Source organism: Hylobates moloch, unplaced genomic scaffold, assembly GCF_009828535.3.
Source record: "Hylobates moloch isolate HMO894 unplaced genomic scaffold, HMol_V3 SCAFFOLD_10, whole genome shotgun sequence".
In the NCBI taxonomy this organism is placed as follows: domain Eukaryota; kingdom Metazoa; phylum Chordata; class Mammalia; order Primates; family Hylobatidae; genus Hylobates; species Hylobates moloch.
Genome location: NW_026652285.1, coordinates 67,026,915 through 67,097,476, shown reverse-complemented (window position 1 = coordinate 67,097,476; position 70,562 = coordinate 67,026,915). Strand labels below are relative to the sequence as shown.

Genomic DNA, 70,562 nt, shown 5'->3' with positions numbered 1-70,562 from the left:
TGTCACCCAGGCTGGAGTGCAGTGGAGCAATCTCGGCTCACTGCAACCTCTGCTTCCTGGGTTCACGCCATTCTCCTGCCTCAGCCTCCGGAGTAGCTGGGATTACAGGCGCGTGCCACCATGCCTAGCTAATTTTTTTTTTTTTTGTATTTTTAGTAGAGATGGGGTTTCACCGTGTTAGCCAGGATGGTCTCAATCTCCTGACCTCATGATCCGCCCGCCTTGGCCTCCCAAAGTGCTGGGATTACAGGCGTGAGCCCCCGTGCCCGGCCGTCATAAGCATTTTTCATGCCACTAAAAATCTAAACAAAGCTGAAAGGCTACATAATACACTGTGTATAGGGGCCGGGCGTGGTGGCTCATGCCTGTAATCCCAGCGCTTTGGGAGGCCACAGCGGGTGGATCACGCTGTCAGGAGGTCGAGACCATCCTGGCTAACACAGTGAAACCCTGTTTCTACTAAAAATACAAAAAATTAGCCAGGCGTGGTGGCGGGCGCCTGTAGTCCCAGCTACTTGGGAGGCTGAGGCAAGAGAATGGCGTGAACCTGGGAGGCAGAGCTTGCAGTGAGCTGAGATTGCACGACTGCACTCCAGCCTGGGCCACAGAGCGAGACTCCATCTCAAAATAAATAATAAATGAATAAATAAATACACTGTGTATAGGATGCAACACTTTACTGACCTAAGTCTAGAGTGCTGGGCCTTTAAGCTATTTCCAAGTTCTCTGTCTCATGTAAGCTTCCCTGAACATCTTTATTCCAAATTTATGACTACTTTTTGGATTATTTGCTTAATTTCTTCTTTTTTTTTTTTTTTTTTTTCTGTGTTTTTCTTATCATAAATTATTAGGGCAAGCAGTTCTATTAATTAACAGGATAGCACTTTAGTATAAAAATTAAGCTTTTAGAATTCTACGTCTCATATCATTCGGTATTCCCCATTACCCTTCAAGACTGAATGGCAGATTTTCCCTGCTATATATGGAGACAAAGGAATCACTGGTGAGTAACATCTTTCTTTACACCTGATGGAAGAAAGATGCCACGGAGATGCAGGATTGAGGCAATAATGGCAATAATTAAGGATAAAGAAACAAGCAGCATTTCAAAGCTTCTAGCAATACACCAAGTACTTTTGAAATGCAGCATCTCATTAATTCCTCTGAACAATGCTATAGGTAGATATTTTCTGTTTTATAGATGAGGAAACTGAAGCCAAACCCAGAGATCTACCTTCAGAAGAAGAGGTGGGTGAGGAAATCACGATAATATGGGAGGGAAGAAACTGTATAAACCAGACACCTCGGAATACGTGTCTCTTTTTTTTTTTTTTTTTTTTTTTTGAGACAGAGTCTCGCTCTGTCTCCCAGGCTGGAGTGCAGTGGCAGCAATCTCGGTTCACTGCAAGCTCCGCCTCCCGGTTTCACACCATTCTGCCTCAGCCTCCCAAGTAGCTGGGACTACAGGTGCCCACCACCACGCCCAGCTAATTATTTTGTATTTTTTTAGTAGAGACAAGGTTTCACCATGTTAGCCAGGATGGTCTCCATCTCCTGACCTCATGATCCACCCACCTCAGCCTCCCAGAGTGCTGGGATTACAGGCGTGAGCCACCACGCCCAGCCCAACGTGTCTCTGAGCATCACATTGTATACTGCTTTGCCAGGATTGGTACTTAGTATTAACTGAAAAAAAAAAGCAGAACCAAAAAGCAAATCTCTGATTCCCTTGTCTTTTTAGTTCAAAACCCTCAAGTTAAGATATTCCAACACAGCTGAACAGTGACTAATGCAAATGTGTCACTGATGTCTTGCAATACACTCTTGTAAATGTGAGGCATAAATTTATAATAAATGATGATTTCGGATCAAGCCCTTAACTGTCTCTCTCTGAATGCTAATGGATATTATTTGAAACAGAGATGTTTTTTCACAGTGTACTCTTATTTTGGAATTTATATTGTGTTATCACCTGAACTTGGAACTGTAGTGTGTTAGAAAATAAACATTGTCATACCTCAAAACTCCAGGCATCAAGAAGAATGCTGAGGTTCCATTCATTTTGAAATGGAGGTGCCTGCTGAGAAAGCACAAAGCTGACTCAACAAAAGTTACTGGAGAAAGGAAAATTCTACTTTTCCTTCTTTTTTTTTTTTTTTTGAGACAGAGTTTTGCTCTCGTCTCCCAGGCTGGAGTGCAATGGTGCAATCTCGGCTCACTGCAACCTCCTTCTCCCGGGTTCAAGCGATTCTCCTGCCTCAACCTCCCAAGTAGCTGGGATTACAGGTGCCCGCCACCATGCCTGGCCAATTTTTGTATTTTTAGTAGAGACAGGGTTTCACCATGTTGGCCAGGCTGGTCTCAAACCCCTGACCTCAAGTGATCCACCCGCCTTGGCCTCCCAAAGTGCTGGGATTACAGGCATGAGCCACCATGCCCGGCTTACTTTTCCTTCTTAACATTTGGATGCAACATTCCTGATGCTGAGCACTTTCTTACTTTGCCACAGTGTAGCTTGTGTTCATTCATATAGCACAGTTGGTCCGGAAGTTGGTTCCTATTAAAACTCCATACAAAGTGTGAAATTAGCCATTCAGCGGCTGGGTATGGTGGCTCACGCCTGTAATCCCAGCACTTTGGGAGGCCGAGGCGGGTGGATGATGAGGTCGGGAGATCGAGACCATCCAGCCCAACATGGCAAAACCCCATCTCTACTAAAAATACAAAAATTAGCTGGGTGTGGTGGTGCATGCCTGTAATCCCACCTACTCGGGAGGCTGAGGCAAGAGAATCGCTTGAACCAGGGAGTCGAGGGTTGCAGTGAGCTGAGATGGCACCACTGCATTCCAGTCTGGTGACAGAGCAAGACTCCACCTCAAAAAACAAAAACAACAACAAAATTAGCCATTCAGCAAAAACAATGTATTTCAAAATTCTTGCTTATTTATTGATAATAATAATAATAACAAATGGCCACTTTTATTGTGATAGTTCTATTATTGTTCTCCAATCGCTGTGCTAATGCATGATGGGATCGAATGTTCCCATTTGGTAAATGTTATTTCTCTTTTATAACTGTTGAAACAGGTTCCGTGAGATTAAGCATCTTGCCCAAGGTCACACAGCTAGTAACTGACAAAGATGGCATTTGAACCCGAACTTTTGACTTCAAAACTCATAACGAGTTCATCTTCCTCTCCCATAAATAATACCCACCTTAAAGAATAGGACATTTAGGGTTTCATGTAGCTCTAAGAAGTTTGGGATGTCTACTGCAAATTCTAGTGTAATGAAAGGATGTTAAGGAGATGGCTTAAAACTGCATTTCTTGTAAAAATTTTGGTCAAGTAAAATTTGTGTGTGTGTGTGTCTTAATTGGTGGAGTTCTTGAAAAAGAGGGTACTCATGAAAAGGTAAATTAGGCCGGGTGAGGTGGCTCACGCTTGTAATCCCAGGACTTTGGGAGGCCGAGGCAGGTGGATCACAAAGTCAGGAGATCGAGACCATCCTGGCTAACACAGTGAAACCCTGTCTCTACTAAAAATACAAAAAATTAGCCAGGCATGGTGGCAGGTGCCTGTAGTCCCAGCTACTTGAGAGGCTGAGGCAGGAGAACGGCGTGAACCCCGGAGGCGGAGCTTGCAGTGAGCCGAGATCGCGCCACTGCACTCCAGCCTGGGCGACAGAGCGAGACTCCGTCTCAAAAAAAAAAAAAAAAAAAAAAAAGTAAATTAGACCAAGGTAGGAGGACAGAACATTTTTCTTTTTGTTTCTCCCACTTGACCATCTGAGGATTCTGTGCGTCCTCGTTTTGGCAAAATTCATCAGGATATGGTATTGGCTCCATGTTACTCCTGCCTCAGGCAGCAGAGATGTCCATGGCACCAACTCAGCAGCCAGCAGGAAAAGCTGTCTGCCCCACCTCACTCCTGCACAATCGCTCCTGGGGCATCACTACAGTACTGCCCGTGTTCAGTGTCCAGCTGAGAAGCACATCAGAGCCCACCCTGTCTGTTCAATGATCCTGTTTATTTGACCCTTATGACAAAAAGGGTGGAGGGGGCAAAATTCTGTCACCCACAGCAAAATGTAGCATTTCCCTGGACACTGGAGTCTAGAACTTGGTAATTTAAGTTTATTTAATTTTGAATGTCACCCAGACACCCACATTGGTACAAACGTCATGGCAGGGTCAAGGGTCCCAGGTTGTTCAATAGCCACATCATCAGCTTTTTGAAAGAGCAGCTGACAACAACAGCGATTTCCCCATATGCAGGCTCAGGTCTGGCCCGACGGGGCTCCAGAGGCCTCACTTGCATCTGAACCTTGTGCTCTAAATGGAGCACCACACGTTTCATAGCCCAGAAATCAGCTGATTCAGCTTTGTTTGAGTCTCTGGACTCGACCTTTCTCCTGTAATCTCTAAGCTTGTTTTTAATAAATGTTTAACTTCTTGATTAATTTCAGTGATTTCTGAGGGTCATTTTTCACAGCTCAGATAATGCGTTCTAAATACTTGCTGGGCTGTCCGCTCACTCAAAACTGTAAACGCTTCAGATTGCTTTTTGTTTCCCTAATACTCTCCCTTATGTGGGAATGAAATTCAGTCTTTATTCTTTCTGCCATCTGCATAATTGCCAGCGTTTAAAGATTCTTGCTTCTCTCTTTCATAGCCATTGGGAAAAAAGTGTTTGTTCAACCTTCACTAAATTCGTATTTTTCTGGTGTCTTATGCTCATTTCTTGAAAAGTGGCATATAATTAATTCTTAAATGTTGATTTTTTCACTATACTGCCTTTTCTTCAGCAATTTACCTGCTTTTCATTTTCTTCCTCCCCATCCACTTATCCTAGGGAGAAAACTTTTCATCCACATCTTTATTCCATTTGCTTTTTTTTTTTTTTTTTTGAGACGGAGTCTCGCTCTGTCGCCCAGGCTGGAGTGCAGTGGCGCGATCTCGGCTCACTGCAAGCTCCGCCTCCCGGGTTCACGCCATTCTCCTGCCTCAGCCTCTCCGAGTAGCTGGGACTACAGGCGCCCGCCACCACGCCCGGCTAATTTTTTGTATTTTTAATAGAGACGGGGTTTCACCGTGGTCTCGATCTCCTGACCTCGTGATCCGCCCGCCTCGGCCTCCCAAAGTGCTGGGATTACAAGCGTGAGCCACCGCGCCCGGCCCCATTTGCTTTTTTAAAAGCTTTCTGGTTCTTTGGAAGAAGCAAATGTGATCTGCCGCCGTAGAACCCAAGTGGTCTCCTTTGTCATTTTGTTTGAGCTCCGTTGGTCACATTCCCCATCCTCTGTTCCTGGGTATTGGACTTCGTGGCGCCACGTAATCCTGTAATGGAACCACACTTAAAAGCCGGTGGATTCCTCAGAGTATGACTGCTCTCATGCAGTCCCATTACCAGCATTTGTCAATATGGGACTGAGATAGCAAAGCTACCAGGAGGATATCTGAAAGTGGCAGGGAAGACCAGGATGAGTGGGTTTTCTCCCAATGTTTCTTTCCCCTCTGGCCATACCACAAACAGGCTTCTTTCCTTTTCTTTTTTCCATCTCCCTGCTTCTTACCATGTTGCCTTGTCTTATAATAGCACGTGCTGTGCTTTAAACTTGCTATTGTATGTCCTGTGATATGATTTTTCAATCATTTATACACAACATTTTAAAAACATAAATTGAAGAATGCTGTACATACTGGTGGACACTTGTTTTTTTCACGGAAATCTTTAATTTCAAGATGATTGCAATCTCTCTCTGTTCTTTTACAGAAATGTTATCAGACAGTATATTACTATTTTCACTTAGCAATATGTAGATATCATGTTTCCATGCTTATAATCTCCCTTAAAATGATTTTTAAGAGGCCTAATTTTCTACTTTGGGACCTGTCGTGTGTGTCAGTAACTCCTGTCTGCATCCCGCCATATGCTATGTGGTTCCCAGGTGCTTCATCTACATTTGTGGCTGCACTAGAATTAAATCAACTCACTTCAATGGAAAAAGTCAAATGGTAGATTTGAAGAGTCAGAGCTGGGATTTAGAGAGATTGTAAGTTCTGCAGTCCAAAGGCACCCAAGATGTTTTAGTTTCTTGTTTTTGTTTGTTATTGCTTAATCTCTTTGGAACAAGCAGAATTATTTTCTAACCTCTCATCAGAGTGGGGGTGGGTGTTCCTGTCACACAGGGAAGAGCAGAACCCATCCTCAGGCTCAGCATTGGCACATCATTTGGGTTTTCATCTCTGAGTTGATTGAGGCATGGACCTAGTTGGAAGGCTGGTGATTGAATGAGACAGTCTCTCAAGGCCTTTGCAACCCTGTGGGTTTTTTTGTTGGTTTTTTGTTTTTGAGAGGGAGTTTCGCTCTTGTCGCCCAGGCTGGCATGTAATGACACTATCTTGGCTCACTGTCACCTCTGCCTTGCAGGTTCAAGCGATTCTCCTGCCTCAGCCAGCTAAGTAGCTGGGATTACAGGTGCCCACCATCATGCCTGGCTAATGTTTTTGTATTTTTAGTAGAAACAGGGTTTCACCATGTTGGCCAGACTGGTCTCAAACTCCTAACTTCAGGTGATCCACCTGCCTTGGCCTCCCAAAGTTCTGGGATTACAGGCATGGTCCACCACACCCAGCCCAACCCTGTGGTTTTATAATTCCATGGTAATGTTAGGATGACTATCTGGCACCTACTTTAAGATAAAACTCAGAAGATGGTGGAGACATAAATTGAAGATTACCCTGGCTGGTCCTGAAAGCTTACAATTTGGCTTTCTTTCACAAGGGATAAAAATACTCCTTTAGTACCATGGTATTTTTACAGCTCTAAGATTATAATTTTTGAAGTGTAAGTCAGATCTAATTATCCCCCGCCCCACCTTGTGTAATGCTCCAGTGCCTTCTCCTTGCCAATAGAATAAATCCAAATACCTCATTGTGGCCCATAAGGCTCCACAATGAAGTCAACTGACTGTGACTGCCATGCTGTATTCTTTTATGTTCTGTCGATGGCTGCTTCCACACCACAATGGCAACACTAGACTATGGTGCAACAGAGACAGTATGGTGCTCAAAGACAGAAACATTTGCTGTCTGGCTTTTTTTTTTATTCCAGGAAAACAAGCCCCCTCCTACTGTATATGATCTAGCCACTACCACCTCCCACCTGTGGCAGGTCAGCACCAACATCTGACCTCCATTGCTTCAAGACTTTGTCATCCCCATGGCTCTCAGCAAGCCAAGCTCTGTGACTTTGTCACTGCTCAATGTACTTGAGTCAGCTAAAGGCTGCCTTTGGCTATTTGCACCCAAAGTCAATGAACTTTGGCTGGTGTGGGGTGGGACAGTGTCACAGGGCCTCCTAGGCATGGTGGCTGTTGACCATGTAATTATCTCTTGGAAGGAAAGTGCATGTAAGGTATTCTTAAAACAACACTTGGAAATAATTTTTGAAAATCTGCTTTCCTAGGGAATGTAGGGAAGTTTAAATTTTCCCCCTGAAATTTTGATGATTTGGGTCTATAAAACACACTGAGAATAGATTGGTGGGAAATTTTATTAACGTGCACGTACATGCACAGGAGTCACACAAAGTATGAAAACTCAAAGAGTGGCAAGATGGTTGATGCTTAAATATCCTCTTCGTTTGAAAGAGGGGAGATGAAGGAGGTGTAGAAATAAATGATTTTCAGGGAAGATGGGAGAGCCCAAAGAACAATGGCCTGGAACCACATTTCTTGGGAGGTGGCGTCACAGGTTGAGGGGAGCGAAGGGAGGAATGCTCCTCAAACCAAAGCTCTCCTGTTACGCACCTGGAAATTGCTCAGGTAATCGCTGAGCTGCTCTCAGAAAGAATGGGTGGGGCCTCAGAGAAAGCCTGGCTGTTTATTTCACCAGTGCAGACTTTTTCCTACAGATGCAAATCTCTTCCACAAAAGGTAGCTTTGCAGGGCTATTCCTGTCTGGAGGCCCTCCAAAGAGCCACCCCAAAGTATGACAAAGAAGTATATTTTGGGATAAAATATTTTTGGTTTCCTTTAAAAGAGAACTGAGAAACCCAGGAGCCTGAGTAGAGGAAGAAGAAATAATATTAATACTGAGGAAGGAAGTTTTACAACTTAATAATGAATTTCCAAGTGCCTGAACCAGAAGGATTCTCTATAATAGAGGCTTCTAGACATCAGTATATATCAGAATCTTCTGAACAGTGGCCTAAAAATACACTACAGATTTCCTGGATTCTGATTCATTGGTTGAAGAGAGGGTGTACTGGGAATCTCTGTTTTTAGAATACCCTTCTCTGATTATTCTGATGCACATTAGAATTTGAGAAAAATTACCACATAGGAATTGTCAGCAAAACTAACACAATAGAAAATCAAGCCTCTTTCCTAGTTAGAAAATTTCTTCTCAGTTGCCTACTGCCCTGGCTCTACAGGGGTAAATCTAGCAGGAGAGAGGTTAGAATGCATTTAAAGGCTGAGGCAGGAGGATCGCTTGAGCCCAGGAGTTTGAGGCAGTGAGCTATGATTGCACCACTGCACTCCAGTCTGGGTGACAGAGCAAGATCCTAGCCAGGGTGACAGACAAGACCAAAAACAACCAAGAATGTAACCACACCTGAAAAGAACTCATTCACAAGTTAATCTCTGTTCCCCGTTCCATTCATTATCCCTAGTAATCATTTATTGCCCCTTAACAGAATCACCTATATTCCCTATCTCCCCTCACCCCTCTGAAATAAGGCTATATAAATACGTGGGCCCCAATGAGATAGGGGGCGATCACTCTGTGATTCTCCCCCATGTGCACGTTAATACATTTTTATGCCTTTTCTCCAATTAGTCTTTAAAAACAAAAACAAACACGAACAAAACATCACTGAGAGAAGTGAAATAATACCTAAATAAATGAAAAGTTATACATATTCAGGTGTCAAATTGCCAGTCAACATTCTTGCAAGATTTTGTGGAAATTGACAAACTGACTCTAAAATTCACAAGAAAACTTAAGAACCTAGAATACTCAAATGACTTTTGGGAAAAAGTTGGGGGATTAACACTACCTGATTTCAAGACTTATTTTAAAGCTACAATAGTGAAAACATATGGTGTTGGTGTACAGAGAGACAAATAGATAAATGGAATGGAATAGGGAGTCCAGAAATCAGAAACAGATCCACACATATATGGATAACTAATTTTTGACAAAGGTGCAAAGGCAATTCAGTGCTGGAGCAATTGGATCTACATTTGCAAAATATTGAACTTGGATCCATACCTTGCACCGTATATAAAAATTAACTCAAAATATATCATAGACCTAGAGGTAAATCCAAAACTGTAAAATTTTGCCAGGCGCGGTGGCTCACGCCTGTAACCCCAGCACTTTGGGAGGCTGAGGCAGGCGGATCACAAGGTCAGGAGATCGGGACCATCCTGGCTAACACGGTGAAACCCCATCTCTACTAAAAATACAAAAAAATTAGCTGGGCGTAGTGGCGGGCACCTGTAGTCCCAGCTACTCAGGAGGCTGAGGCAGGAGAATGGCGTGAACCCAGGAGGTGGAACTTGCAGTGAGCTAAGATCATCCCACTAGACTCCAGTCTGGGTGACAGAGCGAGACTCCGTCATAAAATAAAATAAAATAAAATAAATACAATACAATACAATACCATACCATAACATAAAATAAAATAAAATACTGTAAAATTTCTAGAATGAAGGAGTACAGAGAACTTTACCCTGAAATATGGCTTCCTGGTATAATGAGTATTTTGAATTAAAGGCCCTTAGAGGTCAACTGACCTTTGATCCGGAAGAGACTTTCTCCTACCTTCATGAAGACTAGATGGACCCATCAGGAGAACAATTGTTGTTCCTTCCCCCTCCCTATTATCTTATTATCTGTTGCAGAAAACAAGACCAAGGTGGTAACTCATGCCTGTAATCCCAGCACTTTGGGAGGCTGAGGTGGGCAGATTGCTTGAGCCCAGGAATTCAAGACTAGCCTGGGCAATCCCCATCTCTACAAAATTAAAAAATTAGCAGGACAAGGTGGCATGCTTCTGTAGACCCAGCTACTCAGAAGGCTGAGGTAAGAGGATCAATTGAGCACAGGAGGTCAAGGCCAAGATTGTGCCATAGCACTCCAGCTGGGGTGACAAAGCAAGACCAAAAACAACCAAAAATGTAACCACACCTGAATAGGACCCAATCACACCTGAATAGAACTCATTCACAAGTTAATCTCTGTTCCTCTTTCCATTCATTCTCCCTAGTAGTCGTTTATTGCCCCTTAACAGAATCACCTATATTCCCATCTCCCCTCATCCCTCTGAAATAAGGCTATATAAATACGTGGGCCCCAGTGGCATATGGGGCGATCACTCTCTGATTCTCCCCTGTGTGCACATTAATACATTTTTATGCCCTTTCTCCAATTAGTCTGCCTTTTGTCAGTTGATTTTCTAGTAAATCTTCACAGAGTGAAGGGGAATCTTTCCCTTGGCTCTTACAAAAACACAGGAAAATGTTTTATGACCCTGGGCTAGGCAAAGTGTTTTTGTTTAGATCCAACACCAAAACACAGTACATAAAAGAAAAAAAATTGACAAATTTGACTTCATCAGGATTAAGAACTTCAGGTCAGGTGAGGTGACTCACATCTGTAATCCTAGCACTTTGGGAGGCTGAACTGGGAGAATTATTTGAGGCCAGGAGTTTGAGACCTGCCTGGGCAACATAGTGAGACCATATCTCTACAAAAATTTTTAAAAATTAGCTGGGTGTGGTGTCACACACCTATAGTCCCAGCTACTCAGGAGGCTGAGGTGGGAGGAATGATTGAGCCTGGGAAGTAGAGGCTGCCGTGAGATGAGGTCACATCACTGTACTCCAGCCTGGGCTACAGGGAGAGACCCTGTCTCAAAAAAAAACAAAAACAAAAACATAAAAACTTCATCTCTTCAAAAGACACTGTTAAGAGAATAAAAGGACAAGCCACAGAATGAGAGGAAATATTTATAAACCATATATTTGATAAAAGACTTGTATGCAGAATATGTAAAGAACTTTCAAAACTCAGTAAGAAAACAACCAACCCAATTTTTATTTATTTATTTTTTTATTTTATTTTATTTTATTTTATTTTTTTGAGTTGGAGTCTCGCTCTGTCGCCCAGGCTGGAGTGCAGTGGCGCGATCTCAGCTCACTGCAAGCTCCGCCTCCCGGGTTCACGCCATTCTCCTGCCTCAGCCTCCTGAGTAGCTGGGACTACAGGCATCCGCCACCACACCCGGCTAATTTTTTGTATTTTTAGTAGAGATGGGGTTTCACCGTGTTAGCCAGGATGGTCTCGATCTCCTGACCTCGTGATCCACCCGCCTCGGCCTCCCAAAATGCTGGGATTGCAGGCATGAGCCACTGCGCCCGGCCCAATCAACCCATTTTTTTTAAATGGGCAAAAGATTTGAATGAACACTTCACCAAGGAAGCTACATAGCTGGGAAACAAGCACAGGAAAATAGGCTCCAAATCGTTGTCATTACAGAAATGCAAAGTAAAAATCACCATAAGAGGCTGGGCACAGTGGCTCGTGCCTGTAATCCCAGCACTTTGAGAAGTCGAGGTGGGAGGATCACTTGAGCCCAAGAGGTCCAGCCAATGATTGCACCACTGCACTCCAGCTTGGGTGACAGAGTGAGATGCTATCTCTCTCACACACACACACACACACACACACACAATCATAATGAGAAACCACTGTGAACTGTTAAAAGAAAAACTTAAGACATTAAGTTTAAGAGTTTAACTGAGCAAAGAACAATTCATGAACTCGGTGGCCTCCTGAGCCAGAATAGGTCAGAATAACGCTGGTGGCTGCCACTTGATTGGAGAGGAATTATAGAAAAAGAAGATTGAGTGCAATTTGATAATTGGCACAAGAGTAGGTTATAGTCTGTTTACACATCCAGTTAAGTTATAGTTCACTATGTACAGAGGAAATTAAGGCCCAACTTAAACTATGTATGGAGGCTGAGACAGGAGAATCGCTTGAACCCAGGAGGCAGAGGTTGCAGTGAGCCGAGGTCATGCCACTGCACTTCAGCATGGGCAATAGAGCGAGACTCCATCTCAAAAAAAAGAAAAGAAAAAAAGATGACAAATCAGCTTATGGCAGGGGCAGAAGAGGAGGCCTGGCTCACAAAGATGGTCTCTATAGATGCAAACCTCCCCCAGCAAGACAGCTTTTCAGCTATTCTTGGATTTCTAGCCCTTTTGAATAGCCATCTTAAAATATGCCAAAAAGTATATTTTGGAGTGAAGTGTTTTGATTTCCTTCAATATACTTATTATTCTGATTGTGGTGGTAGTTCCATGGGTATAGACATGTGAAAACATACCAAAGTGTGTATTTTCAGTGTGTGCAGTTTCTTGTCTGTTAATTGCACCTTGATGAAGCTGTTTTGAAAAAGGAAGATCTTCTTAGGATTCCTCACTTCCTGTGACTCTCCCACAGCAGCTGGGAGAATGGGCCAAGAGCAGAATCTGGTGACAAAGTAGCCTTGGGTGGCTTGGTTGGCCACACACACCACTGAAAGCACCTCTCCCAGGAATCCAGTCGCCTCCAGTGCCTGCTGAAGCAAGAAAACGCTCCAAAGGATGACTCCAGCTGTGTCTGCATCATAATTAAGGCTGCAAAAACCCAAAATGAATGAAGTCTCCCCAGCTAATGTGCCACTTCTAATTTAATCTAATTGGCCTCTGAAAGAGAGCCTTGGCCTGCCTCAGAGGCAAAATCTTCCAAATGAAGTGAATTTAAACTAATTTAAGCTAACTAATTACAAACTGGGGGGTATTGTCACAAGAACAATTGTTATTGTTCTTTGATTGCTTGCTCAACTGGATTATTTGCTCATTATCTTTAGAGCTGTTGGGACTTTCATGGGGTGCCCCTTGCCGCACATCAATAAGGCATTCTACAAGGCAGCCTGAAATGGAGGGTCCCCACACCAGACTGGCGTGGGAGCTCTGAGGATTAGCTTGGCTTTCTGAGTGTTTGGAGAATCTTAAAGCAAACGCACAGCATGTGCTGCTCATTCAAATAACCTGCAGCTAACTACACCTCTTTTTGGAGACATAAGTTTTTCTTTAGCTTCGGGATGTAGGTTATGAGTTTTGAGGTCATCTGTTGAACCAACCTCTTTATTGTTCAATCATTCTGACCTTGAGATGCAGCCCGTTATACCCTGGTAGAGATCTGGAGCAAAAGTGGGGAGAAAAAAAAGACCTGTATCCAAGGCTGTTTCTCAGCAGCTGTGTGAGGTAGCTGTGCTGTCACACCTCTCTGAGCCACAGGCAGAGATCTGGTGGAAAAAGCATGAAATTTGCAGACCCATCTACCTGCTGCTTCTGGTTTGAGCTTCAGTTCCCTCCTCCTGGGCATGTTAAATTTAGCCTACAGCTGCCTCCTTACTTATTTTAAGTGTAACAAATGTTATGTCACATTTGGGACCTGTGTGGCTAAAGGTTTCTCTGCACAAAGGGAACTGTCACCTAACTGGATGTGAAAGGGGCTGTAACCTAGTCTTGTGACAAGCAGCCATACTTCAACCACTCACAGGTGGCCGAGTCTTCCAACTGTGTTCGAGTAAGGCCAACGCTGAGCTGTAGCTGATCCGGCTGTTTCTCTGCCTCACTTCTGTTTTCTGTGCTTCACTTTCCGTTCTCTGCCCGTAAAGCCTCTCACCACATGGCAGCACCAGAGATGCTCTGAACCTATTCTGGTCAGCGGGCTGCCCGATTCCCAATTCATTCTTTGCTCAGTTAAACTCTGTTAAATGTAGTTTGCCTCAGTTTTCCTTTTAACAGGCAGAAACTACCACCTTACAGAATTGCTATGAAGAGTGAACATGGTCACTCTGTGAAAACATTTCATAAACTGTGTGTCGCTTGCGAATGCTGTTATTTTTCTCATCTGTAAAATAAAGGAATTCAACCAGGGGATTTGAAAAGTTCCTGTATTCATTTCCTGTGGCTGCCATAACCAAGCACCACAAATCGGGTGGTTCACAGCCACAGAACTGTGTCCTCCTGTGGTTCTGGAAGCCGAGTCTGAAATGAAGGTGGCGGCAGGGCTCTCCTTCCTCTGACGGCTCGGGACGAGTCCTCTCCTGCCTCCTCCAGCTCCAGGCGCTCCTCAGCATGTGGCTGCTTCGCTGGGTCTCTGTCCCACCTCCACATCACCTTCTGCTCTGTGTGTTTCAAATCTCTCTCTGCCTTTCTCTTGTGAGGACACTTGCAATTGGGTTTAGGGCTCACCTGGGTAATTCAGGATGATCACATGGCAACAGCCTTCACTTGATTACATCTTCAAATACCCCATTTCCCAAATAAGGCCACCATCCCAGCTTCTGGGCGGACATTGTGGGCAGTGGCACCATATTCAGCCCACAGCAGCCCTCCTTAGCTCTGTGGTCCTGTCTTCTTCTGGATGTTACCATTTGGTCTAAATTTCAACCAGTCTGAGTTGCATATTGAGTGGTATATAAGCAATGGCCACATTTGATGTTTCTTGTCTGAGAATGTATGTTTCTTCAATATTTCCATGAAAAATATGCATCAAATATTTTACTATGGTGGGAGTAGGGGCCAAGTATAGGGCAAAAACTTATTGATGACAAGTTTATGCAAATTAGACAGCAAAATGAAAATTTCAAGCAGCCTGTGGCACTACAACAAAAAAGTCTGTCCAGCAAGAAGTTGGATTTAATTATTAAGAAAGTTGGGGGCCGGGCGTGGTGGCTCATGACAGTAATCCCAGCACTTTGGGAGGCCGAGGCGGGTGGATCGCCTGAGGTGGGGAGTTTGAGACAAGCCTGACTAACATGGAGAAACCCCATCTCTACCAAAAATACAAAAATTAGCTGGATATGGTGGCACATGCCTGTAATCCCAGGAGGCTGAGGCAGGAGAATCGCTTGAACCCAGGAGGTGGAGGTTGCGGTGAACTGAGATCACACTATTGCACTCCAGCCTGGGCAACAAGAGTGAAACGCTGTCTAAAAAAAAAAAAAAAAAAAAAGAAAAAAGGAAAAGAAAAAGAGAAAGTTGGGGGAGTGACTGTGTCACTGTGCTGTTTGATAGAATCAGTGTCTCTGGGTTAGTGGCTTTTGGCAGATGTCTCCTAGTCTAAAAAGCCACAGTGGAGGGTAGAAAGAAGAAGATGCTAGAAAGAATGCTCATAATGGACAATAATAGCATAGCTCCTTCTACTTTCAGGGAATCTTTCCATTTGGGAACACTGAAGTGCTTTTCAGACAGTCATTACAATTACACAAGCACTGGGATGCCCATGTTCTCTCTTCCTCATTTTAGACATTGAGTCACTAAGGAAGTCTAAGGACATGGGGTGTGTCATTGAAGAAGTGCCCCCAGCTGACTGTTGAGGATAAGCAGAGCCACAGCCTCCAGATTTTATTCAAGGTGAAATGGACATTGGGTGAGCTCTCTTGTTCTCAGATTATCTGCTTTATAGTACAGGACTAGGGCCATAGCAGTTGCCATCAAAGTGGCTGGATTTCAATCACCTCCAGCCTGTGGACTGACAAGATCTGGGTCGACTGTCCCTCCCTCCCTTAGGATGGATGTGCTGAGGCACATGTGATGGGGAGTTGCTGGGCTGGTGACCACGCAACATGTCCTCTCTGTACTTCCTTCCCCGGCATCACTGCCCACCCGTTCCTGCTCCAGCCAATGACTCAGTCTCAGCGCACCCACTCATCAGTACTCGCATGGAGAAGAACTCTGACTTCTCTGATTTCTGTTCCAAGAATGTGGTACGTGGACAGCAGTCCTCTTGGAGGACTATGGAGGTGGCTCTTGATGGGCCTTGGAGAGGGGCTCCGGCTCTGAGGACAGTGCTCTGGGACTTGTGCTGGTTGTTTGCACCTCCAGCTCCATTTTCCCTCCTTCTCCACCTGCTCGAGGCCCTGGGAGGCGCAGGACGGCATCAAGGGTTCCCCTGCCTCAGGGCTGCCAGCTGGGTTCAGCCAGTGCACAGCCTCAGAGGGAAAGCGAGTCTGGACACTTTATTCTGGTGCCCTCAGGGGTACCTCGGACTGGCCATGGCCCTTGACCTGCCATCTTCGCTCCTGACAGGCAGCTCCTCCACCCTGCCCTCTCTGTGTGGGGTTCTGGCAAACTTCAAGCGTAGGGGTAGCAGTGAAGCCCCCAGCAGTCGCTATGAGCCCTGAGGCATCGCAGCCCCTTATGCCTTTCTTCCCGCCACCCCCGTCCACAGCGTTGTCGAGGGTTCCTTTGTGAAATTCTCCTGAAATCATCCCGAGTGTGCCATCTGTTTCCCACAGGGCCCCTGACTGGTTCCTTTGTTTATAAAAATTGAACAGTAATGCCCATCTCATGGCATCTTCAGGATTAAATGGGTGAACACATGAGAAGCATTCAGCATAATGACCCATAGTTACGTGCTCAGTAAGTGCTAGCTCGAGACACATTTTTCAGTGGAGCTGGTGGGTGCATCGACTCAGTTCAATTCAATCCTGCCAATATTTATGAAGCCCCCACTAGGTGCAAGGCCAGAGCCAGCCATTTCCCAAGTGACAAAGGTGCATGACTGAATCGGCACAGACCACTCCCTCCGAGCACTTGGAGCCCTCACAAGCGGCGGCCTCATTGCCCTCTCTCTCTCTCTCTCCCCACTTCAGTCACCATTTGACAAATATTTCCTGAGGGCCTATATTCTTTGGGGTGCCATGTTAAGAACACCTTGGGATAAAAGAGTGAGCAGAATACATACCCCCACTCTCAGAGAGTGAACAGCCTGCTGGAAGGAGAGAGACATCAGTCCATCACTCGGATCCCTACATTAGCGAGTGTGTTTCGCAAACTGGCATCAGGGCTCTAAAAGAAGAAAACTGGCTTCTGTAAGGAATGAGACCTGGCTTGCATGGGGGTCAGGGGACGCTTTGCTGAAAACACAAACGTAGACGCAACCCAAGCCAAGCAAAGGGCGGTGGCCAGGGCAGTGCACTCAGAACACCATGCAAAGGCTCTGCACAGGGAGGGCGCCATGTGCCTGGAGCAGAAACAGGGAAGCAGGGGCTGCTGGTGGGACATGGAAGATGACACTGGAGAGGCTGGGGGGCCAGATGGTGCAGGGTCTGTAGGCCAGGGTTAATATTCTAGCCCTTATTCAAAACACACACAACCAAAGTCATGGAGGTGTTTTAAATGTGTGTGTGTGTGTGTGTTCTCAGCTATTTCAAATGTTGCTTTGGTTGCAGCAAACAGAATGGGCTGGAGAGTGTAGGGTAGATATGAAAGAGCCACAAGGAGGCCTCTGCTATAGTCTGGGAGGAGTATGACCAACAGCTTGGGCTGGAATGGTGCCAGAGGAGAAGGCAAAACTGGACTTGTTCAAAGACATCAGGAAAATACAAATGATGGGTGGTGGGGTGGGCTGAATATGGAGAGGGGGGCAGGGAATGAAGGAGAAACCTGGGGGTGAGCTGGATATGGAGGGTGAGGGGGGCTGTCAAAGAAAAATCCTAGACTTCTGTCTGATTGGTAATGTCATCACCCAAGAAATAAAATATTGGACAAAGATCTGGCTTGGTGTGGAAGGTCAGGGAAGACCATGAATTTAGTCTTGTGTCTGACGTGACCTTTGAGACATTGAGATATAGAAATCAAGAAGCAGCTGGATATAGGGATTTGGAGCTCCAAGGGGGGAGTTGAGCTGGCGATGTCAGTTTCACAGCCATTAGAAAACAAATGGTAATTAAAGCCATGGGCTGGCCAGGGAAGACTGCCCAGCCAGAGAATCCATGAAGAACCCCAGAGAGCTAAAGGCAGAGCAGGAGTGTGTGGGACAAAAAACCAAAGGAGTGTGGTAAGAAAAAGGGAGTAGCCCACAGTGTCTGATGCCCTGAGAAGTCAGGAGGGGAACTGGAAAGTGTCTGTTGCATTTAGCAACATGGAAGTCATCAGTGACCCTGGCAAACATCCTTTCAATGGGCCACAGAGGTCAAAGCTGCCTGGGAGTGGCAGGAGGAAACAGAGGGAGTTTTTGTACTCACTGACTTTTTTTTTTTTTTTTTTTTTTTTGAGACGGAGTCTCGCTCTGTCGCCCAGGCTGGAGTGCAGTGGCACGATCTCAGCTCACTGCAAGCTCCGCCTCCCAGGTTCACGCCATTCTCCTGCCTCAGCCTCTCCGAGTAACTGGGACTACAGGCGCCCGCTACCACACCCGGCTAATTTAGTAGAGACTGTCAGTTCACCCAGTTAAACCCGGTCGTCATGATCTCCTGACCTTGTGATCTGCCCGCCTTGGTCTCCCAAAGTGCTAGGATTACAGGCGTGAGCCACTGTGCCTGGCCAATTTTTGTATTTTTAGTAGAGACGGGGTTTCACCACATTGGCCAGTCTGGTCTCGAACTCCTGACCTCATGATCCGCCCACCTCGACCTCCCAAAGTGCTGGGATTACAGGCATGAGCCACTGTGTCCAGCCCTCACTGACTTTTGTTTTCCATTTTCTCAAGAGATTTGACTGTAAAATGGTAGCTGAAGAAGAGTAAGAGGGCCAAGGGAAGGTTTATACTTTTCTTTTAAGAAGTGAGAGACTTAAGCATATTGGTCTGTGAGACAGATCCGGTGAGAGGATGTAGTTGAATATTCAAGAAGGAGCCAGGTGGACATCGGGCAAGGCTCACTAAGAAGTCAGACGGATGCCATCAAAGCTGAGAGGCAGGGATTGTCTTAGGAGGAAGGAAGCAGATTGGGTGCGAGGCAGATGTCATGAGACTTCTAGCCAGGCAGGAGAAGTCAAAGGGCTCCTACCTAAGGATTGTATTTAATCTGTCAAGTAGGAGGTAGGGGGTTGGTGGTTTGAGAAGAGCAGTGGCACCCAGGCTGGAGTGCATGGCTTGATCATGACTCACTGCAATCTTGACCTCTTGGGCTCAAGTGATCCCCCCACCTCAGCCTCCCAAGTAGCTGGTACTACAGGTGTGCACCACAACATCAAGCTAATTTTTAATTTTTTTTCAAAAAGACAGGGTCTTGATATATTGCCCAGGCTGGTCTTGAACTCCTGGTTTCAAGTGATTTTCTTGTCACGCGCGTCCATGTGAAGAGACCACCAAGCAGGCTTTGTGTGAGCAACAAGGCTGTTATTTCACCTGGGTGCAGGCGGGCTGAGTCCGAAAAAGGAGTCAACAAACGGAGGTTGGATTATCATTAGTTCTTACAGGTTTTGGGATAGGCGGTGGAGTTAGGAGCAATGTTTTGAGGGCAAGGGGTGGATCTCACAAAGTACATTCTCAAGGGTGGGGAGAATTACAAAGAACCTTCTTAAGGGTGGGGGAGATTACAAAGTACATTGATCAGTTAGGGTGGGGCAGAAACAAATCACTATGGTGGAATGTCATCAGTTAAGGCTATTTTCACTTCTTTTGTGGATCTTCAGTAGCTTCACGCCATCTGGATGTATACATGGAGGTCACAGGGGATATGATGGCTTAGCATGGGCTCAGAGGCCTGACATTTCTCACCTTGGCCCTCCCAAAGTGCTGGGATTACAGGAGTGTGCCACCTTGCCTGGCCAGACAAATATTTATTAAACTTATTATGTGTTGCCAAAGAATAAAACAAATACCATCAGAACCATACATAAATACATATTATAGCAGTAATAATAGTGATAATAACAATGCTGAGTTGATTTACTGGCCAGACAAGGGAATATACCGGTGAAGAAATTCACTGACATGTTTTCTGGGAGGCAAAAACTTAGGGCTTTGATTTTGGTGGTGGTGTTGCTTTTTTTTATTTTTTTATTTTAAATAATTAGAAAAAAATGGGTTTTCTCAGTGGTTATGCTAATTAAGGATTGGCAACATGCAACCTAGGTAGGACAGAATGAGGCCTTTAAGTCTCAATAAGCTTGGTTAAGAAAAGCCGCATACGCTGGGCGCGGTGGCTCATGCCCGTAATCCCAGCACTTTGAGAGGCCGAGGCGGGTGGATCACGAGGTCAGGCGATCAAGATCAGCCTGGCTAACACGGTGGAAACCCATCTCTGCTAAAAATACAAAAAATTAGCTGAGCTAATGGTGGTGGCACGTGCCTGTGATCCCAGCTATTCAGGAGGCTGAGGCAGGAGAATCTCTTGAATCCAGGAGGCGGAGGTTGCAGCGAGCTGAGATCGCGCCACTGCACTTTCGCTGGTCACAAAAGTCATTAGTGAGATCCTGGGCTACTTCAGCCGGTTGGAACCAGTAGAGGTGAAACACAGCAGCCCTCCGTTTAATGTTTCCCCAGGAAGGGCTGCTCTCAGAGAAAGCCTTTTCCTTTTGCAACACAATGTGTTGTCTATGCCCTGGAGACACATGGTAGTTCCTGCCCTAAGAGTCTGTGGGCAGTGAGAGCCCACAGGAGGGTAGCTGACCCAGCCCTGGGGAACCCAGCCTTCAGAGGCCTGCCTGGTGGCCAGGAATTACCCTGGACAAGTCAGCTCAGGGTGGGCTGAACTGTTTCCCCCAGATGGAGGAAGCAGCCAGGACTGCACTCTGAGGTTGTGGAAGCCAGGCAGGCTAATAAGAGTGTGGACCCCAGAGCCAGTGTGTCTGAACTAGAATGTCCTTCCCCTGCTTCTCAACTGTGTGACCTCGGAAATGCTGCTGAGCTTTGCCAAACCACAGGTTCCTCATTTGCCAAAGCGGAGTGCTAACTGCACTTAATCATAAGGGTGTGGTGGGACCAAATGAGATAATTCATATAAAAATGCTCTTAGCTTGATGCTAGGTGTGTAATAAGCCTTAACAAATGTGAGCTATTATTATTGCTCAGAGCAAAAGAATGCAAGAGAAAGAAGGAATTTGGCAAAACATTTACCTCCTTATTTTACAGATGAGGAAGCTTGGCCAGCCAGATGAAATGACCTTCCTAAAGTGAGCTGGTTTCTAGCAGAGCCAGTCCCGGAATATGGGTGTTCTCTTTTTCAGTCTCATCTGATGAAAAAGAAGCAATATGTTTAGTACCTACAAGCAGGTTTCGGAATCAGAGAGGCCTAGGTTCAAATCCTGGCTCTGCCAGTTCCTACTGTGTGACCTCGGGCACAAGAGTAAAGCTGCTTAAGCTTTTGTTTCCTCCACTGCAAAGGTGGCTAAACACCTCCTCAGTAGGTTGACACAGGAATTAAATCAGATGAAAGGCACTGAGGACATAGGCAAGAAACCCAGCAGATGGAAGCTTCTTCGTGCCCTTTCCTGACCTTTCCTTTCCTTTGCTAAGACTGAACCCCCAAGTGAAGCATTGCATGGAAACTAGGCTGGAGGCGGGCACCCAGCCCTAGAGTAAGTGAGTGGTGAAGATTTCCCTACCCCGCCTCAGGTTCAGGGCAGTGGTCTTGCAGAATTTGCCCAACTCTACAGGTACAAATTCATAGTCACAGAGTGAGCTGTGCAGGAAAGACAAACAAAAGTGCAAAAGTGACTCTGGAACACTCAGCAGGACAGCTGGGGCAGGGGAGCGGTGGGAGAGGTGGTGTTCAGGGTGAAATGTGGGGTGGGGATGACATGAACTGGGCCTTAAATGCCCTGCTCAAGGGCTGTTTGTTCCCAGACAATGGGCAGTCAAGAGAGGTTTGGGAGTGAGGGAGTGGTGAGATCTCAGTTACTTTGGAATTACCCTCTGGCCTTCGGGAGTCATTCAGCATGAGGGCAGAGACCGGAGGGAGGAGAAGGGGGCTGGCAAGGAGGAGGGAGGTGGAAGAGCTGTTTCGTAGGCAGAAGGAAAGTGCCCTGATGGGACGTAGAGGTTCAGGAAGGCAGGGTTTATGCTGAGGTTGTATCAGGAGTGGCAATGCCATCCAGCCCACATACTGTGCTTGGAATCCAAGATTTATTCCATATGTGTATCTGAGGTTAGGAGAGGCACCTTTGAGTAGGTTAGAGTCTATAAGCCCAATTCATTGTAACTTTCCTTTCACACGGAAGCCCTCATGTCGTTAAGGCGCTGGTGGAAAAGGAAACCCCTGCCCTGGGCCCTCCTTCCAGGGGTCTTCACTCCCACCAGCCTTAGTGCAGGTCAGACCTCAACTGGCTCCCACCCAGATGGTGGCTCTCTGTTTCTGTCCCCTGCAGGCTCCTCTAGGTGCTCCTTTGGGAGAAGCAGATGCCTGGGATGACATCTGTTAGAAAACTTGAATGGGCCTTGGCCTGTACAGGCTGGGATCACGCCTGTAATCCCAGCACTTTGGGAGGCCGAGGCAGGCAGATCATGAGGTCAGGAGATGGAGACCATCCTGGCTAACACGGTGAAACCCCATCTCTACTAAAAATACAAAAAATTAGCCGGGCGTGGTGGTGGGCACCTATAGTCCCAGCTGCTCGGGAGGCTGAGGCAGGAGAATGGCATGAACCCAGGAGGCGGAGCTTGCAGTGAGCTGAGATCGCGCCACTGCACTCCAGCCTGGGCGACAGAGTGAAACTCCGTCTAAAAGAAAAAAAAACAAAAAAGAAACTTGGATGGGCCCCTGGCATCCTGAGGAGTGCGTCTCAAACCGTCCGCAGTGAAGGACCAGTTTCTGAAACATTCCCAACCCATCACAGGTCACTGCTTTTGTAAAATACAACAAAGAATGAATTTCTAGAAAAATAGAATTAAAAAGACATGTAGAATATATCTCCCGGTTTTTTATTATTAGATTCCATAGACATATATTTACCGTGTCAAATCGCTGTAACTTTTTAGCCTCCGTTTCCATAAGCATTGTGGACAGGTAATGGAGGCCCCAGGGAGCCATGGTCAAGAGGGCAGAGCACACCTCCCTCCCGCATTGGCACCCTCCCTCTGTGGCCTCGCCCACCGGCTCTCGGGGCACACTGACTCTTCTGTCACCAACACACTCCACTTCGTCGCTCTGGATTACACACTCACTTCAGCTTTCTCATGCTATTTTTTTTTTTTTTTTTTTGATGGAGTCTTGCTCTGTCACCCAGGCTGGAGTGCAGTGGTGGAATCTCAGCTCATTGCAAGCTCTGCCTCCCGGGTTCACACCATTCTCCTGCCTCAGCCTCCCAAGTAGCTGGGACTACAGGCACCCGCCACCACGCCCAGCTAATTTTTTGTATTTTTGGTAGAGATGGGGTTTCACCATGTTAGCCAGGATGGTCTCGATCTCCTGACCTCGTGATCTGCCTGCCTCGGCCTCCCAAAGTGCTGGGATTACAGGCATGAGCCACTGCTCCCGGCATCTCATGCCATTTTATGCTCCCTCAGCTCCAGAATGCTCCACCCTGGCTACCATCCCTTCATACCTGCTGCAGCCACTGTGTATTGGGTGTATCCCAACTTCCTTGATTTCAGTGAATCCGTGTAACAGAGCACTAATGTGTGTAATTACTTATACCTTTTATAAATTGGAGGAGGTCTGTGCTATCACTATAACAATTCTTGGCCAGGGAATGGTCACCTCTCTGGACCAGGAAGAGTTCCACACTGGATTTTTGCTGGAACTAGAGGGAAAGGAAGCTGGGCTGACTGAGCACAGTTCTGGAGAGAGAGTCTGAGAGTCATGCCACACAGAGGAAAGGAAAGCCGAGAGATGCAGAGACAGACTGCTTCCCCGCAGTTTCTGGCCTTCCTTGCTGATGATGGCGGGTACTGTGGGACGCCATGCAGCTCCTCATTAAGGACAAAGAAGGGACTCCCAGCTCTTGGGACTGCTGCCGGCGGGCAGTGCTCAGCTGTCGTCCTTCTTTGGAACTGCCTCTGCTGATGACAGCTACCTCTCCCATGTCATACCCCTTCCCAGGACAGCCGATAGCCCATGACATGTTGGCCTGGAGGTTTAATTTCCAGGCCTCTTTGCCCCAACTCAGGACAGCTCTGCAGAGTCATCTTAGCTTCAGAGCTCCCTGCAGGGCTGGCTGAGCTCTTTACTTCGACTGCATCATGGTTCGGTTGCCCTCTGCCCCATCCTGCTGCTGCAATCATCAGCCTGTTCCTAATGTTATCAGCAGGGAGGAGAAAATACAGCTAGTTTCCTAGGAGAGAGGACCCCTGGAACATGAGGTGGAGCAGATGGGTGGAATCGTGGAAATAGAGCATGGGGTTATAAGGAGCTTCAAGGGGCCTCCGGGTCTAGAATGGGAAGGGAAGAACTTCAAAATCTTGCCATATGAGGAGCAGCTGGAGGAGCTGAAAATATTTAACTGGAGAAGAAAAGAGGTATGGGGAATATGACAGCAGGTTTCACATATTTGACTGTAAATCAAGTAGAGGTTGGGTCAGACTCCTTCTGCTGGATCTCCTGGCTTCTGCTCTTGACCACCTACGGCCCATTCTCACACCGTTTAGTAAGTCATGTCACTCCCCAGCTTAAAACCCTCCTGTCTTCTTTTTTTTTTTTTTGAGACGAAGTCTCGCTCTGTTACCCAGGCTGGAGTGCAGTGGCGAGAGCTCAGCTCACTGCAAGCTCTGCCTCCCGGATTCATGCCATTCTCCTGCCTCAGCCTCCTGAGTAGCTGGGACTACAGGTGCCTGCCACCATGCCCGGCTAATTTTTTTGTATTTTTAGTAGAGATGGGGTTTCACTGTGTTAGCCAGGATGGTCTTGATCTCCTGACCTCGTGATCTGCCCACCTTGGCCTCTCAAAGCGCTGGGATTACAGGCGTGAGCCACTGCGCCTGGCCTACCCTGTCTTCTTGCTGCATGAATAGAACCTGAGCAACTTGCCGTGAGGCCTTTCATAATTTGCCCTCGCCTCTCTTTCCAACTTTATCTCCTGTGGTTCTTCCCTCACTCGCCCTTCAGGCCACACTGGCCTTCTCCCGGCTGATCCTTGAATGCACCAGGGTCTTTGCACCTGCCGTAGCCTTGCTTGTTCTTCTGTATGTTCTTCTATGAGCTCTTCATTTGCCCCATTCCTTTCTGTTGTTCAGTCTCTGATCAAAAGTCATTTCCTAAGAAATGCCTTGAGTTTTTACCTCATTATCCTGCTTTACGGTCTTCATAGCACTCTGCTCCCTGAAACAGTTTTGTGTCTTTGTTGGCTAAATGATTTTGTTTCTTATCTCTCCCACAAAGAATAGAAACCTCAAGTGGACTGAGCTGTGTCTGTCCTGTTCACCACTGCAACCACAGGGTGTGGTATGGTTTTGGCCTACAGCAGGTGTTCAAAAACTATTTGTTGAGTGAAAGAATGAATGAACATGAGCCCAGAAATAGCTCTAGAGTACAGAGCTCTGTCGCCCAGGCTGGAGTCTCGCCTGTCCCTGGAGGCGTGACGTGGAGGGAAATTGCCACTTACGAGAGAACCAGCAAGTCAGTGGGAATATGGGGTTTGGAGTCAGACAGATGAGGGTTTGAGTCTTGGTTCTGTCACTTCCTGCCTGGCTGCAGGCCTTGGACAAGTTATTTGACCTTGTTGGCCGAGCGCGTTGGCTCACATCTGTAATCCCAGCACTTTGGGAGGCCGAGGCGGGCAGATCACCCGAGGTCGGGAGTTTGAGACCAGCCTGACCAACATGGTGAAACCCCATCTCTACTAAAAATACAAAAATTGGGCCGGGGCGGTGGCTCATGCCTGTAATCCCAGCACTTTGGGAGGCTGAGGCAGGCGGATCATGAGGTCAGGAGATTGAGACCATCCTGGCTAAAACAGTGAACCCCCCGTCTCTACTAAAGATACAAAAAATTAGCCGGGTGAGGTGGCGGGCGCCTTTAGTCCCAGCTACTCAGGAGGCTGAGGCAGGAGAATAGCGTGAACCTGGGAGGCGGAGCTTGCAGTGAGCCAAGATCGTGCCACTGCACTCCAGCCTGGATGACAGAGTGAGACTCTATCTCAAAAAAAAAAAAAAAAAAAAGAAAAAGAAAAAGGAAAAGAAAAAGAAAGAAGAGCCTCAGTCCCTTCATCTGTAAAGACAGGGGTTTGATTAGAAGCCACCCCAGAGTGGTTCTGGATTGATTAAAGGCTGCTTCTGAAGTCCTGGGCAAGTGCCGCACCCTTAGAGTGCTAAATAGATGTTTGCTGTTTAGTTTCCACACCAGGCCCCCGGGGCCACAGGAGCTGGGGGAGGTGCTTAAGTTAGGACCACGCTACTGCAATCCCTCCCACATTCACCACTTGGCTTTTGTTTTTCTTTTTGTCTTTTTGTTAGAGACACACTCTCACTCTATTGCCTAGGCTGGAGTGCAGTGCTGTGATCACGGCTCACCGCAGCCTCGACCTCCTGGGCTCAAGTGATCCTCCTCCTTCAGCCTCTCCAGTAGCTGAGACTACAGGCATGTGCCACCACCCCTGGGTAATTCTTAAATTTTTTTAGAGACAGTGTTTTCCTTATGTTGTCCAGGCTGCTTTTAAAATTCCTGGGCTCAAGTGGTCCATCTGCCTCAGCCACCCAGTGCATTGGGATTACAGGTGTGTGCACTGTGCCTGGCCTGTTTTTCTTTCCTGTGGCACTAACCGCCCCTGCAGAGGGGAAAGTAAGCAGCAGAGCCCTGGGTTGAGGGCGGCTGGTGTAGGGGCAGGGACTGTCCAGACTGTTACTTCTCCACTGCCTGCCTCCAACATAACCCCATCATGGGAGCCGGGTGAGGAAATGCATGAGCATTGATTCTTCGCAGGATTTCGAGTGTTACACACACGTGGTAATATTGCTCACATCACTTGAATCTGCAATCCCGTGTGAAGTTGGAGTGTGTGGCAAGAAGCAACTCTGCGAGGGTGGTGGGTGGAGGAGGGAGGGGCCAATCCCACAGGCCAGGAACCCATGTGAGGTGGCCGCCTTCCTCTGTCTCTGGCTAACACCTGGGTGATGGGCTTTATGCATCTTGACCCAGAAAACAGCGAGTCACAATCGACCAATACGATGGAGGGGATATCACTGTGCACCAGGCAAATACAGGCTCAGCTGCCAATTTCCACATCCCTCCAGCCCCTTTTGATGGCCAGGGAACTTTCTTGCTTCTGTTCACATGAAAACAACAGTTGACGAAGCAAACACTTACATACTGTGTACTTACTACATGCTGGGCGTTGTTCTTAAACACTACCAGCACTGCCTGTATAATTCTCCCAGCAACCCTATGAGGTGGCTACAATCATTAGCCCCAGTTTATAGATGAGCCAATGGTTGCTTGGCGAGGTTTAGCCAATTGCACAGGCTTGCACAGCCAGTAACTGGCCAGGCCAGGATTTGGACCCAGGCCATGCAGCCCCAGAGTCTGTGCACTTCACCACCATGTGACGTGGCCTAGTCCCAAGGGGAATGGCTTGCCTTGTAGGCGATGAGCTGCCCATCATCGTGGGTGACAGGCAGAAGTGACTGAGCTAGACGGGTCTCCTCCATGTATTCAGTGTGTCCCCTGTGTGGAGCTCTGAGCTAAGCACTCTGCCAATGCCATCTCATTTCAGCCTGATGACACCACTGCCAGATGGAACCATTATTCCACTATATGGATGAACAAACTGGGTTTACAGAGATTAGGTAACTGGCCCGAGATCTCTGGCTGCTGGGGGCTGGAGCTGGGATTCAAACAAGTTTGCTTAATGCAGATCCCAAGCTCTTCACCTCTTATCAGGGATGGTGTCCAATGAGGGTTGGCTGGACTAGATGACTTATGGTCCTAGCCAATCCAAGATCCTGAGGGACTCAGAGTCTGGCAGGTAAAGGGGCACACTCCCCTAGTTACTAGCTCTAGCTCTCCCCTAGTAACTAGTTACTATGCCAAAAATACTAATCATCACATTTCAGGTTTTTTTTTTTTTTTTTTTTTTTGAGATTGAATCTCGCTCTGTTGCCCAGGCTGGAGTGCAGTGGCAGAATCTTGACTCACTGCAACTTCTGTCTCCTGGGTTCAAGCAATTCTCCTGCCTCAGCCTCCTGAGTAGCTGGAATTACAGGTGCACACCACCATGCCCGGCTAATTTTTTATTTTAGTAGAGATGGGTTTCACCATGTTGGCCAGGCTGGTCTTGAACTCCTGACCTCAAGATCTGCCCGCCTCAGCCTCCAGTTTTTCTTTTCTTTTTTTTTTTTGAGATGGAGTTTTGCTCTTGATGCCCAGGCTGGAGTGCAATGGCGCGATCTCTGCTCACTGCAACCTCCGCCTCCCAGATTCAAGTGACTCTCCTGCCTCAGCCTCCTGAGTAGCTGGAATTACAGGCATGCACCACCATGCCCAGCTAATTTTTGTACTTTTAGTAGAGACGGGGTTTCTCCATGTTGGTCAGGCAGGTATCGAACTCCCAACCTCAGGTGATCTGCCCCCCTCGGCCTCCCAAAGTGAAGTGCTGGGATTACAGGTGTGAGCCAGCGAGCCTGGACTGTTTGAGTTTTTATGTTTAAGGATGTATTTCTCTTACTATATATTTTTTTTTAACACAGGGTTTTTCCTAAAAACTTGTCTGAGGAACAAAGAGTTAAATAAGACCCTTAAAGGATCAGCTCTTTTTGCCAGGCATCTGAGTCCCCTCTGGGGCTTTGAGGAGACAGTCGCAGTCTTTCCTGGTGGTACCACCACCTTCCCTCATCCAATGTTGCCGCATCTGACAACCCTGGCACAGGAATCTGCACCCCAGGTCTCCATGATGAATCCAGCAGTCAATTTTCAGATCTTGTCAGGACAAGATCCGCACCACTTGGCACATGGGTCAGCCCAGCTTGACTTACCTTCTTCATCTGGCTTCCCGGACATCACATCTCTTGGTTTTTGGTTGTTTTTTCCAGTTGGCTTTTCCAATTTATACCTGCAGCATGGATCTCTCCTCTGAACTCCAGATACATAAATCTGTCTATTTGACATTGCCTTGGATGTCTAGAAGGCATTTCAAACTTAGCAGGTCCCACTCTTAGCTCCTAATTGTCAGTCCTGCCTCCAGCACACGCCCCTCTTGGTGTTCCCCATTGTAGTTGAGGACAACCGCATTCTTTTAGTTTCTCAGGCTTCAAACCTTAGAATCATCCGAGAGTCCTGTCTCTCACATATCTCAACTGTCAACGAATCCCATCAGCTCTACCTTCAAAATATGTCCAGAATCCACCATCTCCACTGGTAACACCTGGCTCACTATCTCCTAGTAACCTGGAGGGCACTGTCTTCAGTCTGATCTTCACACAGTAGCCGGAGTATGAAGACACAGGGTAGACCATGCCTCTCTTCTCCTCCAAACTCTCCAGTGGGTTCCTCCTAGTCAAAGTCAAACCTCACTTGGCCCTCTAGACCTCACCCCTGCATCCTCCCGCTGGCCTTATCTCCTCCACCTCTGCCCCTTGCTAGCTCTATTTCAGCTCCACTGGTCTCCTGGCCATTCCCTGAACCTGACACATGCTCTCCTATCCCAGGGCCTGTGCACTGGCTCTCCCAGTGAGTAAACCGCTCTCCTTCCCATCTCCACTGGCGCGTCACATCCTTCACTTCTTTGCTCACATATCCCTTTCTCAGAGAAGCTTTTACTGAGGCCTCTGCTCACCCTCTTCTCCCCTCCACATACCCTGTCTTCCTTTTCTATTTCGTTTTTCTCTATGGTACTTATGGCTTATGTAACAAACTAATCTATTGTTTATGTATTTATTTTTACTGTTTCTCTGTGAAAACGTACGCTGGAAGAGGGCAGGAGTTTTGTTGTTTTGATCAGGCTCCACCCCTGGAAGGTAGGACAGTGTTCAGCACAGCAGGTGCTCAATAGGTGTTTTTCCGTGAATCAGCACATCAATTGCAGCATTGTGGCTACCAGGGGGTCAGGATGCGGGCGGTGGAGCCCTCTGGCCTTTGTGTGGTAGCCGGGGACTCTGTGTCAGCGACCGTTTTCCGGGAAACTTCCGGGCGAGACTCACATTTTGGAAACTCACTCAATAGCTCTTAAATTCTAGGAATCTTGAGAAGAGGCCTGGATTAAGGATTCAGACGTGGGCCCTCAGATGGGTGAGAAACGGGAACTCTGTGTCTCCTAGCGGGGACAGAAGGGCCAGGTGACAGGCCAGGCAGAGTGGACAGGGCTTGGGCAGGGGGCCGGGGGCAGGCAGCCACTCGGGGCAGGAGCTGCAGAGCTAAAGCCAGGCCATGTGGGCTGGCTGCGGGTTTCGCTGCCTAGCTGGTGGCATTGAGCAAGTTACTTAACGTTTCTGAACTTCCGTTTTATGATTTTGGAGGAAACAGTCATAGCTTTCTCTCTGGCAGAGTCCGATGGCCCGATTCCCGCTCCACAGTGCGGGTGGAGGGCACGGAGGGGTGTGTGCGGGGGTGGGGGGGCGACAGCCCAGGAAGTCTAGGGGGCGGCAGGGAGCGTGGGGGCGGGGGTTGGGAGACCGCAGGGAGGATCCCCGACCTTGTCTGAAGATCCGAGTCGGCGGAGCCGCGGTCTGGTCCGCGGGGTAGGCGGGGCGCAAGAGTGTTCCCGGGGGCGGGGGTCAGACCCGCGTCTAAAGGTTTCCGCGATTCACCCGCCGGCGTCTGGCCTGGCCCAGTTGCACCGCGAGCGCTGCGGACACTCGGGGCGGCAGTCGGTCTATCAGTCCTCCCGCCAGGTCCCGCGGCCCGCACCTGCCGCCCGCACCAGCAGCTCCGCACCTGCGGCCAGTGCCTACTGCCCTCTCTTGCCGCCCGCGCCTGCAACCCCGCACCTGCCGCTTGCACCTGCAGCCCCGCGCGCGGCCCGGCTCGAGCATGGCTGACCAGGCGCCCTTCGACACAGACGTCAACACCCTGACCCGCTTCGTCATGGAGGAGGGCAGGAAGGCCCGCGGCACGGGCGAGCTGACCCAGCTGCTCAACTCGCTCTGCACAGCAGTCAAAGCCATCTCCTCCGCGGTGCGCAAGGCGGGCATCGCGCACCTGTGAGTCGGGCCTCGGGCGGTGGGTCCCGTCCTGTCTGTCTGCCTGGGGAGCCTGCCTGGCGGGCTGACGTTGGGTCCTCTGGTCCTCCTGCCGTCAGCCTCTGTCTGTCCGTCTGATGTCTGAGCGCCTTTCTCGCTCTCTGTCTGGTAGCCCCTCTCTCCAGAAGCTGGCTCAGCCTCACTCACCTTGGAGGGGCCCACCTGGGGATCCGTCTCGCAGGTGCACACCTGATTCCATCCTGCATTCCTCTCCTCTGCCCTGAGCAGCCTGCCTCGTACCCCTCTCAGCCGGCCAAGTGCGGGCACCTGGCCTGCCCGTCATACCCGCCCTAGCCTCAGACAGGAAAGGGCTAGCTCAGGTGCCTTCCTTCCCCATTTCTTCTTTGTCCTCCTTCACTCTTTCTGCAATTAGGAACCCAAGTTAGGTTTCTAATCCAGTATCTCTGACCTGAAACAAGACCTGTTAGGAGCGAGTGCCCCCGCCCCCAACCCCACAAGCAGGCTGGGAGGTCTCCTGCGTGTCCAGAGCCTTTAGGAGCAGCAGGGCTTGTGTGCAAAGGAGCTCACGTGGGCTGCCCCTTGCTGGGACAGTTGCCATGCTGTGCCAGAAACAGGAAACACCTAGGGCTTCAAAACCCCTATCCATTTGCAATGATGGTGTGTGCAGCCTCCACCCAATTAGTGGAAAGCTCAAAAGTTGTTTGTAGAATGGTTCTGAATGCGCTATGGAGTGCATCTCGAACGTCACCGGGCACAGGAATCATTTGGGGATCTTGGTAAGATGTGTGCCCTCCTTCCATAGCTCTGGGACAGGTCCTGAGATTCTGCATTTCTAAGAAGTTCTCCTGTGGTGGGTGCTGCCCTTCAGTTACTGTTTGTCTGCTTATCACATTGCGAGTAGCAAGGGGTCAAGGGGAGTAGAGACTCAAAGGACCCCTTCTTGTGAGGTTTTTTGTAAGTCACACAACATCCTTTCGTTTGTGTTGGTGTGCACAGGCATTTTCGTTTTCTTTTCTTTTCTTTTTTCTTTTGAGATGGAATTTTGCTCTTGTTGCGCAGGCTGGAGTGCAATGGTGCGATCTTGGCTCACCGCAACCTCTGCCTCCCGGGTTCAAGCGATTCTCCTGCCTCAGTCTCCCGAGTAGCTGGGATTACAGGCATGTGCCACCATGCCCAGCTAATTTTGTAATTTTTTTTAGTAGACACAGGGTTTCTCCATGTTGGGCAAGCTGGTCTCGAACTCCCGACCTCAGGTAATGCCTTGGCTTCCCAAAGTGCTGGGATTACAGGCGTGAGCCACCGTGCACAGCCGTGCGCAGGTATTTTCTAGCTAAATGGTCCACACTTTTAACTGAAGTGTAACTGGGTTTTCAGATTGTCCATATATCTTACTAACATTCCCTGCATTTACGTACACTAAAAAAATGACACATGATGGACCGGGCACATAGGCTCACGCCTGTCATCCCAGCACTTTGGGAGGCCGAGGCGGGTGGATTGCCTGAGGTCAGGAGTTCGAGACCAGCCTGATCAACATGGTGAAACCCCGTCTCTACTAAAAATACAAAAATTAGCTGGGTGTGGTGGCAGGCGCCTGTAATCCCAGCTACTCAGGAGGCTGAGGAAGGAGAATGGCTTGAACCCAGGACGCAGAGGTTGCAGTGAGCTGAGATCGCGTCATTGCACTCCAGCCTGGGCGACAAGAGCAGGACTTTGTCTAAAAAAAAAAAAAAAAAATGACACATGATGCTCAGAGCTGACCTGAACAAATACAACCCTGCTACTTGGGTTTGGAATGCATTTCTCCATTTTTAAAAACTTTTCTCCGCCCTGCATCCTGCAATCTAGATTCCTTTTCTTACTGGCAGGCTGTCTAGCTTTGGTCCCACAGTATGGACTGGTGGAGGTAATTCGTGTAAACAAGTGGTATGATCACATTTATTTTTGAATATTAAGCAGACATGTTAAGGAAGGTGATGACTCCATTACTGTTGCCTCTGGCCCCTCTTAATAATACATTCCTAAGGATTCTTAGTTTAGAAACATACCCAGGTGAAATCTTAAGCTTTAATTTACAGCTAGTATAGGTGGCTCACAGCTTTAACTGCCTTTGAGGACGAGGGATATATTTTTAAAAGATGGCTTGTTGGCTGGGCGTGGTGGCTCACACCTGTAATCCCAGCACTTTGGGAGGCTGAGATGGGTGGATCACTCAAAGTCAGGAGTTTGAGACCAGCCTGGCCAACATGGTGAAACCCTGTCTCTACTAAAAACACAAAAATTAGCCAGGCATGGTGGTGGGCGCCTGTAATCCCAGCTACGTGGGAGGCTGGGGCAGAAGAATTGCTTGAACCCAGGAGGTGGAGGTTGCAGTGAGCCGAGATCGTGCCACTCTACTCCAGCCTGGCGACCAAGTGACACTGTCTCAAAAAAAGAAAAAAAAGGGCTTGTCACGTCTGATATTGTTTAAAAAATGTGTCAGTACCTTTCACACCCCCTAGAGAGACTGAGAAATGTAAGATGTGTTTTGAGGTGTCCCACTGTCTAAGGTTACTAAGTAACCTTAGACAGTGGGACCTTGGATAGTGAGATTTTGATGGTGGGGCCTGGAAGAAGCATGCTAATTTTGGCTACATAAGGTATGTGTATTATTTATTTATTTATTTTGAGATAGGGTCACACCCTGTTGCCCAGGCTGGAGTGCAGTGGTGTGATAATGACTCACTGCAGCCTCACCCTCCCAGGCTGAATTGGTGCTCCTACGTCAGCCTCCCCTGTAGCTGGGACTACAGGCATGTGCCACCATGCCGGATAATTTTTGTGTTTTTGTAGAGATGGGGTTTTGTTATGTTGCCCAGGCTGGTCTCGAATTCCTGGGCTCAAGCAATCTGCCCACCTTGGCCTCCCAAAATGCTAGGATTACAGGTATGAGCCACTGTGCCTGGCCAATATGTGTACTTTTATACTAGATAGTTGTGAATACCAGGTTTTAAAGAAATATTATGTTGCACTCATTGACAAAAATTTAAACCATTCAAAAGAATCCAAGGGAAGAGTGAAACCCACCCCATATATATCCCATGGGGTATCCACTGCAAATAATTTACTGCTTATTTTTCCGGATACTTCTTTACAGTCATATGAGTTTACACATGAACACATATTTACATATGCCTATAATAGCAGACAAAATGGGATCACACTCAATACACGTTTCTGTAGTTTGCTTTGTTATTTAACATTATTCAAGGAACATCCATTAATGTCAGGACATCTACATCTACCTCCTTTTAACTGCTGTGTGCTGCTCCCCTGCACACATAATGAGGTATTGAAGTTTTTCTCTATTTGGGGGCACTTCGGTTTTTACTAGCCTTTGGGTATTACAGTGCTGTACCCTTGGAACTTGTGTGAATGCCTGGTTGTTGGGGTAGCTGACAGGGAGGACTAGATGCTGGACACTGAGGTGATCTTGTGGGAAGTTCAGCGTTTGGCCATTTTCAGTATCACATGTCATCAGGCAGGTAGCATGATTCTCAAGTCAGGCCCCCAACTTACATTCATTCCAGGCATTGAAATTCGGAATGAAAAACCAGCATTCCTGCAAAGATCTTGTTAGCGCTGAAGACCGGACCTAGAAAAGCTTGTACCCAGAGGGACAGGGTGATTGCAGATTTGCAGGAACCTCACTGGAGCCAGTTTAGGGAGTTCACCCGGGATCATTATGGAAACATCAGGAGTTTAAGCACAGAGCCTGGTGTAACCTAAAGTTGCTATTGTAGTCACTTTCATTGCTCCTGTTAAAATGTTCATGGAATCATTGAGTTTTAAACTGAAAGAGACTCGACAGTCACCTAGTCTATCACCTCCTCGTACAGAAGAGGACCATGAGACCGAGGAAGATGAGATGACGTGGCCTGTGGCTGGGGTCTCAGGAACCCTGGATTGGGGCTCTTTTGGCCACACTACACATCTCTTCCTTTATTTTTTTAGAAATCAATTAGAATTCACCAAACTCTAAATCTCATCTATTAGTTACTGTTTTTTTTTTGTTGTTGTTTTTTGTTTTTCGTTTTTTGTTTTTTGTTTTTTTTTTTTAGACAGGGCCTCACTCTCACTCAGGCTGGGTGTGCAGTGGTGCAATCTCAGCTTACTGCAACCTCTGCCTCCCGGGTTCAAGTGATTCTCCTGCCTCAATTTCTCAAGTAGCTGAGATTACAGGCGTACGCCACCATACCTGGCTAATTTTTGTATTTTTAGTAGAGATGGGGTTTTGCCAAGTTAGCCAGGGTCGAACTGGCCTCAAGTGATCCACCTGCCTCGGCCTCCCAAAGTGCTGGGATTAGAAGTGTGAGCCACTGCGCCCGGCCTAATTTTTGTATTTTTAGTAGAGACAGGGTTTAGCCATGTTGGCCAGGCTACATTTTTGATGTGAATTCAGGCTTAGATACCAAGGAGTCATCGCTTTGGGCAAATGTGCCCTGGGAACCTTCCGTCTGGGCTTCTGGCTCCCTCCATCCACTCTTGGGAGAGAAGCTGTGCAGATCAGAACAGTCTGCAACTTGAAGTCAAGCTGATGAAGTTGTGGTTCAAATGTCAAATTTGAGTGTTGTCCACTTTGTTTGCATTCCTTTGGGAGAAAGTGGTCCGCCAGTGGCTTCAGCTTTTTTGTTTTGTGGAGTTGACTTCCCTTTGTATCCATTTCCAAATCACTGACTGAAGAATTCACTGATTTCATTCAATTAACAAAATATTACTGAACATCCACCATATACAAAGTTCCAGAAGACGAGAACAACACAGTTTATTCTGTAGGAAAAAATATTTGTATCATTATAAGACGGGATAGAGGTTTTGAAAGATGCTTTCTTTCTTTCTTTTTTTTTTTTTTTGAGGTGGAGTCTTGCTCTGTCGCCCTTGCTGGAGTGCAGTGGGGTGATCTCGGCTCACCGCAACCTCCGCCTCCGAGGTTCACGCCATTCTCCTGCCTCAGCCTCCCATAGCTGGGATTACAGGCGCCCGTCACCAAGCCCAGCTAATTTTTTTGTATTTTCAGTAGAGATGGGGTTTCTCCATGTTGGTCAGGCTGGTCTCAAACTCCTGACCTCAGGTGATCTGCCCGCCCCGGCCTTCCAAAGTGCTGGGATTACAGGCGTGAGCCACTGCGCCTGGTCTGAAAGATGCTTTCACGGTGGCTCATGCCTATAATCCCAGCACTTTGGGAGGCCGAGTCGGGCGGATCACGAGGTCAGGAGATCGAGACCATTCTGGCCAACACGGTGAAACCCCGTCTCTACTAAAAAATACAAAAAAATTAGCTGGGCGTGGTGGCGGGCGCCTGTAGTCCCAGCTGCTTGGGAGGCTGAGGCAGGAGAATGGCGTGAATCTGGGAGGCGGAGCTTGCAGTGAGCCAAGATCGTGCCAGTGCACTCCAGCCTGGGCGACAGAGGGAGACTCCGTCTCAGAAAAAAGAAAGATGCTTTCATAGAGGTGCCAAAAATATGATTCATGGTGAAGGGCTGTGGAGCGCCAAGAATGGGCACGTGCAGGGGAAGCAAAAGGCCTGGCGGCTGGACTGCAGTTCAGGCTGGCGGTCACTGGGGGAGGAGTCCTGAGGTGGGAAAGTGTTTCTGGAAAAGTTGCCCACTCAATTTGACCAAAGCATGGAGTACTCATGGTAGGGCATTCGTGGATGTGAAATTTTGGGTACATTGGGGAAGCATCAAATGGCAAGGGTGAACACTTTACACTTTTGGGGGTATAGAAAGGGAGAGATCAAGGACTTTGAAAGTTTTTTGAGTGGGGCAGTTGCGTGATTGGAGACAAATCTGGAGAAGGTGTGGCTGGAAGTATAGCGGAAGAGCGAAAGATAGGATATGGGAAAGCCAGAGGGAAGGGGGAGGCGTGAGTTGAGTAGCCGGCAGAGCTGCAGCCTTGGAGGGGAGAGGAAGGATTTGGAAGAAGTCTGAGCATGGATTAGATGAGAAGGGCTATGAGGGAAGTTCTGAAATCGCTGGTCCTAGCAATTGAAAGCAGAGCCATGCCACCACAAAACAAAACAACACAAAAAAACAAGGAAGAGCTAGTTTTTAGTCTGGGGAAGGAGGGAAGATGATCCCAACATTTTGGAAACACTGAACTTGAGATGTTAGAGGGTGATCTGTTGGGAGATGCTGTCTAGCCTGCAGCTGGACTTGCCTGTCTGTTTTGGCACACTTGCCCTGAGGCAGAGAAAAGAAGAGGAGATCTGGACCAGTTTAGCAGACAGGAATGTGCAGGGATTCAGAGCACGTTTTGGAGAGAGATGGAGCCAAGCTTAGATTCCTGGCCCTGCCATTCAATGTCTGTGAGGATTGGGCTGTTGATGTGACATCACCGAACCTGTTTCTCCAATTGTAAGATGGAGACAGCTGTGTTTTCAGCCTCAGAGAATCGTAGGAGGATGAATTAAGTTTACTAATTGGGTACCAATGTTATTAATATCATTGTTTTCCTGAAGGCTATATTTCTTTATTTTTCAGACAGAGTCTAGCACTGTTCCCCAGGCTGGAGTGCAGTGGTGTGATCTCGGTTCACTGCAACCTCCACCTCCAAGGTTCAAGTGATTCTCCTGCCTCAGCCTTTCAAGTAGCTGGAATTATAGATTCCTGCCACCACACTCAGCTAATTTTTGTATTTTTAGTAGAGACGGGGTTTCACTATGTTGGCCAGTCTGGTCTGGAACTCCTCACTTGGTGATCCACCCGCCTCAGCCTCCCAAAGTGCTGGGCTTACAAGTGTGAGCCACCGCACCTGGCCTATTTTATGTTTATTTTTTGTAAACTTTTATTTGCATGTTTTGTTCTTCATTTCTTAGCAGTAGCCTGTATGCTATCAGTAGGGAGAGAGTCCAGGCTAGCATGTTACATATTAGAACAATGTTGTACCCAAAAGTGGTTGCAGGAAATGTCCTCCCATCAGACTCATATTATATCCAGAAGAGTTACTTTTATATATGGGGTCCTCTCAGCTGTTTGACAGAAGAAATAATAAAGAGCTTCAGATTTTCTTTTAGAATGACAGGGCAGCTAATACATGTTTAGGCTTATCTTCCAACTTGCAGTTTTTGACATTAAGCTTTTAGAAACTTTACCAGATTTATTTTATGTTTCTTGAATTCTCTTCTCCACATGACCAAAGAGAGAAATTGCAACTTTGTTTGCATAAAAGAAACGCAGACAGCCACATTCCATCCTGTTTACCAGTTTAGTAGCCGGTAAATGCAAGCAGAGGCAGGTATTTGTGACCTTTGAAAGCAGCTCTCACTAGCGCCTCTTTAATGTATTTCTGAACCTTCGGATTTTCCTGGCTGGGCAAATGGTTGATTACCATGGAATCAAGCAGTAACAAGCCAGTCTTACCTTTGACTTTAGTGATAAGGATTAAGTAATAATCTCCCTCCCTTTTGGTTGAGTCGGGTGTTCTGAGCCCAAGTCTGGTTCTTCTGTGTGCTGTGTGAAGTGTTGCTGCCGCAATCGTGTTGCTCAGTCACAGTGACTTCAGGAGGAGATGGTCCTAAATCAGCAGATCCAGGCAGCCCTGGAGGGCTCTAGTTCTGTCAGCCCCTGGCTCCAATCCTTGTGTCCTTCAGTGCTTTAGAGATGCTGTGGAAGGCAGCCTTCCCCAATCATCACAAATCTGCATGTTCAGTGTCACAAAGTTCATGGCTGGGAAATGGTTCATTCTGTTTTAGAAACCATTTGCAAACTTGGAAAACAATGCTAACATTTAATAAAAATATCCAAGGATTTCAAAATACTGGCCACTTTGTGCTTCTAAGGTGTTCTCCATCATATGAATTAAAATGACTTAGAGCTCTTTAAACTTTTCAGTGGGGTTTACAGTAAAAGTAAAGAAGAGATATTATAGGCAGTTTCTCCAGTTGAGTTCTGCTCCCCAAACTCCAGGAAGAGCTCCTTCGTATCTCTGGGGCTGGAAAGGGAAAGGACACAGAGACTTCAACCCTGCCTGGTGCTTTTCCACTTTACTTGGGCTGCAGGGCCAACACATTTGAATAAAATTGAAGTGAAATGTCAAGAACATCTCAAATAAATAATATTCCCGGTGAGATTTTATCAAATGTAAACTTGGAGCACTTTTTTTTTCTTTTGCCAGTTCCTTATTGGCTGTCCTCCAAGAAGTTGCCTGCAAAACTGGTTTAGAGATACCTCCCCTTCCCCCAATCCCCAGATCAACCCACACTTACTTAGTGGATGCCTGTGGGGCTCTATTAAGAGTCATGTGGCTGCCTTGGTGGGGAGTACTGTGAACCAGGTGCACCACGTGCATTGTCCACCATCCCCACAAACATGGCCAGAAACAGCCACTCAGGGGCTTTGCACAACTTGATGGCGGTCACATCATCAGTAAGAAGCAAAGGCAGAATTTGAACCCAGGTCTTTCTGGTGCTGAGTTCTTGCTTCTCCACATGGTTGTGTTATGCCAAGGGAACTAGGGGTGGAAATGGTAATATTTCTTGCACACTTGCCTATGCACCAGGCACTTTTCTGACCACTTTACCTGTATCAACTCAGTTATGCCCCCTCTCTGTAGACTATGACGCAGACACACTGCATTCCCATATTGCAGATGAACCAGAGGTCACAGATGCTAAGTGACTTTCCCCGGCTGCTGAGCATGGAGCAGAGCTGGGATTGGAACCCTGGTGGTGTAGAGTGCCAGCCTGGGGCTTTGACCATTACACTCTAGTTTCCTGAGGAACGGGGTGAAAGGCCATTGCATTTGTCTAACGCTAAGTTTGCACAGCAAACACACTTTCACCAAGAAGCTATGCTAATCTGGAGGGTTTTTTTCAGGGGTTGGGAGTCTTGGATGGTAGAGGTTATGCAGGCAGGCATTACCAATATCACTGGGTCTAATGGAGTCTATGATCTTAGGAATTCTTGGATCCTTTTATTATTCTCTAAATTTATTCATCCATTTACATTGAGAACTTACTATGTGCAGGCATTGTTCTAGGTGCTAAGGATACATGGTGAACAAAATATTATTTTTTCCAGGATCAAGACTGATAGGTCTTTCTTCCTCCAGAGGCACATTCAGATGTACCATGTTTATGGAAGAGTTTCAGTCCCCTTGGAGAATACACTCGGCATTTACCTGGTGCCCTGTACTTTTGTTTCAGACCTCACTAGAAAAACCTCTGGCTGCCTGTAAGGTTCTAAGTGCGAATGTCCCAAGTAGAGGGCTGTGCCATCCTCAGGATGGCCCAACAGGTGAGGTGAGCTCAGAGGCCCTCCACTCTTGGCATTCTTGTACAAAGCAGGTTGGGCCCAGGCCTCTAAGATCGAGGTTTTAGGTAGCATTTCCAGGGGTGGCAGCCCTGTCTGTGCCCTCCCTCCCAGTGGCTCCTAGAAAGGAGTGGGCCATGCCTAAGGCCATGAAGACAATGCCCCATAAAGGTCATGCTTCCATGCCTGAGGACTCTCCCGGTCCTCTTTTGGTGGGGGTTGAAAGACTAGACCCTGCCCCCTACCTCCCCAGGAGTGGGGGTTATGTGATGTCACCAATGCTGGTGTCTCACTCTTGCACACATTTTCCAGGCTCCTGGCACCATGGAGGATCTCCTGGAGGCTGGTGCCTTCAGCTTCAGGCTCTGATCCTTTCTTGTTTAATTATCCATCTTAACCACCCAAATCAATTAACAGGCTCTTCCTAGTTAACAGACTTCCATTTTCTAGGCCAAGGCTTGAGAGGTGAATTAGTTCCTCCAAGCAGCTGTGGTTTTATTTCCAGAAGCGCCCCCAGATCAACAGCTGTGCCTATTCAATGGCCATGGATCTGTGAAGGGCACGAGCAGGACTCATGCTAATCAGCTCTGCTTTTTCTATATTAAAAAAACCTTCGGCCAGGTGTGGTGGCTCACACCTGTAATCCCAGCACTTTGGGAGGTCAAGGTGGGGAGATCATGGGGTCAGGAGTTCAAGACCAGCCTGGTCAACATGGTGAGACCCTATCTCTACTAAAAATACAAAAATTAGCCAGGCGTGGTGGCAGGTGCCTGTAATCCCAGCTACTCGGGAGGCTGAGGCAGAAGAATCACTTGAACCCGGGAGGGGGAGGTTGCAGTAAGCCGAGATCGCACCATTGCACTCCCGCCTGGGTGATGGAACAAGACTGTCTCAAAACAAACAAACAACAACAAAAAGCCTTTAATTAAAATTACCCTATAGATTGCATGTAATGTATACTTGTTTTATAAACTTGATACAACATAGTGTGTCCAGAATTGGTGGGTTCTTGGTCTCACTGACTTCAAGAATGAAGCTGCGAACCCTCGCAGTGTTACAACTTTTAAGGTGGCACGTCTGGAGTTGTTCATTCCTTCTGATGTTCGGATGTGTTCGGAGTTTCTTCCTTCTGGTGGGTTTGTGGTCTCGCTGGCTCAGGAGTGAAATTGCAGACCTTCGCGGTGAGTGTTACAGCTCTTAAGGCGGCGCGTCTGGAGTTGTTTGTTCCTCCCGGTGGGCTCGTGGTCTCGCTGGCTTCAGGAGTGAAGCTGCAGACCTTCGCAGTGAGTGTTACAGCTCATAAGAGCAGCATGGACCCAAAGAGCAAGCAGTAGCAAAATTTATTGCAGGCCGGGCGCGGTGGCTCACGCTCGTAATCCCAGCACTTTGGGAGGCCGAGTCGGGCAGATCACGAGGTCAGGAGATCGAGACCACGGTGAAACCCCGTCTCTACTAAAAATACAAAAAATTAGCCGGGCGTGGTGGCGGGCACCTGTAGTCCCAGCTACTCAGAGAGGCTGAGGGAGGAGAATGGCGTGAACCCGAGAGGCGGAGCTTGCAGTGAGCCAAGATTGAGCCACTGCACTCCAGCCTGGGCGACAGAGCAAGACTCCGTCAAAAAAAAAAAAAAAAAAAAAAAAAAAAATTTATTGCAAACAGCAAAAAAATCTTCCACAGTGTGGAAGGGGACCCGAGCGGGTTGCCACTGCTGGCTCGGGCAGCCTGCTTTTATTCTCTTATCTGGCCCCACCCGCGTCCTGCTGATTGGTAGAGCCCAGTGGTCTGTTTTGACAGGGCGCTGATTGGTGCGTTTACAATCCCTGAGCTAGACATAAAGGTTCTCTGCGTCCCCATCAGATCAGTTAGATACAGAGTATGGACATAAAGGTTCTCCAAGGCCCCACCAGAGCAGCCAGACACAGAGGATCGGTTGGTGCATCCACAAACCTGGAGCTAGACACATGGTGCTGATTGGTGTATTTACAATCCCTGAGCTAGACATAAAGGTTCTCCACATCTCCACCAGACTCAGGAGCCCAGCTGGCTTCACCCAGTGGATCCTGTACCGGGGCTGCAGGTGGAGCTGCCCGCCAGTCCCATGCTGTGCGCTCGCACTCCTCAGCCCTTGGGTGGTTGATGGGACTGGGTGCTGTGGAGCAGGGGGTGGCGCTCGTCCGGGAGGCTCGGGCCGCACAGGAGCCCATGGAGCAGGTGGGAGGCTCAGGCATGGTGGGCTGCAGGTCCCAAGCCCTGCCCCGTGGGAAGGCAACTAAGGTCCGGTGAGAAATTGAGCGCAGTGCCGGTGGGTCGGCACTGCTGGGGGACCCAGTACACGCTCCGCAGCCGCTGGCCTGGGTGCTAAGCCCCTCATCGCCCAGGGCCGGCAGGGCCGGCCGGCTGCTCCAAGTGGGGGCCCGCCAAGCCCACGCCCACCCGGAACTCCAGCTGGCCCGCAAGCATTGCGCGCAGCCCCGGTTCCCGCTCGTGCCTCTCCCTCCACACCTCCCTGCAAGCTGAGGGAGCCGGCTCCCGCCTTGGCCAGCCCAGAAAGGGGCTCCCACAGTGCAGCGGTGGGCTAAAGGGCTCCTCAAGTGCCGCCAAGGTGGGAGCCCAGGCAGAGGAGGCGCCGAGAGCAAGCGAGGGCTGTGAGGACTGCCAACACACTGTCACCTCTCAATAGAACGAGATTTTAAAGTGTATATAAATATAGTATAAATCATGATTGTTTCCTCATCATTGTTCTCTTTGCTATTCTCAAGAAAATCTCAGCTTCAACTTGGATATATGGAAACCAAATATCCAGGTCTCTGGAACAGTGCAATTTAAAAGCATGTCCTAGAATTTTCGGCCGTGGTTTGAAAGCCACCTGTTGATTCACACATGCCTGGAAGTAGCTGACATTTGTGCAACACTGTGCCCTGATTCGGGCGGGGCTCTGGGGTCTATGCAGCCGGTCTGGCCTCCTTGCTGTGAGGTGCGGGGCATTTAAATTCCTTTGCCAACAGTAGCGGCCAGTGGTGCTCTGGCCTCAGCAGGTGCCCTGTTCTCTTGCTGCTGCCTGCTACTTCTCAAGGAAGGCCTCAAGCCACTTTGGTCCTTATGCTCTGACATTTCTCCTCTTAGGCCCAATACAGAAAAGGTGGAGAAAACCTCACAATGTTGCCTTTCCCCTCTATGATAATTTTTTTTTTTTTTTTTTTTTTTTTTGAGACAGTCTTCTTGGCCCAGTCTAGAGTGCAGTGGTGTGGTCTTGGCTCACTACAACCTTTGCCTCCTGGGTTCAAGCAATTCTTGTGCCTCGGCCTTCCAAGTAGCTGGGATTACAGGCATGTGCCACCACACCTGGCTAATTTTTGTATTTTTAGTAGAGGTGGGCTTTGACCATGTTGGCAGGCTGGTCTCAAACTCCTGTCCTCAAGTGATCCACATGCCTTGGCCTCCCAAAATGTTGGGATCACAGGCATGAGCCACTGTGTCTGGCCACCTCTGTGATAACTTTTATTCAGAAAACATTTCCTTGGCAGATCAAGTCACTGGCTCAATCAAAATTGCCCTCCCTGCCCCTGCATGATCAGCCCCCGACTGCTACTGCTGACTCTTTTTCTGGCAGTGGGGCTGGGGGACAGAGCAGGGGAGGGAGGTGGGGGAAGGGAGCTAGGCCTGGAGGTTTACAGCTCGCTCAGTTCAGCCCATGTCTTGCCCATTTCACCTGTTCTTCTCCTTTAATTGTAAGGCACAGTTGGCCTGGGGAAGGCTTTTTTGGACAGGGTCGTGTGATGGTTTCCCATATCCCTGCAGCCTCATTTGCTGCCTTATCCCATCCCCAGAGAATGGCAAATTGGGAGCTGATCTAGAAGGGAGCCGGGTGGTGTGTGCAAGGCTCCAGTCGAATCCCTTGGAGGGTAGTTGGTGTCATCACCTCTGGTTCACAGCTGCCTCCTGGAAACACCTTTCAAGGCAGGATGGGCTTCTGGCTCCACTGGGCTCTCCTCGAGTCTTCCTAGAACTTCAGGCGGGGGATGGCAGCCGCTGCATTCGCTAGGGCTCAGGGCTGTCTCACCAGGAGTTGAGGCCCACACCTGCTATTGACTCTAGGCAGCTGAGCCCGCCCTCTCTAGGTGGTGATTGGAATATAGAGTGAATGCTCTTGTTACTCTATCCTTCAGGGCCTTTGAGGAATGATGACTGTCAGCAGGCAGACATTTATTATTTCTTTTCTTTTTCTTTCTGAGGCGGAATTTCACTCTTTGTTGCCCAGGCTGGAGTGCAATGGTGTGATCTCGGCTCACTGCAACCTCCACCTCCCGGGTTCAGGTGACTCTCCTGTCTCAGCCTCCTGAGCAGCTGGGATTACAGGCGCCTGCCACCACGCCTGGCTAATTTTTTTTTTTTTTTTTTTGAGATGGAGTTTAGCTCTTGTTGCCCAGGCTGGAGTGCAATAGCGTGATCTCAGCTTACTGCAACCTCTGCCTCCCGGGTTCAAGCGATTCTCCTGCCTCAGCCTCCTGAGTAGCTGGGATTACAGGCACGCGCCACCATACCCAGCTAAGTTTGTATTTTTAGTAGAAACGGGGTTTCTCCACATTGATCAGGCTGGTCTTGAACTCCCAGCCTCAGGTGATCCACCTGCCTCAGCCTCCCAAAGTGTTGGGATTACAGGTGTGAGCCACCGCGACCGGCCAATTTTTGTATTTTTAGTAGAGATGGGATTTCACCATGTTGGCCAGGCTGGTCTCGAACTCCTGACCTCATGTGATCCGCCCACCTTAGCCTCCCAAAGTGCTGGGATTACAGGCATGAGCCACTGCGCCTGGCCAGACATTTATTATTTCTAAGGGGGCTTCTGAAAACTCACGGAGAAAATAAACTGCATGTGATCTTCAGCTAATTAAGTCCTTGAGCTTGTTTCTGAGGACTTTTTTCCTCTATCAGAATCACAGAAGCCTTGCCTGCTTGCGACTTTTCATTGACCTGTGTAAACGTGTTACTTGGGGAAATCTCAAGCCCTTCTTAGGGTCCCCGAGGTGTGATGGGGGAGGCTTGATGGAGCCTGCGTCTGGTCCTGACTGCTCATTGTGGCTGTGCAGCCCCGACAGAACTAAGCCAGGGTGGTGTGACCAGCACAGGCTGTGGCCAGCTTAACTCACTGCGGCTCAGAGGAGACCTGGAGACATGATGGATACCCGGACATTGTTGCTATCAACACGGCAGCACAGCTGGCTGGCAGCCGGGGGAATTTACTCTCTTGACTCACAGTTTCTACCTTAGGATCATTTTCCTGTGTTTTCTGGAAGGTTTTCCTAATGCCAGGATTAACCAGGAGAAGCCTTCCCTCAAGATATCTTAGCAAAGTTATAAAGTACGTGAACATTGAGTTGGAGGAGCCCAGAGTAATCTATCTTCATGTGTTCTTTTACACTTCAAAGACAACTGGAGGATAGCTGGAGAAGTGTCCTTCCTGCTAGAAGAGGGGAGGGACCCTTACTGGGGGTAAAGAGAAGAGGCGTTCCCAAGAAAGGGGCAGGAACCAGCTTAACACATCTGTCACCACCCAGTGGTGTCATGGAAACCTGAAGCAGGTGGAGCCCATTTCCTGCCGTGGTTTGGTGGACGCAGGTGGCCCTGTCCGTGCAGGTGCTGAGGGGCCTGTGTGGTTTGGTGGATGCAGGCGGCTCTCTCCATCCAGGTGCTGAGCTGGACGCAGAAGGCCCCATCTGTGCAGGTGCTAAAGGCCCTGTGTGGTTTGGTGGACGCAGGCAGCCCTGTCCACACAGGTGCTGAGGGTCCTGCGTGATTTGGTGGATGCGGGCAGCCCCATCCTTCCAGGTGGTGAGGGTCCTGCGTGGTTTGGTGGACGCGGGCAGCCCTGTCATTCTTTTTTTTTTGAGACGGAGTCTCTCTCTGTTGCCCAGGCTGGAGTACAGTGGCACCATCTCGGCTCACTGCAAGCTCTGACTCCCGGGTTCACGCCTTTCTCCTGCCTCAGCCTCCTGAGTAGCTGGGACCACAGGCGCCCGCCACCGTGCCCGGCTAATTTTTTTGTATTTTTAGTAGAGACGGGGTTTCACCGTGTTAGCCAGGATGGTCTCCATCTCCTGACCTTGTGATCCGCTCGCCTCGTCCTCCCAAAGTGCTGGGATTACAGGCGTGAGCCGCCGCGCCCGGCCCCAGCCCCGTCATTTCTGTGGCAAGGGCCCTGCATGGCTTGGTGGATGCGGGCAGCCGCGTCCATGCCGGTGCTGAGGGTCCTGCGTGGTTTGGTGGACACGGGCAGCCCCGTCAGTTCTGTGGCAAGGGCCCTGCATGGCTTGGTGGATGCGGGCAGCCCTGTCCATGCAGGTGCTGAAGACCCTGTGCCATGCATCCTTGCAGAGTGCTGTGTGGCCCCACAAGCCTGCCATCATGAACAGGGTGTACCACCCCTTCTGTGGCCCTCAGCTTCTCTGTGTTGGTTCCTCTGTGTGCTAAGGGTAGGAGCCATCTGAGACTCTTGGAATGGCAGTGGGGAGGCCTGGCTGGTGGTCATGACTTGCCAAGTGTCCCACCCTGACACCGACTGTAACCTCTCATAGGTCTGGGCATGATGTGGGGCAACAGAATTTGCTTCTCGCTTTAATCTGGCCAACTGCTGAGTCTGCAAGCTTGGAAAATGCAGTCCACTGCATCAGGAAATAGCCTACTTTCATTTAATCCCACAAAACAAGTCACGGTGCCCCTGTGTTTGGGACACAGTTGCAGGATAACTTGTCTCTCCCTGGCTGGTGGGGCTGGCCCAGGAGTACTGCAAATCACAGCCAGGCTTACAAGGACTTTCTCCCTCCGGTCTCCTCTCTCTGAATTTAGATGCTTCCTGGATCCAGGCATCACAGGAAAAAGACCTCAGGCTTTACAAAATTACTTGTATAAATGTGCACACAGTACCCACTCCCTTCCATTTGGAAATGTGTGAAAAATGAACTTACTGTTTCCTTTGGCTAAATTGCTAACATACAGCTCTTCTCTGGAGTCATTACTAGGTGACTTATTTGGGCTCCTTTAGGGCCTTTTCATTTCCTCCCATTCTTTTTTTTTTTAAATTTTTTTGAGACAGCGTTTCGTTCTCGTTGCCCAGGCTGGAGTGCAATGGTGCGATCTTGGCTCACTGCAACCTCTGCCTCCTGGGTTCAAGGGATTCTCCTGCCTCAGCTTCCCAAGTAGCTGGGATTACAGACATGTGCCACCACACCCAGCTAATTTTTATGTATTTAGTAGAGATAGGACTTCACCGTATTGGTCAGGCTGGTCTCGATTTCCTGACCTCAGGTGATCCACCCACCTTGGCCTCCCAAAGAGCTGGGATTACAGGCGTGAGCCACCGTGCCTGGCCCATTTCCTCCCATTCTTTTTTTTTTTTTTTTTTTTGAGATGGAGTCTTGCTCTGTCGCCCAGGCTGGAGTGCAGTGGCACAATCTCGGCTCACTGCAAGCTCCGCCTCCCGGGTTCACGTCTTTCTTCTGCCTCAGCCTCCTGAGTAGCTGGGACTACAGGTGCCCGCCACCATGCCCGGCTGATTTTTTGTGTTTTTAGTAGAGATAGGGCTTCACCATGTTGATCAGGCTGGTCTCGATCTCCTGACCTCAGGTGGATCCACCCACCTCGGCCTCCCAAAGTGCTGGGATTACAGGCATGAGCCACCACCGTGCCTGGCCTATTTCCTCCCATTCTTATGAATAACATTCAAAGTACCATTCAGCTTGAATGCCCCCCTAGAGATCTTCCTGACCATCTAAATTAACCATCTAGCCTCTCATCTCCCTCTCCTGTCACCTTGTTTTTGTTTTATGTCAGCGAGCACCTGTCACTATCTGACATATCTTTTTCATTCCAAAACACTTATTTATTTCCTGTTTGTCTCACCCCAATGGAATATGCGCTCCACAAGGGCGGGATCTGATCTACCGTTTTCAGCACTGTAACCCCAGCATCTAGAACGGTTCCCCGTGCACAGCAGGTCCCCGGTGAATATTTGTGGAATAAATGAGCACTAAGACAGCTGTCTAGGAAGTTTTTGAGTAAAAGAGACCACATGGCCTGAGTGTTCCTGAGGGAAGTGCCTGAGCAGATGGAACTTGGGCCAAAGCGTAATATAGGACTTTCCTTCTGCACCTGCCTCAGTGCCTCATCCGTGTCCAGTGCCTTCGGCCCCTCTGCCCAGCCCTCCTGGCCCCCTGAGCTGCCCCTGTTGGGCTGCACTTATTAGTGCTAAGCCTTTTGTGTATGTCGTCTCATGCAATCCTCTGACAGCTGCGTGGGGGCGGACTTCACTTCCCTCTTTGGACACATGGGAAAGGGAGGGAGGCTCTGAAAGAGCAGGGGAGCCTGGGAGCTGAGGCCTGGACCTGGTCTCTGCCTTGAAGCCCTTCTTCTGGTCCATTGGTGGTATTTGCCCTCCAGAATCAGAAGTGACTTTGACAGTGGGCTGGGCACGGTGGCTCATGCCTATAATCCCAGCACTTTGGGAGGCTGAGGTGGGTGGATCACTTGAGGTCAGGAGTTCGAGACCAGCCTGGCCAACATGGTGAAACCCTGTCTGTACTAAAAATACAAAAATTAGCTGGATGTGGTGGCATACGGCTATAGTCCCAGCTACTCAGGAGGGTGAGGCACGAGAATCGCTTGAACCTGGGAGGCGGAGGTTGCAGTGAGCCGAGATCACACAACTGCACACCAGCCTGGACAACACAGTGACATTGTCTCCAAAAAAATAATAATAATAAAAATAAAAATAATCATAAAGTGACTTTGACAGTGCAACTCTCAGGCTGGGAAGGAGAGAGCACTGCTGCTAGTGGGGTCACCGAGGGAGCTGCATTTGAGCTGGTGGGCCCTGCCAAGTCCCTCCGGCCTCCCAGATTTTGGCTGCTTTCTTCCTGCACAAGCCTCAGCCTCACAGTTGGGGTCAGAAAAAGATTATGTGGAAATAGAATGGAAAGCCCAGAGACATGGGGTGCAGCTCAAAGCTCGATAGATATCTTGGTCTTTTATTCATGAAATAGGAGTGATGGGTGAAAAGAGAAGCAGCAGGAGGAGGGCTGGTGGGATGAGACGTGCTTTGCACGCTGGAAAGGGAATGATGCCAAAAGTGGCTGAAAGATGCTGACAAGCGGGCCCGAGAAGACAGCCAGAGCTAGCTCCTGAGATAGTCAGGCCGGACCAGGCGTGTGGGTTTGGACGGTTTCTAGGAGGGGCTCAGCTTTGCCCAGCCAGACACAGCGAGTTATGTTTTGGGCAAATGCACTTGCAGGAGCTGAAGCAGTCACGGCCACTGGATCAGGGACCATCAGTTCCCAGGCGAGCGCACATCGCCATCCTGGCCAAGGGCGGGGGTGTGACCTTACCACCCACTTTCAGCGGCTTGCTGGTGTCTTCAAAGACCCATCTTTTTCCCTTCCCACCTCGAGGCTCTCACCTTGCTCTGTGCATCCTTCCTGTGAGACGTCTCCCTCCTTTCTGTGTTCAGGGCAACCCCAGGCTATGACAACCTGCCACTTCTCTAAGTCTAACAAGCTAGGCTGCGTTTGGACAAGCCACTGGATTCTGGGAATTCTACAATTACTGACTTGCAGGTAGCTTAAAAATAGTGAAAACTCCAGGATCCCTGCAACTTCCGTGCCCTAGGACTCCTGCCAGGGGCCCGGGGTGTCACCAAGAGAGCCCTGGCCTGGGAGTCACAGGCGGCATCTCGCCTCCACCCTCTGCCTGTGTGGAGAAGTCCACAGGAGTCTCGGGGTCTGAGTTTTCTCCTCTAGGAAATGAGGCCATAGGGCCAGTCGGTGCTTTGTTTCTTTTAGGGTCTTTTTAGTTATAAAGCCATAAACCCCTTGGCTTGGCTCGCAACTCAGGCTACCCCCGACCCAGGATTCCTTGCTTGCTGGGTCTCTCTATTGATTCATTTAACCCATGTGTTTGGGGGCCAACAGTGGTTCTTTCTGGGCAAAACCAAAAACACTCGCAAGCTTTTTACGTAAAAAGCACTGAGACACAAACTGCAATAAACAGATATTCACTATATCTGTAGTATTAAAAAAATTTCATGGAGGAGTATGGTTGAGGAAAAATGTTCTAAAAAGCTCCCTAGGGGAACCACAATGAAAACAAAGTTAAGAAACACTGATTTAACCACAAAAGTGTGCAGGGAACTGTGACAGGTTCGAGGTGAAGAGGCGGATGATAGCATCTCCTCCTCTCTAGGGTCTATCCAGAGGGACCATCACCCTTCCTGCCTTGTTCTCCCAAGCTGTATGTCCTCCTTCCTTTCTTCTAAATCCTTTTTTTTTTTTTCTGAGACAGAATCTTGCTCTGTCGCCCAGGCTGGAATGCAGTGGTGCGATCTCGGCTCACTGCAAGCTCCACCTCCTGGGTTCACGCCATTCTCCTGCCTCAGCCTCCCAAGTAGCTGGGACTACAGGCGCCCGCCACCACGCCCGGCTAATTTTTTGTATTTTTAGTACAGATGGGGTTTCACCGTGTTAGCCATGATGGTCTCGATCTCCTGACCTGGTGATCTGCCCACCTTGGTCTCCCAAAGTGCTAGGATTACAGGCGTGAGCCACTGCGCCTGGCCCTTTTTTTTTAAAATTATTATTATACTTTAGGTTCTGGGATACATGTGCAGAATGTGCAGGTTTGTTACATAGGTATACACATGCCACGGTGGTTAGCTGCACCCATCAATCTGTCATCTACATTAGGTATTTCTCCTAATGCTCTCCCTCCCCTGGTCCCCAACTCCCTGACAGGCCCCAGTGTGTGATGTTCCCCTCTCTGTGTCTATGTGTTCTCATTGTTCAACTCCCATTTATGAGTGAGAACATGTGGTGTTTGGTTTTCTGTTCCTGTGTTAGTTTGCTGAGAATGATGGGTTCCAGCTTCATCCATGTGCCTGCAAAGGACATGAACCTTTTCTTCTAAATCTTACCGAACACTCATTTTTGGTGGGTTTATGGACACATTTACATATTCTGGTGGTCACGGCTTATTTTTTGTGGCTTTTGTTCCCTGTAGCTATGGCATTGCTGGTTCTACCAACGTGACAGGTGATCAAGTTAAGAAGCTGGACGTCCTCTCCAACGACCTGGTTATGAACATGTTAAAGTCATCCTTTGCCACGTGTGTTCTCGTGTCAGAAGAAGATAAACACGCCATCATAGTGGAACCGGAGAAAAGGGTGGGTCCGTACTTCCACCATTGAGGGTTTTAATGTAGCCGGTCTTCTTCCCAGCTTCATAACTGACTCCACTTGTTCAGCTGAGCTGGGTTTCTGGGAGTCCCTCTAGATCTGTGCCGTGGTCTTTCCACAGCTTCCATCTCACTGCTGCCATCTCTTGAATCCTCCCTGCGCCGCTGTGCAGATGAGTGCCATGGCTCGTGCTGCCCTCTCTCCAGTGGACTCCCACAAACTCATCTCCATTTCTAACTTTTTATTGCCATGTTTAAGGCTCTCAAACCCCAGCTTCTGTTGGCCACCTCTTTTACTACATCCTTATCCACCGAATTCCTGACCTTCGCACTGACCCTCCTGTTGACCTAGACTGCTTGAAACTTCCACCCCTGATGCACGCATTGGAGTCCCTATTGGTCTGTCTCGCTTCTTTTTTTTTTTTTTTTTTTTTTTGAGACAGTGTTTTGCTCTCGTTGCCCAGTCTGGAGTACAGTGGTGTGATCTCGGCTCACTGCAACCTCCACCTCCTGGGTTCAAGCGATTCTCCTGCCTCAGCCTCCTGAGTAGCTAGGATTACAGGTTCCCGCCACCACACCTGGCTAATTTTTGTACTTTTACTAGAGACGAGGTTTCACCATGTTGGCCAGGCTGGTCTTGAACTCCTGACCTCAAGTGACCCACCCGCCTCGGCCTCCCAAAGTGCTGGGATTGTAGGTGTGAGCCACCACACCCGGCCTTGTCTCCGCTTTTTGAGAGCAGAAAATGAATCTTATTTGTCTCTGTGTCCCAGTGTCTAGTGCAATGCCTGGCACATTGGAGGGCCTCAACAACAAATGACTGTTGAGACAGATTGTTAAATGAAAGAGTATTCCCAGCTTTTATAAAACAACAATCGTAATTAGAAAACAAAACTTCTGAGATTAGAAGCACAGTTATATGGGCTTACTATCTTTCCCAGTTTGAGAGGAACTGGGAACATGAAGGAGTAGAATTAGGAAAAAACAATGAGAAGATGAAGAGGCTGCCTGTCCTCACCCTATTAAGAGGGCAGGAGCCACATCTGATGAAGTTGTTTTTCATCATTCCTAAAATAGCCCTACATGCCAGACTTGAAGTTCATGTTTTTCTCAGCTGGGCCTTTCAAGGTCTTTGGCAGCTTTAGGCATATGGCTTAGATTTGTTGTTTAATATTCTCCATCACTCATGCTGGACTTCTCTGTCTACCGTGGGCCTTCATGATAGGTAGTTTCCTGTGTTCCAGTTTCCAGTTCCTCCTGCATTGGTGAGGGTGGTCTGTGAAGAGCAAGAAGGCAGGGAATCATGTTAATTTGCTACAGACATTTAAAAACCACATTGTAAAGTGGCTAATTTGGAGATGGAAAACTCCCAGTGATGTGCTGGTAAACTGGGTCTCAAAGCAAACAAACAAGTCTCTGATATGTCCACTTGCCTCTGTCAATGGTGTGAATACTCTCCCATCGTTGATTTTAAGCTACCAATGTGACATCACTGAAGGCAGAGTTGGGAAGAGATGTACACAGTTAGCTCTTGAGAGCCGATACCGGCCAGCTCCTGCACACCACTGAAAATCCCACTCAAAACAGGAATCTGTGCTAGTCCCACTACCACTGACAATTAGGGAATTACGCTAGAAATTTGTTTTGTTTAGTTTTGTTTTTAGAGACAGGGCCTCACTCTGTTACCCAGACTGGAGTGCACAGTCATGGCTCACTGCAGCCTCGAACTCCTGGGCTCAAGTGATACCTCCTGTCTCAGCTTCTTGAGTAACCAGGACTACGGATGTGCAGCATCATGCCCAGCTAATTGAATTTTTTTTTTTTTTTTTAACAGAAGGAGTCGCTCTATGCTGCCCAGGCTGGTCTCAAACTCCTGGGCTCAAGCAATCCTCCCATCTTAGCCTCCCAAAGTGCTAGGATTAGGCATGAGCCACCGTGCCCAGCCAGGATATTTTTGGAAACTCTATGCACCCCAACCTCAAGGGGCATCTGTAAGACCTCCATGAGAAGTTTCTTATAGATCTCAACCCTAGCAAAGTCTCTGCTTCACCTAAGGAATTATTTTTTTCCTTATAAATAAAGGAAAATGAGTGACTAACCTTCTTTTTCCTTTGGCTGCCAGGAAACTCAGTGCAAAATTATGATTTGACTCTATCAACAATGTAGGAAATCATGACTGATCTGTATTCCATTACCTTCATCTGCACCTCCTAAGTGGTGTTTTCTCTGTTTAATAGTCTTGTGCGTGTGTGTGTATCTGTGCATTCTGTATGCCATCTCATACCTTCCATGACGGTATAAATAAATAAGACCCACATTTTTTAAACTTTCCTCTAAATTCCCATTCTTACTCCCTAATGTATGTATACGCCTTTAGTGTATCTTGCTATAACATTTTAAGGTTGTTTTTCTTTTTTCTGTGCTCAGGGTAAATATGTGGTCTGTTTTGATCCCCTTGATGGATCTTCCAACATCGATTGCCTTGTGTCCATTGGAACCATTTTTGGCATCTATAGAAAGGTAAAACATGATATCTTAAGCACTTGGTTTGGGGACAATAGTTAAGATTGAACATCAAGTCCTATTTCACTGTGGCAGAGCAGCCGGAGTGGAGATCATGAAACTCTGTGAGGCTGAAGAAGATTTGTATCTCAAGTTCTGAGCTTTTCAGCACTAATTGCATGACGAAGACCCGCTAGGTTGTTGAAAGAGAATATAGGGTAAAATATGGGTGGGAAGAGAAGGATATTTCACTCTTTTTACTATGTCTTACTTTTTTTTTTTTTTTTTTTTTTGAGAAGGAGTCTTGCTCTTTCACCCAGGCTGGAATGCAGTGGCGCGATCTCGGCTCACTGCAGGCTCCGCCCCCCGGGGTTCCCACCATTCTCCTGCCTCAGCCTCCCACGTAGCTGGGACTACAGGCACCCGCCACCTCGCCCGGCTAATTTTTTGTATTTTTAATAGAGACGGGGTTTCACCGTGTTAGCCAGGATGGTCTCGATCTCCTGACCTCGTGATCCGCCCGCCTCGGCCTCCCAAAGTGCTGGGATTACAGGCATGAGCCACCGCGCCCGGCTATGTCTTACTTTTTATGATAGAAAATGAGATTTAAAAAAGGAGGCAGTAGAGGGTAAGTATAGTGATGATACGATGTGAACTCAGAGTTGAGAGCGTAAGACAACAATAGAGACTATTTATGTCAAAACTGTCCTTTAAGTCCCCTAGTCAATGGTCTATAAGCTATGAGCCCCGGGCTGAGTCCAGCCTGTGGCCTAATGTGTACAGCCTGTGAACAAAGAATAACCATTTTGCATTTTTACATAGTTGAAAAAAACTAAAGAACAATGTTTCATGATCCATTTTAAGTTTTACTCTTCACAAATGAAGCTTTAATTGGCATTTGGTCACATTCATTTGTTCACATACTGCCTTTGGCTGATTCTCTGCTGCACTGTCAAAGTTGTGTAGTTATGATAGAGACTGTATGGCCCATAAAACTGAAAAATTTACTATCTGTCTGTCTGTAGGAAAAGTTTACTGAGCCTTGCTCTAAGTCGTAGAAAGCACACAGCATAGGATGAGAATCCAGCCCTGCCCGGGTCTCCTAACACCTTACTTGGGCAGTCACCCCTCCTCCAGAGCTGCTTTTTCTGAGAGAGAGAGAAGGAGAGGAGAGGGAGGAGAGGGAGGAGACGGAGAGGGAGAGGTGCTCAATTATACAAACTAGTGAAAAATAGAATGAAAACCCATCCATCCATCAGGAAACATGATAAAATCCAAGATACATCCTCTTAGCTTTAGCTCTTGTTTTGTTTTATTTTTTCAAATTATATATTTTAGGCCAGGTGCGGTGGCTCACGCCTGTAGTCCCAGCACTTTGGGAGGCCGAGGTGGGTGGATCACAAGGTCAGGAGATTGAGACTGCCTTGGCTAACACTGTGAAACCCTGTCTCTACTAAAAATACAAAAAAACTTAGCCAGGCGTGGTGGTGGGCGCCTGTAGTCCCAACTACTTGGGAGGCTGAGGCAGGAGAATCGCTTGAACCTGGGAGGTGGAGGTTGCAGTGAGCCGAGATCGCACCACTGCACTCCAGCCTGGGCAACAGAATGAGACTCTGTCTCAAAAAAAAAGTGTATATATATATATAAAATTTTAACAGCTTTTGGGGGTACAAGTAGTTTTTGGTGACATGAATGAATTGTATAGTGGTGAAGTCTGAGATTTTAGTTTATACCTCACGAGAATAGTATATATTGTATCCAATATGTAGTTTTTTTTATCCCTTATTCCCTCCCATCACCCGCTTCTAAGTCTCCAAAGTCTAGCATACCATTCTATATTCAGCTCTTGTTTATTTCAGAACTGAAACCTCACAGGCTGGAATCGACTGAAGAGGTTGGTTCAGCTGAACTCTGTTCTAGGACACAAAGGCATTAACTTAAGAACTGAGACCCTTGGCCTGGCGAGGTGGCTCACGCCTGTAATCTCAGCACTTTGGGAGGCCGAGGTGGGCAGATCACGAGGTCAGGAGATTGAGACCATCCTGGCTAACACGGTGAAACCCCGTCTCTACTAAAAATTACAAAAAATTAGCTGTGCGTGGTGGCGGACGCCTGTAGTCCCAGGTACTCAGGAGGCTGAGGCAGGAGAATGGCGTGAATCTGGGAGGCGGAGGTTGCAGTGAGCCAAGATTGCGCCACTGTACTCCATCCAGCCTGGGCGACAGAGCGAGACTCCGTCTCAAAAAAAAAAAGAACTGAGACCTAAATTTGCACTTTATCTCTAAAAGTGACTTATTGTCTAGTATTATACATAATTTCCTTTCAAATATGTGAAAAGTAGAGCCCCCACGGCACAGTTATCTTTGGTCATTGGAACGTATTTTGCTTTTTATCTTAGGTAAGAGGCAGATCCACGTCACAATCAGTTTGAGGAAGAGAAGATTCGAATTCTCATACTAGAAAGGCAAAAAGGCAACAATTTATCCATTTTCCAAGTCACGCCAAGGAACATACCATTTCTGTTGTAGACATGGAGGAATGCAATTTTCCTTGCAAAATATCAAATCCACAGAATAGCAAGAGAGGTTTGTAGCAAAATTCTTCCTTGCAGAGGAAGACATCTGGCTAATATGTTAACTGCAACTAAAGCAGTGTTGATGTTTGCTAAGCCCATTCTCCGTCTCAGTCCCCCCAAATAATACTCTTTGAAGGAAAAAAAAAAAAGCTGGGAAATTGAGAGACATTGGCTATCAACTAAAAAAAAATCAAGCCAGCTTGCAACAGCAGCTTGAATTATGAATGACAGAATTCTCAACAATAAGTCTCGGCTCTCTTCTCAATAAACCAGAAGTGACTTTTTTAAAAGACAGAAAGCGGGGCCAGGTGCCGTGGCTCATGCCGGTAATCCCAGCACTTTGGGAGGCCCAGGCAGGCGGATCACGAGGTCAGGAGATCGAGACCATCCTGGCTAACACGGTGAAACCCCGTCTCTACTAAAAATACAAAAAATTAGCCGGGTGTGGTGGCGGGCACCTGTAGTCCCAGCTACTCGGGAGGCTGAGGCAGGAGAATGGTGTGAACCCAGGAGGCGGAGCTTGCAGTGAGCCAAGATCGCGCCACTGCCCTCCAGCCTAGGCAACAGAGTGAGACTCCATCTCAAAAAATAAATAAATTAATTAATTAATAAATTAATAAAAAGAAAGTGATGATGAGTATGACACAGACCTCTAAGTCATTTCAGTTTTGGGAAGCCTTACTGATTGCTTGAAACAGCTGGAACCAGTTGAGGGCTCATGAGGCATAAACATAGACATCTATAATGCTTCCAAGGGGATTTTTCCTGCTTTCTGCAGAGATGATTGTTGGCTAGAATCACACCATGGTGCCCATGCCCCATGGGGCAGCATCGGTAACTGTGACCCTGCCATGGTGACCAGGCCTTGCCACGCAATTCCTGGAAAGGCACGTGGAAGGGATGTGTGGTCATGTTGCATGCAGCTCCTGCCACAGCATCTTTCCAGGGCCTACCGACCACTACTATTTTTTTTTTTTGAGATGGAATCTTGCTCTGTTGCCCAGGCTGGAGTGCAGTAGGGCCATCTCAGCTCCCTGAAACCTCTGCCTCCCAGGTTCGAGCGATTTTCCTGCCTCAGCCTCCTGAGTACCTGGGACTACAGGTGCCCACCACCACGCTCGGCTAATTTTTTGTATTTTTAGTAGAGACGGGGTTTCACTGTTTTAGCCAGGATGGTCTCGATCTCCTGACCTCGTGATCCGCCCACCTCGGCCTCCCAAAGTGCTGGGATTACAGGTGTGACCCACTGCGCCCGGCCATGACTACTACTATTCTTTCTCTTTCTTCTCCCTCTCCCTCCCCCTCCCTCTCCCCTCTCCCTGCCCTTCCCCCCCTCCCCCTCCTCCTCCTCCTCCTCCTCCCCCTCCTCCTCTTCCTCGTCCTCCTCCTCCTCCCCCCTTCTCCTCCTCTGCCTTCTTCCCCTCCTCCTTCTTCTCCCTCCTCTTCTTCTTCCTCTTCTTCCTTCTTCCTTTTTCTTTCTTTTTTTTTTTTTTTTGAGATGGAGTCTCCTCTGTCGCCCAGGCTGGAGTGCAGTGGCACAATGTCGGCTCACCGCAAGCCCCGCCTCCCGAGTTCACGCCATTCTCCTGCCTCAGCCTCCCGAGTAGCTGGGACTACAGGTGCCCGCCACCACACCCGGCTAATTTTTTTAAATATTTTTAGTAGAGATGGGGTTTCACCGTGTGTTAGCCAGGATGGTGGCAATCTCCTGACCTCGTGATCTGCCCACCTCGGCCTCCCAAAGTGCTAGGATTACAGGCGTGAGCCACTGCATCCGGCCTTTTTTTTTTTTTTCTTTTTTCTTTTTTTTTTGAGACAAGGTCTCACTCTGTCGCCCAGGCTGAGAGCAGTGGCACCATCATGGCTCACTGCAGCCTCACCCTCCTGGGCTTAAGCCATCCTCCTACCTCAGCCTCCTGAGTGGCTGGGACTACAGGTGTGCACCACCACACCTGGCTAATTTTTGTATTTTCTGTAGAGACAAGGGGGTCTCACTATGTTTCCCAGGCTGGTCTTGAACTCCTGGGCTCAGGCGATCCTCCCGCCTCGACCTCCCAAAGTGTTGGGATTACAGGCATGAGCCACGGTGCCTGGCTCCACCAGTGTCTGGCTGGAGACATCCTGACAGGGCGAATTCTCCTGCAATGCTGGGTAACCATCATGGTTTGTCCAAATACTGAGTAGAAATCTGTTTCATTTTGCTCACTTGGCCGTTTAGAGCATAAGAAAATAAGATTCTTTGACATGTTTGGAAACAGCTTTTCTGCCCTCCCAATAATGCCCACCACACCCACTTTTTTTCCCTTTAAGCTGAGCATCTTTCACAGGAGAGGGATCTGAGACCTCTCTCTAGCCTGATCACCCTCTACTGGACATACTCTAACTTGCAATGTCCTTTACAGCCCCCACCACAAAAGCAGAGTTTCAGAAAAGTAGGGTTTGGTTTCTGCTCTGAGGAAAGACCACTGTGGACATGACAGTCTCTCCTCCCCCAGGCCCCCCATTTCTGTGCCTACTTCTCCTTATGCAATGACATGGAATACTATACGATGACATGGAACCAGTGCCTACAGCGGGTGGTGGCCTCAGGCGGAGAAAGGAAGGGTCCAGAGGTTTCTGAATTTGCCAAGTGCTCCGTGCTCATTGGTCCCTGGGCATCTGCAGGAGAATGGAACAATATGTTTCCCTTGGAGGAAAGGCATGCATTGCTGAGCATTTGGAGGAGGGAATTAGAAAGGGGGCTGATCCCAGCTCTTTGGGAGGCTGAGGCAGGCGGATCACCTGAGGTCCAGAGTTCGAGACCATCTTGGCCAACATGGTGAAACCCCGTCTCTACTAAAAATAAAAAAATTGGCTGGGCATGGTGGTGGGCGCCTGTAATCCCAGCTACTTGGGAGGCTGAGGCAGGAGAATCACTTGAACCCGGGAGGCGGAGGTTGTAGTGAGCCAAGATTGTGCCATTGCACTCCAGCCTGGCGATAGAGCAAGACTCCATGTCAAAAAAAAAAAAAAAAAGTTAGGGGCTGGGCTAGAAAAGAATTCCTCCAAATCCATGGCTCAGTGGGATAATTTTCTCTTCGTTTTGAGTATGTGGGTCATAGACAAGTATTACTACTATTTTTTATTCCGTGTGAGGAAGTGTGTAAGTGTAGAGCATTTGGTGACTGTATGTCAGGGAAGGGCTGTTTACTTTTGCACCTTTGCCACAGGCTGGCACGGATGGTTCTAGGGGAGGTGAATCTCTGGGAAAGGGGGCCTTTCTTGGCAGAGAACTGGTTACTAGAAGCCTGCAGTGGAAGGAGAGGAGAGTTAGAGTCCTGAGTCCACCCACTGTGTCCTTGGCTTCAAGGGAAGCTGGTGATTGTTAAAATGAGCCTCTGACAGGCGGCACATATTGACAAAGGCTGTTAATTCCCTTTTTCAAGGTTGTGCATTGGCAAAACTTGGAATTATTCCCTCAAAGTTTTGATCCTGTAAGTTTAGTCTGTGTTTAGCTCCACTGCACTGTCTGGTGAATACAAACCAAACTGAATCAACCCAGTGCAACCAGCTAACTAACCACCTCCCCAGGTGAAAACTAGGAGGGGCAGGGAAGGGGTGGAAAGAAATGGGTTTGTGGTTTTCTCATTTATATGAGTAGTTCTTACGCTTGAATGTGAAGTGTTTTTTTTGTTTTTTTTTTTTTTTTTTTTTTTTTTTGAGACAGAGTCTCGCTCTGTCGCCCAGGCTGGAGTGCAGTGGCGCAATCTCGGCTCACTGCAAGCTCCGCCTCCTGGGTTCACGCCATTCTCCTGCCTCAGCCTCTCCGAGTAGCTGGGACTACAGGCGCCCGCCACCGCACCCGGCTAATTTTTTTTTTGTATTTTTAGTAGAGACCGGGTTTCACCGTGGTCTCAATCTCCTGACCTCGTGATCCGCCCGCCTCGGCCTCCCAAAGTGCTGGGATTACAAGCGTGAGCCACCGCGCCCAGCCCGAATGTGAAGTTCTTACACTTGAGTGTGGAGGTCACCCCTTCACATTGCATAATGCAATGCAGATTCTCAGGCCCCGCCATGGGACGTCTGACAGTGTGTCCAGGCTGTAGCCCCAGAATATGCATTTCTTTTCTTTTTCTTAAAAAGGCAGGTTCTCATTCTGTCACCCAGGCATGTGCAGTGGAATGATAATGGCTCACTGCAGCCTCGACCTCCCAGGTTCAAGTGATCCTCCAGCCTCAGCCTCCTTAATAGCCACAGGCATATGCCACCATACCTGGCTAATTAAAAAAATTTTTTTTTTGGTAGAGATGGGGTCTCCCTGTGTTGCACAAACTGGTCTCAAACTCCTTGCCTCAAGTGATCCTGCTACCTTAGCCTCCCAAAGTGCTGGGATTATAGGGATGAGCCATGACACCCAGCTGTGAATGTGCATTTTTAATAAATATCCCAGGTGATTCTAATGCAGGTGGTCTATGGGCCACCCTTTTGAAAGTTACGGGAAGAAATTACCTGGAATGTCTTGCTGGGATGACTTCCCTCTCCAGCTGTGTGATATAGATGCCCCTGCTTACACTCAGCTGCAGGAATCTAGGAAAAGAATAAGTGAAGTTCGGGAAATTGCATATTTTTATTTCTGCTTAATTCAAGCAGAGAGTAGTTAAGCTGAAAGATTTGTTTGGGGCTATCTTGATGACCAAAGAGGTCAATCCAGTGTTAATAAAGAAGATCAGGCCAGGTGCAGTGGCTCACGCCCGTAATCCCAGCACTTTGGGAGGCCGAGGCAGGTGGATCACGAGGTCAGGAAATAGAGACTATCCCAGCTAACATGGTGAAACCCCCTCTCTACTAAAAATACAAAAAATTAGCTGGGTGTGGTGGCGGGTGCCTGTAGTCCCAGCTACTCAGGAGCCTGAGGCAGGAGAATGGTGTGAACCCATGAGGCGGAGCTTGCAGTGAGCCGAGATTGCACTACTGCATTCCAGCCTGGGCGACAGAGCGAGACTCCGTGTCAAAAAAAAAGGAAGAAAATCATTAATAGTAAGAAATCAGTGGTTAGGAGCTGTCTCCTTAAGGGGCTCCCTTCCCTAGTGTTAGAAAAACTCTGGACCACATGACCCAGTGGGCTGTGTTTTTAAAGGAAAAATGGATTACAGTGCATGCCACGTTCTAAGTGTAGGTATTATTTTGGTAACTTTTTGGTGTGTGTGGGGGGGGGCACTGGTTTGTGATGTAAAATGTGCTTCTTCCTGTGCATCACCGTTAAAACATTGGACAGCATCTGCTCTACCCCGTAATGACTCTGGGGAGATATTCTGAGTTTCTGCATTTCTGATAATTTCCCTGACGTGTGAGTGATATAGACCACATGCTCAGCAGAGTATGGGCTGCAGCGGCAAGAGCTCACAAAACCGATTTCCTCCCCAGACTGGCTGCCCTGCAGCCCAGTGTTAATTTGTTTAAATAAAGATGGAGTAGGCAGGTGAAAGAGATGGATGCCTGTAATAAGATTAAATTAGTGGGAGCTGGCAAGAAGGCATGCTCCTTTTTGGAATTGATAGTGGAGAGATGAGGGAATATCACATTAGAAAAATTGGAGGAGGGCCCTGATTGGAAAGAGGGATCCAGATGCAGGAAATCTGGGTTCTGGTGGGAAGGCTGCCGTGGTAATCTAATCAGGATATTGCTGATGTGTAGGGGAAGGCCCCTCTGGGAAGATGCCCTATTTCATTAGAAGAGCACCTTGAGAATGCCTCCTGTTAATGGTTTAACTGTAAAAAAGAATCACAAAACAAAACAAAAACATTCTTTGATTTCTTTCTTGCTCTAGAAATCAACTGATGAGCCTTCTGAGAAGGATGCTCTGCAACCAGGCCGGAACCTGGTGGCAGCTGGCTATGCACTGTATGGCAGTGCCACCATGCTGGTCCTTGCCATGGACTGTGGGGTCAACTGCTTCATGCTGGACCCGGTGAGAGACCTCACAGGAGGCTGGGGGCTTGGCTGGTGTCTGTGAGCAAATGAATGCTATGTCTGGGGGATTGGCAGGGGTATGTGGAAGTGGAAGATGACGCCCATGGAGGGACAGAGATGATGATGTGTGGTGGGAAGGGGGCAGGAGACCGAGAGACAGTGTATGCCTCCCGAGCAGACTGTGGAGGTGAGAAATGGCATCTCAGAGTACAAGAGGGGGTCTTTGTTCCAATGTGAATTCCTCAGAGCAGCTGTTACTCAAATGACCCAAATGCCTCGAGTCCAGACAGGCCATAGGGATGATGAAGTGTGCTGGGGAAGGAGGTCCGGGGGCAAGGGTGGAACTGGGGTGAACTGAAGAGTTCCAGCAATTACAATTGGGAAGAGGGGGCCCGCCTTGCCAAGGCTTCTATTAATGGTTCAAGAAACACTGGATTGTAAAAAACATAATGTTTCTGCATGTGTGCAACACTATGCTGGCCAACTAAAATGCATTTATGGACCGGATGGGGCTGTAGATATTCTGTTTGCCATAAACTGTATCCATTTCTAGCTTTTCTACTTTAGTCACCAAAAGGCTGTTTTCCTGAGATGAATGGGTGTGCCAGCTGAAGCAGTGGATGGCATTGCTTCTTCAAAAATAGCTCCCACATTTATTTGTGTACATTCACACAAACCTTCAGTTAACTGGTGCAGTCTTTCTATCTTTTTTTTTTTTTCTGAGACGTAGTCTTGCCCTGTCTCCCAGGCTGCAGTGCAGTGGCGCGATCTCGGCTCACTGCAAGCTCTGTCTCCTAGGTTCAAGTGATTCTCCTGCCTCAGCTCCTGAGTAGCTGGGACTACAGGCGCCTGCCACCACACTTGTATTTTTAGTAGAGACAGGGTTTCGCCATGTTGGTCAGGCTGGTCTCGAACTCCTAACCTCAGGTGATCTGCCCGCCTCAGCCTTCCAAAGTGCTGGGGTTACAGGCGTGAGCCACCGTGCCTGGCCAACTTCTTTAACTTTTAGAGATGTCCTCCTATGACATTAGTGAACTATATATAAAGTGCTTTTTGCTGGCAAACTGAACCCCAGGAACAGACAGGGAACAGGAACCTTCTGTGGGAGATAGGCTGCTGGAGGTGAGGCCGGGTCTGTGTGTGGCAGGAAGGCTAACTTAACACAGGCTGCCTTTGTCCCAGGCTGTCAGGGAAGTGGACTTTCACCTCCTTGGAAGTATGGGCACTTAACAAATAAACAAGGGTAGGGTAATAGCACTAGTTAAAGTCTCCAACTGTGGTGACCTGGGTAGGGGTGGGGTGGGGGAGTTAGTGGCAGAACGAGAGCAAAGTTCCACCTGAGCCCAGGATGCAATTTCGGGCACTACTGATGTTTGCTGACTGATTTGCCAGGCCCTGACTGCTTCCCATTTTTCTGGTGCCTTCTCTTGTTACCTTTGAGTTGGTGGAAGCAGAGAAAACATTAAATCTCTTCTTGTTTCCAGATTGCAGGAGAGCATCCCTGTAGGAAGTTTCTGTGTGTTTGACAGTCTTTTGCCCTCCTAGTCCTAAATGTTTGGAAGCGCAATGCAGGACTGCTGGGATTTGATTCCAGCCCTTCTGCCTGCTATGCCTGACGGGGCTGAGCCTCCTGTCAGGGAGATGCTAAGTGCTTCCTCTTTGTTTGGGCTTGCTGCAAAGCCAGGCTGATGGTTTCTGCTGAAAACACTGCTACAGCTGTACCTGGGTTTCTAGCGGCTTCAACTTTCTGGGAGCTTTTATGCTTTGTCTCCATACACAGACTTCCCTCCTTTGCACCATGGACAGTCTGGCTGGGCCCTGTACTCTGCACCCAGCATCTGTTGTGAGATGGCTTTCTTTTCTATATAGTTTTTTGAAAGACATTTATTTATTTATTTTTCTTCCAATGATAAAAGAATATTCCGGTATACTTGTGGTCAAAAATTTTGAAAATATTAAAAAAGGCATAAAAGTAAGAAAGAAGAATCACTTCCAGTGACACCTTTCAATGGCCACTGTGAATTCTCCCCTCCCTCTCTGTCTGTCTGGTTTCAACGTACTCCATGTGGGTAGGAACCAATTTCTGCTGTGGAATAAATGGCTAGGTAGAGAGGTTTTGGTGGGCCTTTTTTCTTTTCAACTCTTGTGTCAACGTCAAGCCCCTCCTAAATGGGCAGAGCCTCGATCACCCTCTTTCCAAAAACACGCAGGAACCCATGGCAATCCTCAATCCGGAGCAATAGGACTTCTGCAACACTTTTCCCCCAAATTCAAATCTCCTTTGAAGAGCCTAAAGCTTAAAGGCATAAGCTTAACCCTGGGCTATGTGGGAAGAGGCAGTCTGAGAAAAACTTCGCACGCCAGCGAGCAAAGGCATCGGAAGTTACGTACGCTAGACTCAAAACTCAGGGTTCTACTTTGTTCTATAACAATGCCCAGAAAGGAGAACTCCCATCAAGGTAGAAATGTAAAGCCGAGAACAGCGCTGAGCACTTGGGTGTAACTCAAGGACTGAACCTGCGGTGGCTCTCCTGAGAGCCTACCTCCCGCCTGAACCAACCCTTTTTTCTGTTTGGTAAAGGCATACACATCTTATATTGCTTTGGACACACGGTTCTTACTCTCTTGCAGGCTTAGCAGTTGTTTCACAAGTCTGCTCTCCCTATTTTTGTGTGGTTTCTTTCTTGTTTGACTGAAATCATTTGCAAACAAAGTTGAAAGTCTCTGTTATCACCCTGATGGCTTCTGCAGCATTGTCTTGCCTCCCCTCACCCCATTCACAGTTCCCAGAGAGCCTGGCAGGTGTCGCGGGGCCCCAGGATGAGCGGTGCCCGTGGGCCACGACCCCAGCCCAGCATAGCTCAGCCCAGCGTGGCCCAGCCCATCGCTTGCCTCATCCAGGCCTGGGGGACCGAATGTGCTTGTCATCTTTCCACCTTTCCTTCCTTGTCTAAAAAGGCCATCGGGGAGTTCATTTTGGTGGACAAGGATGTGAAGATAAAAAAGAAAGGTAAAATCTACAGCCTTAACGAGGGCTACGCCAAGGACTTTGACCCTGCCGTCACTGAGTACATCCAGAGGAAGAAGTTCCCCCCAGTAAGTGAGGGCCCGGGGAGGGTGGTGCAGGGTCTGGGCATCTGGCACCAGAGGCCGTTCTGGAGGCAGGGGCATCCCCCGGAGAGGAAAGGGATCCTTGGGATCGAGGGCCTTGGACCTCATGTGGGGCTCCTGAGCAGTGTGGAAATCTGTTGGTCGATGACTTACCCTAAAGGCGAAAGGAAGCAGGGATGGAGTGGATTGGGCTTCCGTCTACACTGAGCCCACAATGAAGTTCTCACCTCAGTACTGGGGACTGGAATTATCACCCTGAGACATCAAAAATCAGTCTCCATGTCAGCCTTTGCTACTTTCTCTTGGCAGAAGAAAATTAGGATAATAAAGTTAACCAACTGAATGAATTCATGGCAGTAAAACATCTTCCCTTCTGGGGTCCATGGTCCCAGATGGGATGAAATGTGGTTCCCCCACTCAAATGCCCGCCAAGTGGTGTCTGCCCCTTGCTAGGCCTGCTCAAGGCACATCTATCAGTTATCTCGAGACTGAGAGTGCCCATCGTGACATCTCCCTAAAGAGGTTGCAAGCTAGTGAATATGAAGAGAAGAAATGGCTGAGTGTGGAGCTTGCTCTATATGGAATATCTGATTTTGTCCTTTCTTTGTTTAAAAGCAATTGATAGGCTGGGCGCAGTGGCTCACGCCTGTAATCCCAGCACTTTGGGAGGCCGAGGTGGGTGGATCACCTGAGGTTGGGAGTTCGAGACCAGCCTGACTAACATGGAGAAACCTCATCTCTACTAAAATTACAAAATTAGCCGGGCGTGGTGGTGCGTGCCTGTAATCCCAGCTTCTCGGGGGGCTGAGGCAGGAGAATCGCTTGAACCCGGTGGCGGAGGTTGCGGTGAGCCAAGATTGTGCCATTGCACTCCAGCCTGGGCAACAAGAGCAAAATTCCATCTCAAAAAAAAAAAAAAAAGCCATTGATGGCTGCTGTTTGCTAGAGATGAAACTCAAATGTTTGCAGGACATTCAAGGAGCCTCAGATCTGCCCCAAGCTCGCTCTCCAGCTTACTCATCTCTCCTTTCACCTTATCCTGGATTCCCCTCCTGCCCCCAACCTCCACACACGCACACTCCCTCCCGCAGGCTCCTCCTCCAGGCCCATATCCCTCTCCACATTGCTAAGCAGACACTTGCGCCGTTTCCTCTCCTGTAAATTACACGCTGCCTCCCACCCCTGCCCAGTTCCTTAGCTTGGTAACAAACTTTCTCAGCCTTTAAGGTGTTACTAAATGGTACAGTTTTTGTAATGCCTGCCTCAGCCCCATAGCCAGAATCAACCATACCCTCGTTGGGGCTTCTGTGGGTAATCTGACCTATTGTGAGATGATGAGAGGCTGTCTCCATTTTTCCATTTTCTATTTATTGGGAACAGGATTCTCATCACATTTTTTAGCACAGCTCCAAATACATACCTTGTAGGTGCTCGGTGAATGGATGTGGAATCAAAGAAACGTAGGAGACACCAAGAAAACTCTCTTTCTTATTTTCTGCAACCCTAATTCTTGCTGGTCTTAATTTGCAGGATAATTCAGCTCCCTATGGGGCCCGGTATGTGGGCTCTATGGTGGCTGATGTTCACCGCACTCTGGTCTATGGAGGGATATTTCTGTACCCCGCTAACAAGAAGAGCCCCAATGGAAAGGTAAAGGTGTCCCCTGGAGAGGGAGTGAGGAGCAGATTTCACTTGCAGCCCACACGATTTAGTTTAGGAAGAAGAAAAGTTTTGCTAGCTGTTACGCTCCATGCTAGGTTGCTACGTGTGTCTGTGGCATATTCTTTTGTGGATTAAAGGTAAAGCCGGATGATATGAACTAAAGATAAAAATAGTCTCTTGAGAGCCCTTCCAGTGCTATGGCAAAAGAGAATGAATGGTCAGGACAAGGACTGAAAGTCCTAGGGCTTCCAGTGGATACAGGGCTTGGCTGGGGCAAAATGAATTCCATTCATAAAGTGAAATGAAACAACCCAGCCTCACTTCCAAGGCAGCAAATCAAATGTGTATCCTCAATAGAAGTCTTCTTTGATTGCTTTCAAAAGGTATAAAACAGAGGTAACTAGTGAGTCAACATCCACTACCTGGAAAACGATACCTTTTAGAGGAGGAAAGAATCTCTGGGGAAACCTAGAGCTTTCAGGTCAGCCGTCACCACCGACTCACTAGTCCAAGCCCATGGTGTTCCCAGCAGGCTGCAGGGTGGCTGTGCTCCCTCACGCTCGCTCAGAGCCACCCTGCTTTCCTTCTGCCAGGGTGACAGTGTGCTTCCTTCCCAAGTATTGTGTCCTTCTTATGTTTTCCCAGTGGACAGATGGCTTTTTAGGCAGAGTCTTACTCGTCACCCAGGCTGGAGTGCAGTGGCACTATCTTGGCTCACTGCAACCTCCGCCTCCTGGGTTCAAGTGATTCTCCTGCCTCAGTGTTCTGAGTAGCTGGGATTACAGGTGCCCGCCACCACGCCCGACTAATTTTTATACTTTTAGTAGAGATGGGGTTTCACCATGTTGACCAGGCTGGTTCTGAACTCCTGACCTCAAGTGATCCACCCGCCTCGGCCTCCCAAAGTGCTGGGATTACAGGCATGAGCCACCATGCGTGGCTGCCTTTTTTTTTTTTTTTTTTTTAAATGCAAGAGGAGAACAGGAACAACAGTCCCCTTAAACACAAAACCTGTGTGTTTGGATGTATTTGGGTCTGTTTGCAGCATGTGGCATCCAGAATGAAGGCATTTCTATTTACTGAAACCATCATCCAGCCGTAGCTGCCTCGGGCATCTCAACCTGTGTGGTTAGCCTGCTTTCCAGCACTTTTCTCTAAAGTCCCCCGAAATTGTTCCTGAACGCAAATATTGAGGCTCCTTCTTTTTTTTTTTTTTTGGTTTTTCAAAACTAGCCATGACACCTATGTGGAAATAGAGTCAGGAAACACCTGCAGAAAGCTGTCGCTCAGTAGGCAGACTGCATGAAAAGGTATAGAATAAAAAAGTTAATATTTAAAAGTCAATGCCAAGACGTATAATACACTGAATTCCAACCCAAAAGCCTTCGGAGAATCGTAAAAGGAATGCACACAGAGTTGCAACAATATCACACTGTTTGGAGGAGCCGATCTGCTTTCCAGATGTCTGCAGCCAGACACCACCGTGGATTTTTTTTACTGCTTTTAGAATAGGCCAAGCTCCATCCAACACACACAGAATCACTCATTAAGTCCAGTTTCCATGCTGTAAAGAGAAGGCAATGATCGCTTCTGCCAAAATGTCATTCTGTCCAGTATGCAGGTGGTCTATCTCACATTTGCATCAGGTAATCTATTGCTGGCACTGGCTTGATGAGTGGTTGAATTTAACCAAATGGTTAACTGTTTTGTCTCAGATGCAACCTGGGGTGGGAGGAAACTTTTACAGCCTCACAGGAAGGAAAAATACAGTATTCTTTCCCTTGGAAATTCCCACCAGCTCTGCATGTTTTGCTGCAGAAAAGTCTCTTTTTTACGCAATACCGTCTGATACAAGGAGGCCGCTCCCCGGTCTTGTTTTCCAGCTGAGACTGCTGTACGAATGCAACCCTATGGCCTACGTCATGGAGAAGGCTGGGGGAATGGCCACCACCGGGAAGGAAGCCGTGTTAGACGTCATTCCCACAGACATTCACCAGAGGGCGCCAGTGATCTTGGGGTCCCCCGACGACGTGCTCGAGTTCCTGAAGGTGTATGAGAAACACTCTGCCCAGTGAGCACCTGCCCTGCCTGCGTCCGGAGAATTGCCTCTACCTGGACCTTTTGTCTCACACAGCAGTACCCCGACCTGCTGTGCACCTTACATTCCTAGAGAGCAGAAATAAAAAGCGTGACTATTTTCACCATCAAATGCTGTAGAATGCTTGGCACTCCCTAACCAAATGCTGTCTCCATAACGCCACTGGTGGCAAGATATATTTTGAGTGGATGGAGGAGAAATAAACTTACTCCTCCTTAAAAAAAAAAAAGTCTCCCTTGCTTTGTGTCAAATAATAATGATGATGACAATAATAACTGCTGATGCATATAACATTAGATAACTCATTTAATCTTCACAATAACCCAACGAATCAGATACTCTGAATAATCCATTTTATAAATGACAAAATGGACGAGGAGAGATGAAGTAATTGGCTCAAGGCTTCCAGCCAATGAGTGGCAGAGCGGGGACCTGAATGCAGGCAGCCTGGCCATTGCGAGCCAGCATACGGCTTCTCCTTCATGTCGTCCCGTTCAGGCCTGGCCCATCATTCCTCAGCCTCGTTCAGGATTGCAGCTGAGGAACCATGCAGCCCGAACATGGCGACTCACGCCTTCCTAGAAATGGGGGAGCTGATGGCTTAATGGTGGTACCTGCATGTGACCCTCTGGCCTCCCAAACATGGATGTAACCATCTGAATCCCAAGTGAAGGTTTACTTGTTACCCAGTGGTGATTTTTCTTTTTCTTTCTTTCTTTCTTTTTTTTTTTTTGTGAGGCGGAGTCTCGCTCTGTCTCCCAGGCTGGAGTGCAGTGGTGCAATCTCGGCTCACTGCAACCTCTGCCTCCCGGGTTCAAGCGATTCTCTTGCCTCAGCCTCCCGAGTAGCTGGGATTACAGGCGCCCATCACCACGCCCAGCTAATTTTTGTATTTTTAGTAGAGACGGGTTTCACCATATTGGCCAGGCTGGTCTCAAACTCCTAACCTCATGATCCGCCCGCCTTGGCCTCCCAAAGTGCTGGGATTACAGGAGGGAGCCACCGCGCCCGGCCACCTTGTGGCGATTTTTCTATAAAAGCACGGCACTTAACTCACAAAGCCTAATAGTTCCTACAGTCTAGTTACCATAAGAAAAAGGATTCACTACAAGAACAGGGTTTAAGGAAATGCAATTTGTTGCAAGCAAGCAGGCTTCTCACTAAACTCTCTATAGAAACAGTTTCTCCCTCCACTAACCCTGATCTTACTGGACCAGAGTCCAAGATCGTGGCAAGCTCTGTCAGGCACTAAGTAACACCTGTAGCCCCCCTTGAGCTCTAGATATAAAATGG

At 48.2% G+C, this 70,562-nt stretch overlaps 1 protein-coding gene across 3 annotated transcripts; it reads left to right on the top strand.

Moving 5' to 3' along the window:
• The first annotated feature begins 30,367 nt into the window (after positions 1-30,367).
• Positions 30,368-69,494, top strand: FBP1 (fructose-bisphosphatase 1). Of its 3 annotated transcripts, XM_032164580.2 has the most exons (7): positions 30,368-30,865; positions 51,199-51,361; positions 53,800-53,892; positions 62,256-62,396; positions 65,357-65,494; positions 67,040-67,159; positions 69,055-69,494. In XM_032164580.2, exons 1-7 carry the CDS (start codon positions 30,696-30,698, stop codon positions 69,244-69,246), a joined length of 1,017 nt encoding a protein of 338 aa, XP_032020471.1. In that variant the 5' UTR covers positions 30,368-30,695; the 3' UTR covers positions 69,247-69,494. The 3 variants fall into 3 exon arrangements, with proteins under 3 accessions (XP_032020471.1, XP_032020472.1, XP_058301626.1); XM_032164581.2 differs by lacking the exon at positions 65,357-65,494 and having other exon boundaries at positions 69,055-69,441; XM_058445643.1 differs by lacking the exon at positions 67,040-67,159 and having other exon boundaries at positions 69,055-69,441.
• Positions 69,495-70,562: the final 1,068 nt, after the last annotated feature.

Coding starts and splice junctions, on each gene's coding strand:
- FBP1 (XM_032164580.2), top strand. CDS start 30,696: ATGGCTGACCAGGCGCCCTTCGACACAGACGTCAACACCCTGACCCGC. Junction 53,893..62,255: donor TTTTTGGCATCTATAGAAAG/GTAAAACATGAT, acceptor TTCTTGCTCTAG/AAATCAACTGATGAGCCTTC. Junction 65,495..67,039: donor AGAGGAAGAAGTTCCCCCCA/GTAAGTGAGGGC, acceptor CTTAATTTGCAG/GATAATTCAGCTCCCTATGG.